Raw genomic sequence first — 67,409 nt, forward strand, 5'->3', positions numbered from 1 at the left:
AAACGTCAAACGGTCACCATTTTAATCGATAACATTTCGATTCAATAAGATAACATTTTTGAACGTGAAAAAGAACATGAAATTCCACTATTGTTTATCTTAACGTTGTGCTGTTTGTTTATCTGCATAATTTTTTCCTCACCCGTCATTGCATTGCAGGTAACGATTGTTTTCGCCATGTGCACGGAATTCCCGTCCGTTTAGCAAAATAATAAAACGTGAGAGGAAATCAAGACGCAAACACACACACACTAGCTGTGGACAGGCATTTGACACAGACCGATAATTAGTCGTGCTTGAGATGGTGGAATTAGCATGCCGCGCCAGTAGTAGTAGTCGATCAATCGATCCGCTTGTGGGTGGATAATGTTTCGGATGTCGCAGTTTTGACAAGTTTGCCAGCACGGCAGTTGATACGCAGTACAACCCACCATATGGTCAAGCTACCATAGTTGGGTGACCTGGTAACTGCGAAGTTAGCGCGTATGCAAATAACTGATCGGCGAGTTCGCAAAGTTGTGTGGCTACGTCATCGGAGAAGGAAATCACTGTTGACTCAGTCGAATGGTAGGAACCTGAAGGGCGCTGGTTACTTTGATGACTCCCATTTAAACAGTATATAATAGTTGATACAATCTTTTGGACTTTAAGAAGTCTAAGCGAGGTGTTTTGGATGTGATCAATACCTTGCAAACATCTGATACGATCTGATCTGTACGTATAATTTTGATTCTAGAATTCTTGAATTCAGCAATACGAAAAGTTCGAGGTCCAGAAAAGGCTCAAACTTTCTACGGGACTGCATGCATTACAACGGGTGTACACACTTATCTTTGATTTGAGCGATAAGATACGCGTTATCTAAAGACATTAATAAACCGTCACATGCGTGAAAAGTGGAAAGTACATTCGATTCGGTTTAGTGATGATTGTGTGTCAAGTCACAGCAGACCTCACTCACAACTAGCTCCCGCATCTCCTTGTACCGTTGCTTGATCGAGTTTCTGATCGACTGATCAACCATAAGTACATCTGCAAAAGAACTCCTACGTGTAACGAGTTTGATTTAGGTAAAAGCTTTGTGTGTGTGTGTGTTTTTTTTTATTGATTTATATATCAACAATCACAACTCCTCAGTGTCGAGTGTAATGTCTGAAGTTGAAAGTGATAATAGAAACCAGTGAAAACCCATGTGACCGTAAGAGAAAAATGTTGGAATAATCACGAGGGTCGTTCGATAAAAGATTGGAACTACCGTCCCCAAGAAGCAGTGTAGCGTCGTTGAAAAAGCGTAGTGAATTGAATGAATCTTTTTGTTGTTGAAAAATGTGTGAATTTGCTTGCCGACTTCAAGTGTTCTCAATGGCGCTTTGCTAAATATGTTGCCAGATGTTCATTTCTTATACGTATTGTGCAAGTTTTGAAGTTACAAGTTAAATTGGATGCAAGACTACGATGTGTGTAATTAATATGTGAAGGATATTCGTGAAATGATACGATCGTAAAGTGCAGATAATTTACTAACGTTTGGCTAATTCAGATTCATGAGTTTGAATGAATCTTTGTACTGAATGAATGAATCTCAATCTCTGTTCTAAAGATTCATGAATCCTCAGACATTCAGTCTCAGACTCAGTCTCTCCGGAAACAACATTTTGGACTGTTTGGGTTCAAAATAAGCAATTCTTAAAAGTTTAAGTTATTTTTGACACTTGCTAAAGCTAAATTGCTTAAACCAAGCGAACTAAATTTTATTACAATGACCGTAACTTTGCGATGTCTTTTGCCCTTTTGATGCAAACCTATGCTTATACTGAAACATCAGTAATGTCCAGTTTAATTAAGCTTTGGAATTTGTTGCGTTAATATCACTCGGTATTTGAGTTCAACAGATTTAAATAATGTTATACACAATTGAATTTATTCTTTAGACTTTCGAAATATTTATACTTTCCAACAAAAAAAAAAGCACCAACACGTTCAGATTACTCCAGGTGCAACGAAAAGTTAAGGTCGTTAGAATAACATTCAGCTCAGTTGGTTTAAGCAATTCGGCTTTGACATTGCTATCAGTGCCTATAATAACTCCAAAAAAAATATAAATAAAAAAAATCTTTTTTTGGACATAATAAAATAAGTAATTAAAAAAACCATTCAAAATTATGTTTCTGGAGAGATTCATGAATCTGTGAGGATTGTGAGTTCATGAATCTCTGCGGATTCATGATTTTTTTTTGAGAGTCGACTCCAGACTTAAATGACTCTCCGTTAAAGATTCATAAGAATGACTCTTTGCAAAAGATTCATTAAGCACAACAATGGTCGGTACTGCAGAATAATGTTGCGTCGTCAATAATTCAAGAAATCGTTTTGTTTCTACTATATGTGTTGGTTTATTGTGCCATCTTACGAAAGGAAAAGATTCCTATCGGTTTCTCGAAGATGCACACGAGGAGTTGAAGATTTACATTAGAGAATGGTGTCTGATAATATGACACGTTTTGTTCTTTCCGATTTTAGATACCGCAACAGATGCTGACAGGCGCAAAGAGGACGGGAACCATTGCTAAAGCTTCACGAATTAAGTTTCCGTTGGAGTTGGAGAAGACTTTCGAACAAGCTCAGTTAAACTATAAATGACGGAACGAAATAACGTAGATCAAAAACGATTGTACCATAAACAGATTGTAACGTAAAGGAAACTCGTGGAATAGCTCCAAACAGGACGCACTTTACATTACGCAGTGTACATTGAGTTTTGTTGCCCACCGAATTGCATACCAAGTGTCTCAATGAGTACTGAAGTATTAGAATGCCAACATCCTCAATCGCGTGAAAGATCCAGTTCTCGTTCCGAACCGGAAAGGAGTCTTAACAAGGAGGCTGATCGGTTAGAAACGTTTAATTACTGTCTGCCGACACACTCACCTTTCGTCTACAACAGTAAGCAGGAGCTAGCGCGCTGGGGGTTCTACTATGTCGCACATCCGGATGTGGTGAAGTGCTACTTTTGCAACATAGAACTCGCAAACTGGGAACCGAGCGATGTGGTGACGCAAGAGCACCGCAAATGGTCGCTTTACTGTCCGCTGATGACAAAGCGTCCCACGAACAATGTGCCTTTAGACGAGAATTTTCTCGACCTGCTGGAGGACATTGTTGCGGACGTAACCGGTACTACGGATGAGACAGCTGCAACGTTCAGCATACCCCAAAGTATCGCACCCGAACCCGAACCAATCATCAACGTGCAGGATGATTCTGTTCCAATCTACAACCCGAAGCACCCGGAGTATAAAATCGAAGCGCAACGATTGTTAAGCTTCAAGGAATGGCCCAAATCGATGAAGCAAACTCCCGCGCAGATGGTCGACGCTGGTTTCTTCTACACCGGCAAGGGTGATATCGTGAAGTGCTTCTGCTGTGATGGTACCTTAAAAGACTGGCTGAGTGACGATGATCCATGGGTGGAGCATGCAACCTACTACAGTGGGTGCTTTTACGTTCAGCTGATAAAATCGGCCGAATTTATACGCCAATGTCAGACGACGAAGCCGACTGCTAGCAGTGAGGTGAAAGGTGAAAAGGATATTCCGAAAGCCGCGGACCCGGTTGCTGCGGTGGCCGAGGTGGACGACGATAGGTGTTGCAAGCTTTGCTACGTTCGGCCGTACGACACAATATTCATGCCATGCCGGCACGTCGTCGCGTGTGGGAAGTGTGCATCCGCCACCGTTAGATGTCCATTGTGCAATGAGCCGTATTTCAACATTTTGCGTATCTACCTTCCGTAGGGACAATTAGTTCACTGTTCTCTTGAATTTCGCGTGGAGAGTAATGTTCTTCTAGTTCACATTCTTTCTGAGGCCTCTGATCGGGCGACGAACCATTTCAATTAGTTTAGAAAATGCTTCAAATTGATGATGGACGAGCTGAAAGTCAGCTGCGTGGTAATAAAATTCACATACTTATTCACACGTTCCAAAGTAATTCACTGAGTTTCGTGAACAGAATTCCTGAGAGGAATTCTTTAAGTTCAACCGTTACTCAGTACGGAAACAATAGCTTAGTGTTTACATAGTTGCTGAGTTGTAACTACATGTTACTACACAAACCTTGCAAAGTAGTTCCGTAATGTGTATGTGGAGCATTTTCTTGACTGATTGCAATGTTCCGTTGCCCCAATAGAAGCCATGATTTGTAAGATGTTTGATGAACCTTAGACATGAAGAGTAGGGGCGCCGGTCCTCACACGAACGGACCGGACTAAAATCCCATCCGGACCAATCCGCCGTAAGCAGGACTGTGGCTATTCCAGCTTTACGGGGAAATAACGTCAGAGAAGGTCTTAACCTTTTGAGGTTGTTGTGTAGACATCTCTCTATCGAGAGGATAAGAAGAGTGATTTATTAGTCAAAACAAATATGGACTGTGTTGCTGTCGTGAATCCTACCAGAACGATAATCCCCTTAGTTTTTTTTAGTATGTAATAGTATTTTGCAATATTTTGTATTAAACCTATTCGTTTAATAATTTGCCTGCGCTAAACATTCGTCCTTTTCGTTAGTATCCAAAAGAACGCTGCGCTTGTCGAAGGCAGCTTTTCCTGCACGTCACTGTTGGGTCCCAGTCAAAAGCGCTTAAATTAGCGCCCTCTGTTGGGCGTTCGCGCAACTTACATCCTAATCAATAAGTTCCTAGAACGACCGCACCGTTACAACGTCGTAACAATGACGTATATAACAACATTTTAACAACTGTTGGGACAGAAATATCAAAAGGGTTAACGAATTGCACACGAACTTTAATTACTTTCAAATTGAGACAGCAGCAACCAAAAGCAACTGAAAGGCGCGGCCCAGTAGGACAACTACCATCATCGCCGATCTTCACAGGAACGGACCGGATCAAAATCCCATCCGGACCAATCGCCCGTATCACGGATTGACTATATCCGACTACGTGGTCAAATAAGTCGATGCGGGACCAGGCCGATCTAGCAAAAAAACTAAAGCAACAACTATAAAGGGTGCTTCCAATAGAGTAACGTGTGTAAAAACAATAGATGTAAATGGGATATGTATGTAAAGGGGATAAAAAGAAAATTAAATAAAGTAATTGATAAATGCCATAAAAAATGATTAAGAGTAATTTTCTGTAAATAAAGTTCTTCCAATCAATGTAATTTTTATATTTTTTTTAATTGTAAATATAACTGAAAAGGGCAACCGATGGGCACTGCTAATTCTAGTTCTAAGGTTCTGGAATCGAAATTCTTCGCCTCTCGTATAGGATACGTTATTTTAAAACAGAGAAGCTAGGATGGGACAATGGTCCGGTGATGTATTTGGAAGCGGAGTCGATCTTCTCACGGCAGAACTGGGACAAAATCGCATCCGGATCAATCCCCCGTACGCAGGTCTGTGACTGTCCAGTTACGGGGAAATTAAGTCAAAGAAAGGCAGAATTGGCAAGCCTTAGACACCTGTCTTGAGGTTGTTGTGTCGGTAAAGAGGAAGCTTGGTGAAAGATAAAGACATTCTATAGGTTGTTTCAATTATCTTATCTTTATACGTTTGACAAGATTGTTACCCTACATAATATAACCAACGAATGGCTAATGGCCTTCAGCCTTTGCAAAGGTGTGCAAAACTTCATTGAAGATCCATAAAATTGTATACATTAGATAGACATTCTTGAATCACAAAGACTCAATCTCTGGTGTTTACCATATTCTTTATATCTGGTTGTAATTTCATTTCAATTATTTAAAAAGTTATGCAACTATCGAGGCTTACATAAAAATAATTACAAATTACAAATATGTACGCAAAATATGACATCATGGAAATAAATAACACTATAAAGTCGTCAAATTACGTTATTCTAAAAGGTTCTAAAAGATTCTAAGGTTGTTCAAAGTTAAACAGAAATCAACATTATTTCCTAACAAGTTACATGTTTTAATCGTTTAGATCCGAAGATCGCAGGACCCAGAATTTTGCCGATCTGAAATCTTTGTGAAGGAGTGGCCTGGGCCTTAAAGTCCTACTGGGCGCCTGAGACGTAATCAAATCTAGAATGGAGCTCCACTGTGCCATCATTCTCCTTTGTTGTCTGTCCGGTAGAAATATGCTTCAAAAAGTACAATTTTACATGTTCCAAGCAACAACCTTTATTGACCTTTTGTGCAAAATACTCTCATGTTAGCCTGTGATAGTTGTCGTGTGTTTCGTGCACTTGGAAGGATAATAACATGTACCGCTAGCAACGAGCAACGCTTTTGGCCTACATTGTGCCGTTGTTTGTGAAGAACGATCGCAGGCTGCATTCGGTAGACTTGACCGCCGTCTGCAACTCCACGCACCTTGCATTGGAGTCATCGTATCCTATGCAGTCCTGAAAAGAGAAAGTAAGCACGAGGTAAGGTATAGACAGTGGGCATGCAACGGCGTGAACGGTAGTTGAACCCATGTTTACCAGCAGCCACGTCTTCACCATGCACTCGAAGAACTTTTCCAGCCGTTCATCGCACACGATACGCCGGAAGTCACCGTCGAACGTGGTGCCAATGGCGAACTCGAACAGATTCGTTTGACACTGCTCGTAATGGGTGTTCAGCTTGGGTGCGATCGCTATCAAGCTGGACACCGTCAGCGACAGGCTGGCAAGAATTTTTTGCGCCCGGAAGTTTTGCACCAGACAGTAGCCGATGCAGGAGCCGCCACCGGTGGCGGGCTTTGACAAGCAGTCAATAATGGCGTTATGCAGACCGATGAAGCTGTGGCAACAGTTCTGTGGCTTCACGTCCCGCAGTGCGATCGCTTCCGGGCAGGTGGAATTCTCCTGCGGGCCTTTAAAGCGCGGTGCGTAGTACTCTTGAGCCGGGGCAGGATCAACCAGTACATAGACGGTACACAGCAGCAGCCCAAAATGGATGGTCGAAAAGGGTGCCATGTTGTGGTTGGCTTATGCGTACGACGAGTCTGTGGCTCGGTAAGTGGATCGTGTGCATTTTATAAAGTTGCAATAGTCGAATTAGCGGCAATCAGCCATTCGCTGGAGGTACGTAATGAGCCGTGAACGTGGAGGTGTTTAACACGACACGTCATAACGTTGGCACGCTGGATGTGTCATCATGGTTGGTGGTTCAAAAATAAGGTAATTAATGAACAATTTCTGGTTGCTTACTGCAGAAGTGGATGTGGAATGTGTTGAAAAATGGATTGTTCAAAACAAGCGTTATTATAATTCCATTACCAGCGACGTGCGTTATAATGCAATCCGGATGTTTTGCGTCGAGTATAAATAACTGCCAGCCGCGAGCGTTGGATCAGTATCAGTTCCCGATTCGAAGATTCCAACGAGAAGATGAATTCCGACTACGGCAAAGTTTTGCTGATGGTGGTGTGCAGCACCTTGCTGGTCAGCGTAACCGGGGCTCCCAACGCTTGCGGCAAGATGGATCTGAAGACGGATCCGTTCGGCTGCTGCGCCCTCCCGAAGTTGCTGGACGTGACCGTCGTAGGCACCTGCTATGAGAAGTACCCGATCGATAAGGAAGCTGCGGAAAAGGGTATAAGGACGGAGGTAAGTTCCCAAGCTCACTAACCACCGTCTAGGACGTTTTTGGTCTCGCTATCAGTACACTAATGCCGGTGCCGGTTTCTTCCCCAGTGCATGTCGGAGTGCATCCTGAACAGTACCGGCATCTACAACCGCCGTGGCGATGTCGATGATAAGAAGCTGCACAGCGTGTTTATTGACAGCCTGCCGGAGAACAGCCCGTGGTTGAGCCCGGTCCGCAAGGCCATCAAGCAGTGTTCGACGAAGGCAAACAAGCAGAACAAGGAGTTCGATAAGGACGTCGCTGAGCAGAAGAAAACCGTCGCTAAGGGAACGCAGGTTTGCAATCCGGAGGCCAGCTTCTTGGTCGATTGCATCCACACCACGGTGTTCAGCGACTGTCCGAGTAGCTTGCGCTCGACCACAGCGGAATGTGAAGCCATCTGGAATTTCCTGAAGGCGTGCCCTTTCAGTGCGCTCCGCCAGTAGGACGACGAGGTCTAGAACACTGCTGGTACCACACACGTCCGGTGTCGCAACTTGGGTGATGGGTTCTATGGGTACAGTGCTGCTGCGTGATGACACACAGTCACCAGCAGCCAAACACACACACACACACATGGTCCAATAAAACAGAAACACTTGAAAACGTAACTGGGCGTAACATTGAAGGATTGCGGTAGGAGTGTAAGATGGCCGCATTCAGACGGTACGGTTGAAAATTTTATTTTCCATTTGTTAACTACCAGAAGAAGGATCAACAACGATAGAGATAGAGAGTTAGTTAGCGAGTTCGGGAAGGTTCTAGTGCGCACCTAGTGCGGTGTTGGAATGCAAGCTCATGGCCCTGTACTTGTAACATCGTACACGCTCTTTGCACTGGGCAAGTAGGAAAAGAAATAAGGACTTTGCTGTGCACAACACGAAAGCGGACACATTAACAGACGGCACTCGGGTGAAGTGCGTTGGAATGTTTTTTTTTTTGTCGACATTCAGAACCATCAAGGTCGAGAACATTATCCGCCACATTCACTACGCAGGCTGGCGCTCGAGATATCGTTCCACTCGAGCCATTTGGCCACCTCGGGCGGCAGATCGGGCTTGGCGAGGGTGGCCGAATCCATGCCCGTGCCGGTTTCCACCTTCTCCAGGCACTCGGTCGAGCTGGTGGTGGCGGGCAGCTTCTTCGGTGTGCACTGCACAACCAGCCCACTCTTCAGCAGCGTGGCCATCACGTCCTCCACCGAGCATTGCATGACCCGCTGACGGCAGAGTGCGATACAGTGGATAAACCCATCTGTTCCACCGAGAAACCGATGCTCCATGAAGATGGATTGATTATCCCAGTACACGATCTGGAGGAGGAAGAGAAGATCCGTTAATTCCACGATCACCGCTGGAGATAGTTTGGGACTTAATACTTTTACTTACCCTCGAGCTGATTGTGAAACGGGTAAAGGGACGAATAAAGCGCCGATAGCGTATCGTGGTGGCACCCTGGACAACGGACCCACCTTTACTACGGATCGTCCGGTACAGAGCTGTCCGCTCGTAGAAATCCACCCGCGCAAAGTCTATCTCACGCAGATAGCGCGCATTGTTCATGTGGTACAGCAGTGTGTCGATGTCATTCGTTAGACATAGTCCTTAAAATACACGATAAAGGAAGCTAGTATGAAGATCTTCAAGAATTCTCATTTCAATTCTCAGAATAGACCATATTGATATGTATTTAATTCCGCCTATTTAGATGTATCAGTTGAGAGGGTTTAGTTCTAACCGTATCACAAATGGCGTGGGATTACAGCAAATCAATTCACCCACCACATGTATTATGCATAATGGACAAGCAAAGAAAAAAATGTCTAACATAATGACTTGTGTATGCCTCGTTTGCCAATCCCAACCGGTGGCGATCGAAACCACACAACTACTGGTGCTAAATTTAGCATAGCCAAACTACGCGCAATAAGCCATTCCTTCGGGGGGGCTTGCTGTATGAAACATTGAACTATTGCTCTTCCTTGGGGCTTTGGGAACCCATGAGGAAGGCAGAAATTGGTGGCATCCGCCTTTAAGATTTCTACTCACCTACAACGGTGCCCGTGTCCAGTATGTGCATTCGCTTCTTAAGATAGCGCGCCGACACCACGCAAAGGCACATCCGCAGAAAGTAGTGCAGCTCAAACAAGGCATACAGTGAGACCAACACACCGAGCACAATTCCTAATGCCGTGCACAACATTCTGTTCCCTAGTCGCGGCAGTCGTGTACGCTAAGAAAATGGGGGTGCTCGAGATGATGTCCTCTGTTGAAGAACCACACTTTTAAACGGACTCTGTTGCCAAGTGGCTAACACGATGCTCTCGCCTGTTCTATGCGTTTGTGGAACCGAGCAAGCCCTCACATTACTCGGGCGGTTCTGGCCCAAGCTGGACAACTAAAGGGCAACCGGGAATATCCGGAGGTGTATCACAAGCCCCAACAACGACCGCACAGTTTACACCATTTCTTTCACTTTCTGAATCGATGTTGGACAACCTGGATGGAATCTTTTTTGACCGCAGTGACGGTATCCAGATGACAGCTAGCTATAGCAAGCGGAAGCGTAGTGTAGTGCAGCAAGGACGAACGACGGGGTGGGCTAGCTATGGTGGTTTGTTTTGGTTTTGGTAGCGCATGCGCTACTACGATCTGCGATGTCGAACGATTTTGGTGTGCATTTCGGATGCACTTTCGGAACACACTAATACACGTACAGTAACCCTTCAGAAGGGACAGGGAAAGAATAGCGTGTAAACAGTTGCTGTGAGATGAGATGATGAGAAAGGATTTCTCACGCTCAGTTTTCTTAACGGTCAATTCAAATATAAAAAATTTAGTGTTGGGTATTTCAGATTCAGATTCACGAATCTAAATGAATCTTTGAACTGAAAGGATGAATCTGAATCCCTATACTAAAGATTCATGAATTTACAAAGATTTATGAAACTACAAAGATTAATAGATTCATGATTCTTTTCGGAAATATAATTTTTGAAATAATTTTTATAATCTCTGCTTGTGAAAAAAGGTTTTTGTACAAAACAAACAACCTCGTATAAAACAAGTTTCTTAAGAGATTCATGGATCTTCGAGGATTCGTGAAGCTCAAAGATTCATGAATTTTCAAGGAGTCATGTATCTCGAGATTCATTAATCTTTTGCAAGTTGACGCCTGATTTGAATGACTTGTCGTAAAAGATTCATATGAATGGTTCTTCGCGAAAGATTCATTAAGCACAGCACTGGAAGATTTCAATTGGGGTCTAAATTAAACACGAAATTCGCTAACGAATGTCTAAACATGTTTGGATCTATGACTTACATACTTGTTGTATTCAATACCTCATCTTTCTTATATTAATTCAAGCGGGCTAACATAGAATTGCCATAGTGCATTGGTGCGTTGTTTATTGATGTTTCTGTAACTGCCTTAAAACCATTCGTCTGCCGTCATTCAAATAGGGAGTCGTCTACAAAAATGGACACTTGCTGTGGTATGTCTTGAGCTTGTTGCAATCATCGTTTACGGTGAACAGTTTAGCAGGACACTCCGCAAACAGCGTCATCCCCATGCACGCTAATATCGTACCGGAGATCGGATGGCAGATCTGTTCGCCTTCGAAGGCTGGCGTCAGCTTCGCACCCGCCTCAATTTCATCCTTGATCGTGTCCGCCATCTTGAAGCAACCATCGATCGCGTCCAGCGTGATTTGCTTCCATTCGGGTGCCATCGTTTTGGTTGAACCGAGGTACAGCTTGGTCAGTGCATCACGATCAAGCTTCCCGTCGGAGTAGAGGTTCGTGGAGTTCATTACGCACTCCGCTACGCACTGGGATTTATTTAATTAACGGAAAGAGATTTTAAATATAAAGGATTGTGTCGTTGCGAACAGTCCCGACAGGTGTACTTACACAACCACGTGGTATGCCTTCCAGCGCCATCTGGCGTTTAGTTTGTGCGATCCATTTCGAATGGCAAGCCATGAACGCGCTTGGTTCAACGAGAAACGGCGTTACACAACATTCAGCTGCATTCTAGAGAGTAGCATGCATAAAGGTTAGCTTGTTTCTTAACCTACATCAATGTGAGTTCTTACCTTCGGAACAGGAGGTCCTTTCAGACAGGGATTATCAGCAAACGCTAAGGGGAAACCGATAACGCTCAATGTCGTGACGATCGTGATGATACTTCTGGTCACCATCATGGGTTTGTGTTGCACAGTAGAGTCACTTCATGAACGCTGAGAATCGTCTTGTTCTTTTATACGATCTTAACACGATGGTACTGACCAACCTGGGAAGCTGTTGTCAATCAAAACACGAAAAACACAGCTTGTCATACGTGCGAGACGAACTGTTGACGCTATCTTTTGGTTAAGAAGTGAACATAAACCAACTGTTATTAGTGTCATGTTGAAGTGTTCACTTATGTCGGTAAAATATTCAGCCTGCATCAGCTTGATAAAACTGTCAGATCGGCAGAGGAAATGTCAATCACATTACAAGTAGGCAAATATGTTTACTTAGGAGTGATTAGAGTAGCTTGAACCTTCAACAACTGCAGTGCATCCGTGAACTGCTTCTTGATTAGATGCAAAGTTTTGGTGAGTTTATAATAACTTGTACTTGTTATGCGAATTTCAGTACACACACACGCCTCTGAGACAAGAACTTTGTTAAAAACCGACGAAATCTGCTTAGCCGCATTCGAGAGGAAGATGCTCAGAAGGACTTTTGGCTCCAAATTTGTGGAAGCCACTGCAATGACGAGCTCTGCGAGCTGTACGACGAACTCACTGTAGTACAACGGATTTGACTCTTAAGACACAGGTGGGCTGGTTTTGTCATGAGATTGACATCGGACGGCCCAGCCTATAAAGTCCTTTTAGGTCGGTCACATAGAGACAGAGGAGGCGTACGACCATGAGCGGTTTAGAGGACTCCTGCAGCAGATCAAGAAACCGGATAAGGAAATTGGTAAGTACTCTTTATCATTATTTTGGGTGAATTTGTTCTAATGAAATGCAATTTTGACGAAAGTTGTTAAACCACTGTTAAACCATTGATGAAGTTAAGTTGCAAATGATTGCCATCTGAACCGTGAACTTAAGTTAAAAGTTTTTAATCCCAAATGGCAATCATCGTTGAGCACCATACACAAATATTTGAATGGAAGCACGTGTGCTGTGTATCAATGGTTTAGTGGTGCTAATCAGATACCGATTATAAGTTGAACGTTATGCAGTGAAATCATTGTCATTCATCATTTACCGATTATAGGGCTGACAATACGGCATAAGATAGGGATTTGAAATTACAACGATAAACCGAGTGCAGTCAAGTGATAGCATTTTATTGTGCATTGTTTAGTATCATTAGCCAAACGTAGAGGGGTTTCAGATGAACCAAAACAAACAGTTAGTACAAAACTCCGGACTATAAACGCGATCCGTTTTAGTATTTTCCAGGTTGACAAATGGCGTCTGCATGTTTGTAAGCAATTGAAGTAGTTCAAACCTGCCCTTTAAATAAGTTTTTCAACGTTATTTAGTGTGTATTGCAACCCCCTGCACTTTTAAAGTTAAAAAACAAACAAGACCCACCCTATTGGCATAATTTTGAGCTACCACGTGGATTACAATAAATCAACAAATATTTGCACACAACAAAACCAACGTAACAATCGGTGCCTCCGGTGAGATTGTAAACAAATTATATCCAGTCAACCTACACCAGAGTACAGGGCTACGGTATCATCCCGACTCCAACCTATCTATTAAATGCCGCTCTTTTCTGTATCAACAGAAAGCGCCAGATTTTTGCATTCAATGCCATGAAAAACGCTTACAGCCCTCCCGCACAATGAGTGGACACTTTTGCCGTTAAGTTCATCTGCTGACAGTTGCTAACGAGCCCTCCACCGTCGTCTAAACTCTACCAGTCTACCAGATGGGGTTGTTTTGTGTTGTGCATGTGGCAATATACGCATAATGGTTGCACACTCATCAGTGGTCCGACGATCATTAGCCATGCAAAGCCCGCCCTCTGCGCCCGGTTCGCGTGCATGCGATAGTGCACGGTTGGCATTGCGGCCGGGTAGATCGGATATTGGGGATAAAAACGAAACCGACCCATCGGACGTCGATCTCAGTTTGCGGTTGAACGTGCAGAGCGATGGGACAGCAACGGCGTTTCATGTTGAAGTTGGCACTGTGCTTGCTCGCAGCCAGTGCACCGATACAGGTGGTCAATGCTGCCGATAACCCTTGTGCAGCCGGTCCACCGGTTGATACGGTGAGTAAAACTAGCGAAGCGTGTTGTTTCCTGCGCGTTGCATAACGTCTTCCTCGGGAGGAATCCTTACAGAACCCGGCCGAATGCTGTCCGACACCGATGCTCATGGATGGTACCATCATGATGGACTGCTACCAGAAGTATGGCGAGCAGACGAAGAAACAGTTACAGATGGATGGCATTCCACGTGGATGTGTAAGTGCAGGGGAGGGAGGCTGGGGCAATGGATGAAGCGATAGCGGTTTAATTGTCACTACCCCCTTTCCTCAGTGTATTGCCGAGTGTGCCATGAACGAGACCAACATGTACGCGGACGGTATGCTGAAGCGGGACGATCTGTCGAAGATGTTCATGGACGCGGTGAAGGGTAAGCCGGAATGGTTGTCACTGGTGCGGGATGCCACCAACGCCTGCTTCGAGCTGGCGGAAAAGAAAAAGGACGAAATAGAGGCCGGTGCCAAGCTGGAACCGAGCTTCGAGGGTGAAAAGATCTGTCATCCCATCTCCGGTACCGTGCTGCGGTGCATGGGCATGATGATGTTTGCCCAGTGTCCGGCGTCCATCTTCAACGTGAACGACAACTGCAACAAGCTGCGAGAGTACGGCAGCATGTGCCCGATGATTTAGTAGAACGTCTGCAGAAACGTTGCGTGCTTGTGTGAAAAGTCATGGTGGCAAACAATCGGTAGCTGGTAGGTAATAGTGTGAATAAATTATATATTGTTGCAAATTATGCTAGTAATTTCGTTTATTTACTACATCATACTTTAATCATTGGACGTGTACTACTGTGTCCGAAAAGTAAGGTGACACTAGATGTCAAATTTCGTGCACCTAAAGAAGCCCCTTGTTTTTATTTTTCGTTTGTCAATATGTATGTTTTTGACAGATCTGCCAACCCACCTGGCAAAATCCCACCCATACATATACAAAACCTTCTCAATAATTTCTCAATACCTTCGCGAAAGGCGTCGTTATTGAGAAGGTTTTGAACATGTGTGCGTGTTCGTGTCCCTCCGACGTTCGTGTCCTCTTCGGGTATCGAGACACTTCTTTCCATGTGTTAGTGTTAGTTTTCCCTTCCATTTCTTTCGTTCTGTTCGGCGACGAAGGAAACACAGTCGATACACAACACTTGCAACACGAAATAATTAATTTTATTTTTAATATAAAAATATTTGTTACATCACTTTTACACTATTTTCACTGCACTTTGAACAACCAAAACCAAGAAATAAACGAACAAAAATTTTCACTATTACGGCTGTACGAAAGCAGCCTTCCTTCGCTGTGCACATCACTGTGCGGATGACGCTTCCAATGACGCCGTCGGTCGCTCCTGGAATCGTCGTCTGAAACACAAGGAACCAGAAAAAATGATATTAGAAAAGGTCCCAAACATTATCCTACACTTTATCTTACCTTATGCAACATGATGCACTAATATTTCACTGCTCCACGGCCGACTTACAAGCGTCCATCTTGCAAGCTGCTTCACCACAGCTGAGCACAACATTTACCGACGGCCTCACGGACTGTGTGCATGAGTGTGTTCTTCTTTCACTTTCGATCTTTTCCGATCGCGGTTGCAATTGCCACTACACATTGACAAAACGAGTAAAAAAACACATCCGTATTGCTCGATACGGTAAATTCGACACCAACACCAGAGCAAACGCGCTAAATTTCGTGTCCGTACAGCAAAAACCGAAGGCAAACTTCGGGAAATGTCATATGGGAAGTTTCAAGTCACAACATCAACCCGGCTAGTAGTGACAATTTGTTTTCGGAGCTGCGCCATGTGTTTTTGTCCATAATGACCAAGTTGTTAAGTTTGTGGAACAGCGCACCTGTATCAAATTTTGTTTGCGCAATGAAATAAACGCTGCGGAAACATTGCGGATGTTACAAAAAGTCTTTTGGGAAGATTCTATGTCGAAGAAAAATGTGTACAAATGGTACAGTGATTTCAAGAATGGCCGTGAGAAGGTCGAAGACGAGAACCGTACGGTAAGACCATCCACCTCGACCGACGTCGTCCAAATCAAGGATTTGGTGGTCAACAATCGTCGGTTGACGATACGAGACCTTTCGAAAGTGTTGGGATTTCCGGCCGGCGGAAAGCGGCCGGATTTGTGGGAAAACAACAGTTGGTTTTTGCACCATGATAATGCGCCCTCCCATACGGCCATCATTTTGAGGGAGTTTTTCACAACAATTGGCACTTATATTGTTCCGAAACCGCCGTATTCACCAGATTTGGCACCAGCCGACTTCTGGCTTTCCAACAAGCTAAAACGGCCGCTTCGGGGACACCGTTTTGACACTATCGACGAGATAGAAGCCGCAGCGACGGCGGAACTAAAGACCATCCCTGCATCCGCGTTTTCCACCAGCTTCGAGGAGTGGCAGCAGAGGTGGAAGAGGTGCATTGCATCGGAAGGGGATTACTTCGAATGGAATGACCTTAATTTGGCTTAATAAAAAACCATTTAGAAAAAAAACGGAAAGTCACTTTATTTTTCGGACACAGTAGTATGTATAAAGTGACCACAAACATTACAGGAAGTTATGAAGAAAGCTTTGAAACGGCTATAAACCATCGGTTGGTTTCGAAAATTCGAACATCAAACGTGGCGTTAGACCCCGCAAGGTATGCAACCAGCGCTACAGCTCTCTTCTGTGCTTGCGCACTTTCATCCTGGCAGGTATGCAATTTGCACTACACGAACAAAATTTTAAACAGGGCGGATTTCAAAATGGAAAAACGTGACTAGTTTTGTTTGGAAATGATTTTTTATCATAAATAACAGTAAAATGAGTAGTTTTTTAGATAAATTATTTAAAATACTCTAAAATTTGTTTAAATTTACAAACAATCTGCTTTGATTAATATGGAAAACGCCACTCGAATACTCGGATAATAAAAAAAACAAAACAGCACAGCTACGCAAATAAACAACAACCAACGTGAGGGGCGATTTAATGGGCATGTTGACAAACTCACAAACCACAACCATTTGCAAATAAAGTCGCCAATTAGTTAGCACAAGTACAAACCTGCCGGCATCAGAATGAGATGTCGTAATGGACAAAAAACATATTGTGTTGCTAAATTTGCATATAAGCAAGACTGAAAAAAAAGAATGGATATTTCCATTCATAAAAGGTTACAAAGTGTTTCAAGTACTGAATATTATTCTATTCCAATGAACTGCGGGTTTTGTTTTTGCTTATGGACGTTAAACATCTGATCCAGAACATGCTAGCGCTTTGTTCCAGCTACTTGAAAAGATTAATTATTTTCTTAAAATTGTTCGTTAATAATAATCATAACTTACAACGATACGTAATTACACATGTTTCGGCAATTTGAGATGAATTAAATTTTATTCCTTTAAATTGCGTCTTCCGTTCTCACGCATGAGCTGTGCGCCAGCTGTACAAATAACACGATAAATTGGACAGTAATTATTCAATCAGAAAACGTTATCTTGGTTCAGCGCAAACAGACATTCTTCTGCAAACAGCTTACTTTTGAATGAAAATACAAACATTCGCGCGTAATCCGTAACACCGGCTGCCATTGCTTGATCTTTCAATCGTCCAAGCGACGCTTGATAACCGCCCGGCAGTAAAGTTATGTTTGAACACCTGTTGCACCTGTTTTGAAGTGTGAATCACTTGAAATCAGAAGGGTTTGTTTTGGCAAGCGCCACATCTGCCAGGTGTGCGTGATAGTGTGATTTATTTTCTGATCGAACTAATATGATTCCTTTATGGTGACACCCTTTAAGGTCGTTCAGATAACGATTTGGACTATTGCATCCACCTAGATTCCTCGGGATTTTTCTTTTCTGTTCGAACAACAAAACCCAACTGAATTTTCGGTTAAAAGTCAATCGTTCCAAATGGCGCCAACTCTCGTTCGATGCCGGTTGCCTAACCGCGAAGTTTATCGCGCGAAGGGGTGGATACCGACAGTTTGGTGGGATTCCTTTCTTCTTCAGCCAGCAAAACACTACCGTCGCATGCGTATGCCACCACCACAAAGATCATCTCGACGGCTTTTTTTTATCAAATTGCAACTCACAGCGTCGCCAAGATGTTTGTGGGCTAATGCGTCGAAAAGAAACAATTGCAAAGATGGGCGAAGGAGACAAAAGCAGCTGACGCTCGGTAAGATGTCTACGCGAAAGGAAGTTAGCGACGCTACCGAGCGGACAGTCTTGATGAGAATCGCACCGCAAACGGACGCGTCAGTGTGCGACTGTCAGTGAGGATAATACAACAATCGATTGAACAGTGAAGTTCCAAATGTGCAGTAGTTGGAGAACGATCCTAGTAGCCGTGTGCGTTGCCGCGGTTACACTCACCGGCAGCACAGCGTACGCGAATAGCTGCCCAATATATCTCACCATTTTCGCCCTGGGGCGCTCCGTCGAGGATTCGCCGCTGGTGATCAACTGGGGTCCGGGATGTGAAAATCCACCGGAATGGATCGGACTGTACACGGAGAACCCGGCCCTGTCGAATGCTTCGCCCGTCGCGAAGGTGTTCCCGAACGGGCAGCCCGGCGGACAGGTGGTTAGTGAGATAAAGTTTGGACGGCGGAAGTTACCGGGCGGTTGGAGCCACGAGCAGGTACTGCAGCACATACCGAAGCGAAAGAGCAAACCGATCTGTTTCGATCTGTACCTCACGAGCTACGATGATGCCGGCCAGCTGCAGTACTTCGACTGTCTCAAGATCCAACCGACGTGGATGTTCAGCGAACCGGGTCTCGGCAATGTGTCGCTCCGGGAGCTGTTCCTGCCCGGGACACACTGTTCCGGTTGCTACCAGACGCGCACCAACGTGGGCAATGCGTTCCTGAAGAAGATTGGCTTCCGGCAGAGCGTGGACGTGTGGAGTCAGCTCGTGTTCGGTGTGCGGTATCTGGACTTTTCCATCGGATATTACCCGTCGCACAATGGGACACGCAATTTTTGGATCATGAACGAACACTTTCGCGTGGCATCGCTCGGTCCAATACTGCAGGACATCCGAAGGTTTGTGATCCTGTCCGAGGAGACCGTATTTCTGGATTTCCGAAGATTCCCGCTCGGTTTCCACAACAATCCCGAGCAGCACGCGGCACTGCTGGCGTTGCTCGAGCAGGAGCTCGGCGATTTGCTGTACCGGCGGCCGGCGGTATCATCGGACGAGCTGGAGTCGACGGACGATGCGGACGGCGAGTCGTACAATCTCACGCTCGGGGATATGCGCCGAGAGGGAAAGTATCTACTTATCACCTACAATCACGAGGCCAGCTTAAATGGTAAGTCCAGCGAGAACAACGGGGCACGGTCAATCAGGCGAGTGTCTCGATAAGCGATTATTCAATTGTGGACCAACGGTTGTCGTCGGTTAGTGCAGTTCTGTTTCCCCCCGAGTCTGAGCGCTCCGGAATGGCCGGAATGGAAAGAGTCAAGATCATTATTGGTTCGTTCAGCATTGCATTGCTGCGTTCTCTTCGTTTCGTTTGTCACGAGCAGCTCGGAATAGCGAGACGATAACAAAGAGTTGATCCACAGCCGAGATGCGAAGGGAAAATAGTAGATGTACGGTCGCATCCATCTTGCTACATTGCCATGCATTGCTTCCTATTTTAGCTAATGAGCATTAAACTAATCATTTAGCTTAGTTCCGACACCGTTGTGTGTCCTTCCCCCGGAAGCGACAATGGATGCCGACTCATAAAACAAACGTGATCGTGCATCACCCGTGTGTACGATCGCGGCAAAGTGTGTTTAGCTCCATTCCAACGCATTCAAGGGCCCATAGGGGCCTCTTCAATGGTCTAACACAAAAACGTGACGTTGGTAAGATGCTCGTATGCCCTTCCGGTTTACCTAGAATGATGCTTTCTTGACTAAACGCTACGTTACCCCGTCAGCGGCCTTGACATTCGTTCGCTCTCGTCCGTCTTGGGACTGTCGTACCAAGCCCGTTACGACACCCATGATCACACCCGACACCATATCGATCGTGGGCATATTTTCTCTCCCCCCCTTCGTATTTTGCGAATCAAAGCCCAAATGCGCCGACACTGACCCACATTTGGTTGGCGCTCGTGCCCGTCGACCAGCCGTGTCGTAATGGATTAAAATTTGTCATGACAAATCGCCAAATCTGAGGACAACGGTATAGGAAAACCAAATAACACCGTTCCCACCCTTACAACTCTACGGCGATGATACTTTTTTGATATCTGTTGCTGTTTTTTTGGGGGTATAGGTACAAACTAGTGACCACTAGTGATGGGAAAGTTTCATTTTTTGAGGAACCATAATCTTTTCTTAAAGGAACGGAACGAACCTAGCAGATTCGGTGAACCTACTTTGACGAGAAAAGTACAATAATCCTCTATGACATGATTTTTACATATTCGTTGCCATTATTAAACATTTTCGTATAATTAATTTACAGTTTTTGGTTGTACAGGTTATACAAACAAACAGTTTTGAATGTAAATTTGTTACTATGAATTCTTCGCGAAATGTCTTTAAGCGCTTTTATACGATAGCACCTTTCGCGGTTAAGCGTCACACTGTCAACTGTCAAACGCTTGTTTCAGTCGTGTGCAACTAATCTTTGCAGGTCTAAGCGCAGTGTTAACATGAATTTTTTCTTAGCCCAACTTAAACTTCGCTTAACCAACCAAGGCCGTTAAATTTTACACAACTGTGCACTTTTTTTTGACAGTTCGTGAAAGTTACCGATGACGGAAAGTTGCTGTCATGTATTTTCACCTTTACAAACGTATTTTGTTAAACATTTTTAAACGTTGATCTATTCCAAACAGTTCTGTTCCGTGTTCCGTAAAGTTGGCTTTTTAAACTTGAATCGATTTTTCTCTAATTGTGGTTCAGTAAAATAGATCCCTTATATCATTCTGTATGTTAAAATGCCATGTCCTTTTCGAATCTGGTCAGAATATTACAACGCAGTAACTGAATTATTTGACAGATTCAGACTGAAAGCTTAAGCTTTCTAACTTATGGTATGATTTGCCCTAATATCTGTCTAGTTTTAGATAAAATTCCAATAAACAATAGGAATGGTTCTCTAAAAAAGGGTTTCAATTTTGCAGAAGATTATTGAACAAGCGTGAACACATTCTTGCTACTTTGAGTGTTGCTTACATTCTACTACAGCTTTGAAATCTTCGAAAGAAGAACATACTTCATTAATTTTTATGCACCGTGGAACGGAACGAACCTAGTAGGTTCGGAACAAAGTTCCCATCACTACCAGCAACATGCAAACTAGCTGACCTGCGATGAGACACCGGTGAGAAAGTCGGCATTAGTTTGGGTGACTTTTTATAGCCCCGTTGGTGGACTCGTTGCCCACATCTACTGAAATGCTCTTGCTGTTGTATAAGGCCGGTTTATTACTACCAATTAAACTGCTCCACAATTAAGGCTACGGCAGAGCATCTACAATAAACGACAAAATCTCACACGTTGTTACAAGTTCGTAGGTCATTCGTTTAGGGGCCACCGGGAGGACAGCGTTATCTTAAGTGTCCATGCGTGGTGTAGCTTTAGCCGGTCGATTTCATTCTTGGACGGGAACTCCACCAAAATGGCATCATCCGTCGGTTTCCACTAAAAGGGAAGCATTGGTTTTTTTTGTTAGAGATGAAAAGTTGCACACGGGCCGGACCGAGCGGGCACCTACCTTTAGGGCGGTGTTGAATCCAAGCATCGTGATCTGTAGGATCTTTGTCACCTGATTACTGAAGGCTCCCAACCGCACGCTATTCGTTTTGTACGGGTAGTCCAGCACGATCGCAAAGATCGTGCGGAAGTTTGTGTCCTGCCGGGAGGAACCCTTCGCTGCCGTGTACCAGACACTGCCGGTGAGTGTATCGTTTTGGTAGTCCCAGGGTTGCGATTTGTAGATCGCTTCCCCGTTTACTTTAAGCCAGCTGCAAGCACGAGACGTTGCTCAATCGGAAGCGAATCTATTTAAGGGAATCTACTGTTACCTACCGTCCCATATCGACCAGCCGCTCCGCAAAGATTGGATCTATGGTGCCAGCTTTGGTGGGCCCAACGTTGATCAGTATGTTACCGCCACAGCTCACCGTGGTAGCGATCTCACCGATCAGCTCATCCGTGGTGACGAAATCCTCCAGCCGCGCATTCGCCCGATGGCCCCAGCTCTTGCGATCGATCGTCATTGCATTTTCCCACTTGTGCTTCTGCAGTACGCCGGGATTGTAGCGATCGGAGCAGGTGTGAAAGTCACCGTGCAGACAGAGCGTCCCCATGCCCCAGCGATCGTTCGTCACGATCGTGTCCCGCACGGGGCTGTCATTGTACAGCCAGGTGAAGAATTCTCTCGCCTTCCAGTACCCATCCGGGGCCTCCCAATCGCCATCACTCCACAGCACTTCCGGCCGGTAGGTGTTGATAAGTTCCTGCAGCTCAGGCCACACCTTCCCGTCGACGTACTCCCGATGCAGGAAGGCAAGCTCCCGGTCGTGTGTGTACAGCCGATTAAACCACTCGAACAGCGAATAATAAACACCGAACGTTAGCTGTCCGGTGGCCCGAACAGCACCGGCCAACTCTCCCACAATGTCCCGATGCGGCCCAACGTCCATCGAGTTCCACCCGAACGTGTGCCTCGACGGCCACAGGGTGTATCCTTCGTGGTGTTTGCTGGTCAGCACCACGTACCGTGCACCGGATCGAACGAACAGATCCGCCCACTCGGTCGCGTTGAACAGTTCCGCCGTAAAGTCACTCGCAAAGTCCTGATACGTAAAGCCGGGCTTATAGTTGTTGTTCATGAACTGCACGTACTCGGTGGTATTGCTGCCCTTCCAGTTGATCCAGAACCATTCGGAACCGTAGCTGGGCACCGCGTACACGCCCCAATGTATGAAGATGCCCACCTTTGCATCGTCGTACCATTTGGGCAGGGGTCGGGCATCTAAACTTTCCCAGGTCGGTTCGTACTTGCCGTCTAGGGCAGTGGCCCAGACCGAGCAGTAAAACAAGCTCCACAGGAACAAACACACGGACGTCCTCACTAAACCCATCCTCACTGGACAATAACTCACACTCGCAGTGTCTCAGACCAAAGAGGCTGGCCTCTTAAATTGTGACACTATCTCTCGTTGTTCGTGGCCTTTCTCTCCTGCACTCAAAGCAGTCTATCTGGTAGCACAAACAAATACGTATCATCCTAGCTATTGACAACGCGCCATGGACAATTTGTTACGAAGATTGATTACGCCTGTTGGCTCATCAACTTTAACCGATAACGGAAGTCGAGAAGATTAGCAGCGTGAAAGAAGGGATCCCCGTTGTATACACTACTCTCCCTGTTTTCTATCTCTCTCTCTTCTTGGCGTAACGACCTCAAGAGATCTAAGGGTTGCGCCATTTCTGGCTTACTAGACTTATTTTACCACTTAGCCGGATAGTCTGCGTACGGGGAATTAATCCGGATGGGATTTTGGTCCGGTCCGTTTGTGGGAAGACCGGCGTCGCTACCATCTTGCCATCGGGCCACCCTACACTCTATTAAGTTCATTCCGTTCCTTCGGTGGAACGATTATCGGTTAAGGAGCTTTAACAAAATATGTTTATAAAACATAACCACGGTCGTTAATATTATCGGTATTCTCCTTTAATATACGATAGTTTTTTGGCATTTTTTTTTGAAGATTATTCGAACTTGATGTATTACTCTATTTCTTGTTTCTTTAGATTGCTTTTAAAAATTTCATTAATTCGTCAGCACAATAAAAAAAATTGTTCATAGTAAAACGATTCTTATTGTAAACCTAAAACTGTAAATGAATTTTACTACTACTACTGAACGACAGTTTAATAGGTTAAAAAAATCATATTATAGAGAATTATTACAGTTATTACAATCTCATGAAAGTAGGGTTAACGAAACTACTAGGTTGGTTCCGTTCCTTTAATGGAAGAACCTGGTTCTGTTCCGTTCCTCATAAAAATGGAACTTTCTCATCAATTTAAATTTTCTCCTGTCTTAATATAGTGGTACAGACCCTCTTTGGGACATTGAAAATCTATTTCTTCATCTACAGTGGTCAAATTTATTAGGATCTTACAGTTTTTTAAATATTCTTTTCATTTTCGAATTATTTCTTTATGACCATCATCTTTCTTACTGTGATTTTCTCATTAGATCGTTAAACATCGAAAAACATCGCCGTTCTCAGACAAACGCGCGAAAATGAAAGAAAGCAAAAGCGCAGTTGATCAGCTTGGGATTTATTTTTAACAATTGAAAAAACAAATTAGTATCATTTCTATAAACTTTTTGCTACCTTTCCTTCATTGTTTAGACTCGGAAATTATATGGAAACCGTGGAAAAAGCACTCGAGCGCCTTCCTCAAGCACACGGAACTGGGCGAGTTTATGCAGAATTTATTCTCCCGGAAGCATCCGGACGCACCGCAAAATATCGGATGGAGTTTACACGGTGTCCAAGGTTTCCAGGGCAGTTACGTAAGTACAGCTACTACTAGCGGATAATTAAATTTTTTAGTGCAGGTAGATTTAAGCACTTTCTCGACGTTTGCTTTAGAACGAGGAGGATGCCACTTATCTAATGCCAGCGGAACGTGCCAGTGTGGTGAATCCCAGGCTGATGCAGCTGCTGAGCGGCCCGTGGAGTCAGCGTGCGAATGCCGTACTGGTGGATTACTTCACCAACACGAATCTGGTGGAGCTGGCGGTCAGTACGAACCGTTACAAAACGCTACGCAATCCGTTCAACGAAGCGGTAGTGCTGGACATCCAGTAATGCTGTCACACAATGACCAAAGGTTGAGTCTCTGCAGCAGGAACGTATTTCCGTATTTCCAACAGTCCATGATCATAAACAGCATTCATCACAGCACACCGGAGTTTAAAGTAGGTGGAGCATTCGATTAGTTCATACGATTATTAGTATGGTTTCATTTGTCGTTCCGTAACGTACTGAATAAATGTAATATTAAGATGTAGCGCTTAACATACAGACACAAATACAGAGGAATAAATTATAAAGATGCGTAATCACTGGCTGTCATCAATCACCGATACACCATCAGAATCAGTCACCGGGTGACGCGGTACGGCTAAGGTCATTTCAAATGTTCTGAATGACCCCTTTACTAACAATGGAGTTGCACATAAAAAGGTGAGCATTGAGCAACTCCGATTACAATAATCTATATTTACTTTAGCCGTGCCTCCAAACCGGAGCATTAAGCACCAAAAAAGAGCTTTTGAAGCTGATAAAAAAGAGGAATATCTGGAAAGTGTTTTTTGGTGCCACTTTTGCTACGTATATAAAATGGCAGATTTGATCCAAAGTGTGTCAGTTCGTAGGGGATATCGAATCCGAACCGTAGCAAAGATGGCTACCACAATCAACGGCATCCGGGTGTGCTCTTGGACTAAAGTGTTAGCACTCTTGTGGCTCGTTCAACTTGCCACCGGTGAGGTTAGTTCGGTATGCAAGACGATGCCTGCGTTCGGTAAGGAGGATAGCGAAGAAAAGTGCTGTAACATCCCCGAAATGTTCCCGAACGAAACGATACACGCATGCATGGGCGAATACGACCAGTCCAGTATGCCGCAATTGCAGAAAAGTTGTGTAAGAATTAAGAGACGAGAACTCTCTCTCTCTCGCTCTCTGCGTACTTAACTCCCTTCTATTTGCAAACTCCAGAAATTTACCACCTGTGTACTGAAGAAGCACAACCTTATAAAGTCCGATAACCGATTGGATACGGAGCAGATCAAGGCGTACATTAAGGACAAGATAAAGGCATCCGACGAATGGAAGCGGCTGATCGAGAAGGCGGTACTGCAGGAGTGTTTACCGATGGTGGAGAAGGACAATGCTGTGGCGAAACAAGTGAAGTCAGCGCTAAGCGACTGTGATGCAATAGCGGGCCTCACCATGGCGTGTGCTGCTGCCAAGCTCTACTCAGTAAGTCAAACCGTCCGCAAAATACGCAAGATGGATGACAACTAATAGTGGCACCTTTTTTTGTTTTCATTGCAGAACTGTCCCACCAAGGATTGGACTGGAAGTTAGTTATGTTACCGTGCAATTAGACCTGCTGCGATTTATCTCAGTGAGATGTTTCTCAAAATGGTATTCGATGAAAAATCCATGTATAAAAAATGGCTCACCGTTGTCATCGCAACATCGCCATGTTTTTTTTTAACATCAACAGCTCACTGACATCAATCGCAGCAGGTCTAATTAGCACGGTTCAATCGCATTGCGGAACTCCTGCACTAAAACATCTCTCTTTCCCTATGGCTATCAGGTACCACGTGCGACGAATGGAAGACATTCTTGTCGAAGTGTTCCACCACGATGGAAGATTTGAACGAAATGTACATACTGATAGAATCTCAAAAGATGGAATAAGGTTGTGGCGAGCACACAACAGCGAACGTCATTCGGATCACTTCCGATGCTGGACCAACGGTATTGAATTGTGTGTGTGTGTGGACACTCACCAAACGAGTGTGTGACAATTTGAACCAAATAAAATGTTTATCGTTTTTACTTAAGTTTTACGCATTGCAAAAGAAAAACAAAAAAAAATTAGTTGCGTTTTGGTATTCTGCTGTTAGCATTAGCTCTTTTGTATGATTAGTATGATTTAATTATTTCAACGCAATAATTTCAAATGATGGATTTTTAATGCATTTTTAACAAGGCGCGACATTAGCGCGTTTGGGTATAAATTGGGCCCTGGGATGGTACAGCGCTTGAAAGCAATCCCCTAACATGGACCGGTACGTGGTGGTGCTTCTTGGTGCGATGTTGCTGGTAGTGGTAAGTGCCATCCAGGTGTACGAAGGTGTTGAGAAGCCCTGACATTTTTTTCGGTTGCGCAGTCGGTGGAGCAGACGATGGGCCATCTTCGGCATGATCCGCTAGGGTGTCACAATGGTACGCAGATTACCGTAGACGAGTGCTGTGCTATACCGGCACTAGCCGATAAGAGCATCGTAGAGAAGTGCAAATCCGAACATCCCTTCCGGCCACCCAAGAAAAATACTAAAGAGCACGGTCCCCATCCAGGAGCGGTAATGGACACTGTCAGGATCATGAGAATACGAAGAATACGCTGTCACTTACGTTTTTTACCTCTTTTAAGTGCATCGCTGAGTGTATTCTGAAGGGGATGAGTGCCTTCAAGGGGAAGCAGATTGATGCTGCCGGGTTCAAGAAAGCAATCCAACCGGCGGTCAAAGCCAATCCAAACTTTGCCAAACTGTTGGAGGATGCGGTTAAAACGTGCGAACAGCGCGTTAACGTGGATACGGAATTTTCCGTAAGTCCGGACAAAGCAAGCTGCAACCCGGTGGGAAAACTGTTCATCAACTGCGTGTATGGGACACTGTTTGAGGTGAGCCTGATCAGCGTCAGAAGAACGCCAAGCTTTACATCGTTTTCGCCCTATTCCAGCAATGCCCAACGGGTGTCTGGCAGCAGAAGGACGAATGCACACTGTTGAAGGACAAGATAAAGAAAGGCTGCCCTTACTTTGCCATGCGCAAACACAATCATCGGCATATGCGACCAACCTAATCGGTCCTAAATCCCAAAAAGCAAAGGTGATCCGAACAGTGCACAACTTAAAATAATAAACAAGCGAAGCAATAAATGCTGCAACGGCTCACGGCTTAGCACAGCACAATGACACCGATTATCGCTTGCTGGATTGATCGTAATTGTTTAAATTAATCTAAGTCCAACAAACTGTCACAATGGTGTTCGGTAAATTGGACGTGTTAGACGAGTATCGCTCAAGGTCGGACGTAGAAAAAGCATTTAGAACTCACGCAACAATTCAATTGGGATGTTCCGAATTCAATGTCCGAACGTAATGTGTAATCCAGATTTTTGTATAAAATGTGAGGTGCTACACAATTTCCGGGTCAGAAGTTCCCAAACAGACTACACACGAGGAAGTACCTGCTGCCTTTTGCCGTCTTTGAATATCGTCCACACGCTCCGTTCAGCAACCATGCTTTCATTCGTGTTTGTAGCATTGGCCATCGTTGGCATGGTGAGAGTGGCGTTGATAGCGAGTTGGAAGAGTTCCCTGGACAGCTCACTCCACTTCCCATTCTAGGTCGCCACGCAACCTCCGGCACCGGATGCATCCTGCTTTCAGCCGACCACGGTAACAGCGGACGATTGTTGCAAACTGCCGAAACCGATCGATACAGCGGTGATGGACAAGTGTAAAGCGAATAATCCACAGCCCGCCCAGATGCCTGCGCCAGGTGTCCCTCGTACCGAGGGTTGTGTAAGTACATGGAAGGGGTCGCTTGTGATGTCCGACTTTCACACTAATCCGATATCTCGTCCTGCAGTGCATCATGCAGTGCGCCATGGCGGAGACTGGTGGATTCGTGAACAATGCACTCAACACGGACGCGATCAAGAAATCGATGGCGAGCACGTTGGGTGCGGACCCAAACTTTGGTTCGCTAGTTAATGGAGCGGTGGACACCTGTGCCCGACAGATCCAGAACGATCCCGCCTACAGTGTTGCGCCGATATCGTCTTCCCCAGACCGCGCTGGCTGTAGCTTCATTCCTCAAGGATTTGTCAACTGTCTGTTTACGACTCTGTTCAAGGTAAGACTGAAGCTCGCATTAGATCGCATTAGGATCTCAGCAGTACTTACCCCGAAGAACGTTTTCTGCTTCAGAGTTGCCCGGCTAGTGCTTGGACGGAAAGTGGTGACTGTCAGGGCTTGAAGACAAAGCTGAACAGTGGTTGTCCGTTTTTCCTGCTGATGGGTCGTGGACCGAGACAGTAAGAAGCACAACACTCCGTCAGCAATGGTCCGTCGATGGTAAAGGCGTTTTTATCCACTAACGTTTGTGTGTGTGTGTGTGAGTGTTTTTTGTGTTTGGGCATCACCATACCGTATCAATAAACAGATTGCAATCGAGATGTACGTTTGGTGCTTATTGTTGAGTGTCTGGCGACTTCTATGGTGACATAATCTGACAAATTTGCTGGGAAGTTTACCCAAATTTAGACGTTGAGACCGCTTTCTTCCTTTCTACATTCCTGCAAGACCAGAAGCGGTATTTAGCGAAACCAACTTTCATTCTTCATTCTTCTAGCTGTAACCGACTCTTTCTCGAGCAAGGGAATCAATTGTACAATGACTAAAATGCGTCGATCATTGTCGTTATACATCTCTTTCCACTCGGCGAAGAAGATCTGATTAGACCACATAGATTAGTATGTATTTAGGTCCAGTACTTACGTTGATTGGTCCTTTGGGAATGGTATACGCGATAACTTCTTTGCTCACAGATTTGATGAATACCGCATGTCTTTGATGTTCATCCCAACTGCTACGTCTTCCTACAGAATGTTCAAAATAACATCTGCATTCCGATGACCTACGGTCGACGGTGCCATTGGTGTTGACAATCATGTAGTCATGTTGTTATGCGATTCCAACGACACGTGCCAGGTGATGGTGGCTGGAAAACTCTCAGGGCCTTTTGCCACCACCGAGGATCTGCTCCTAGGAACTGGGCTAGCTTGTCTACTCTTCAACCTAGCGCTCATCGTAGAGAGGGTAATCCGCTACTCGGAGGTGGAAGCTTCGAGGACCATCTTTTATAAGTCAATCCAGATCCTGATACGCTGATGAAATAGACCTAATTGGTTTAAGGCTCTACTACGTTGCGGATGCTTACCAAAAGGATTGAGTTGGCGACAGAAAACCTCGAGTTGGAGATTAACGGTGCCAAATCCAAGCCATGCCTACAAATCCTATCTTACGCAGGCGTGACGTATAGATAGGTGATTGGACTTTAAAAGTCGTCCAAAATGCCAGCTACCTTGGGTCAAAAGTCAGTATCGACAACAATATTGAGCTGGCGATTATCCGGTATTTCTACAGCCTGAGAAAACTTCTCCACTCAAACACTTGACGAACGAAGCTGGGACTATATAGAACTTGAACTTGAAGATACTCTGAAGGTGTTTTGGATCGTATGTGTGGAAGTACAATGGAAGAGTAACTACAATGACGAGCTCTATGAACTGCAAGATGGACTTACATATTAATAAATATCTACTTCGACTGAAGAGTACGACGTTCTACTCCTAACAGTGTTGAGTTATTATTACAACGTAATTTAAACGAGGTTCTACTCACCACCAACACTTATTTCGGAGGTGAATCAGTGCCGCGGTAGTCTGTTTGTTTGATTGCTTCTTAACATTAAGGTGCTATTTTATTGCTAACAACTACCCGGGCCAGAGCCTTATGGTGCACACAACAGCTCCAACCGGTGACAGGCCTGCTCATCCTCATAGTTCCAATTGATCACCTTAAACATGGGTCTGCTCGGTTTCATGTAGAACGTGTGGTTCTTGTTGATGATCACCTTGGAGAATTTGTTCTGCACGATCGTTTTCGTAGCCGTGCGGCGTAGCTTATCGACGGCACTTTCCGTCTCGTTGGCGGTACGCAACCGGGCCCCTTCCACGATCGCCCGCCCGTAGATCTTTCTTACCTGGCTGTAGCCGAGCTGTTCGCAGATGCGTCGCATGTACTCGTCATCGAACTTGGTCGCCTTCGGGAAGCACTTCGAGTGCCAGATGCCATAACTTTGCTCCATCAGCTCACCGTACCCGCTGGAAGGGGGAAAGGGAGTTTAGTTTTGATTGTGCTGCAATGATTGTTAGGCATCTTCGTCTTACGCTTCGTAAGAGTTCTGCTGCAGTGCGTAACAGTACTGTTCATCCTCCCCATCCGGACAGTCGCGCTCTTTGTCGCAAACGAAATCATACGGCACGCAAATGTCCGACTCGCCACACCGGAAGCTCGTCGCGTGACACCGGCAGACGCGTGGGTTTTCGTCCGATTTGTCCCAGCAATTGCGCACTCCGTCGCAAATTTTTCCCGGATCAGTAATTCTGCGGTAAAGAAAACGGTGAATGATGTAAGGCACATCAAACGCAGATAACGCAACAGACTTACTTCAAGTACGTGTAGCACGAACAATCGTGCGGTTCATCGGTGGAGTCTCCACAATCGTTCTTCCGATCGCAGAAGTTGGCCTTATCGATACACCGTTCGTTGGCACAGCGCAGCTGATGCGGCAGACAGTCTGACAGAGAGCCCCAGAATACGTTACGAGGTTGTAAAAAAAAGTCAAAGAAGTCGTTTCATTCTAATCTTCAACTTACTACTGGTATGATTGCGCGTCGCACACAGTGCGGGACTTTCGTCGGACCCATCGCCACAGTCCGGTTTGCGATCGCACAGCAGCTTCTCGCCAACGCACTTGCCGTACCGGCAGCGTTTCCCAGCACAGTGCGGTTCGCCGTACAGCTGATCGCCACACTGCTCGTTGTGCAGCACGTGCTGGATCTTGTGGTACGATTCCACCAAACTCGTCACCCGAACGACCTCGTTGAAACCGCAGAGACCTCGTTTGTGCTGATAGAACCCTACCGGATACCATCCGGATCGGCTCGTCTTGCACACAATCACACCGGATCGTGTCGCTTCTGCGGAGGAATAGGCTAATGTTAACAGGGAGTCGCACTACGAGACTACAGGACCTTACCCGGGGTGTAACACGACTCATGATGATAGTAAGGCTGCTTAAGATCCTTATGATAGCACCGAACACGTTCGCCTTGACAGTTGGTCCCGTTGAGATGCACACGTAGCGTCTTCGTTCTCCCATACTTATCCTGTCCCACCGCAAGACATTCACTGTCCGTGACGTTTTCACTACAAGATACCAAACCAAACACCTCTATGAGTATACCTCCTTTACGACTACGACGCATTCGACCTACTTCTCCGGCACAAACGTAGGCAGCACGTGGCGACTGAAGGTTAGCTTGGTCGCCAGATGCAACATCACCGTTTCGGCCTCCGGTATGTAATGGTAACAGTCAACGCGCACCACCTGTTCGTACGGTCCCTCAATGTTCAGGTACGACTTCGCACCACCGGCCACAACCGCCAGATACTGATGCCGCAGATTCACCAACCGTGTACAGCTGCCGGCCACTATGATCCAGCTCGCATCGATGATCAACCCACTGCATATCAGCACGCCGTCGAGATGGATGTTCGTATTCCACGGCCAATCGTAATCATCGCCAAAGTTCTCCACCAGCTCGATGTGTGCGTTCTCCTGGAAGACGATCTGCGGCATATGGTGTGGCCGGTGGATCGGATTCAGCGGGCGTATGTTCACCTGCACCGGTTCCTGCGCGTGGTTGTGCTCGAAGTGCGCTATATCGTGCTCGGTGGCGTTGATATGCTGGACGCACGAAACCCGCAATGCCTGACAGGTGGCATCGACGGTAATGTTGACGTAGTGGTGATCGCCACTGTTGACGAGCAACCCGGCCGGTAGCTCGGTAGGTGTGATCGATAGCAGCGAATAGTTCTGGAAGCCACTGAAAGATCCAAGGATTAGTGGTTACTCTTCATATGGTGACGTCTAAGGGTCAACGCTTACGCAAATCCTAGAAATGAACAAATCTTCTCGACTGCATGCTCCGTTTTCGCTGTCAGTACCGCTCCACACAGAACCTCCCAGGTGCCGTTCGTGTTCTTGGTGACGATTCCGGTGTTGCGGAACAGTGTCAGATTGTTCGCATCGAAGTACACGCGATGTCCATCGGTGAGGGCCACTAGGTGATATGCGAATGTACAGGGGTAAGTCTGAGTCCCGATCCGAAGCTGATCGGTGCATATATACTTACAGCAGTCCAGTTCATCCTCATGCAGTGGACAGTCCGGATGTCCATTGCACACCTGCACGTTGGGAATGCAAACCTGACTGACACGGCACGCATACTGACCAACCTGGCAGTTCACTAGCGAAAGAGAAGCACTGGTTGTACAATAGTGTCCACAAACAAACAAACCCCGAACACCCGAAGATCACTTACTGCATCCCAGCTCATCCGTACGATCAAGACAGTCCGTTTTGCCATCGCAGATGAGAAAGTCAAACTTATCCTTCAGGAAGTCCCGGCACGTGCAGTTCAGCTCATCACTTCCATCCTCACAGTCGACGATCCGATCGCACCGATGTGCCATGTTAATGCGTTGGGTGATGCTAGCGAGATGGGCGATCATATTCAAAAGTGGAGTTACGTTCACAACCTCAAACTTCGACTAAATTGATTCTTACTTTTTGCAGGAAAACTGACGATACTGTGCGGTGTCGTTTGGTGGAACTGTCGGCACATTCGCTTGCGTGTGCAGATTGTGTACCGTCAGTCGGAACTCGGCTACCCGTTTGTGTTTCTGCTGGTGCATCACATCCAGATCGTCGAAAAATGGATGATCGGGAAGCTCCTCCGATGGGTTTGCGGTAGTGGACGAGGTGGTGGAGTTCACCAACGAGGAACTGTTTTCTGATCGCGCCTGTCCCCGCACCTCTTTGACCGCTTTCTCCAAAGCCTTCCAGATGACCTCCGTGGTAGAAGACGTCACTGGTGCGACAAACTCAAACTCTTGCCCATCCTGCTCGGTGTCGTGTACGGGGAAAATGATTGCCGAATCGGTTGTGGAGGACGTAGTCGGTGTTGTAGGCTCCTCGGTAGAGGATGGCGATTCAGAGCTGGAACTCTGTTGGAATGCTGTTGTAACTTCCACTGAGATGGCTTCTGTTAATGTGTCCTGAGATGTACTTGATGCGGTGGTTGTGATCTCCGTAGTGGTCGGTTCCGTTGACACCTCCTCACGCGGTGTCGTCGTTGTGATGGGATCTGTCTGAGCTGTCTTGGTCACGATCATACTCTCCTGCGCTTCGACACTCGCTTCAAACACGGCGAACGTTGTAGATTCACCCGATTCTAGTGGTGTGGTGGATTCCGTGCTCGTATCCACCGTATCCACCTGCCGACTTTCATGCGCTTCTGAGGCTCTCGGTGTGGCGGTGTCATGCTGCTTCTCTTCACTATCTTCATCACCTCGGTGTGCCATTGACCGGAGCATCTGATCCATCGCACAGCCCGATTCGTCCTCACCTCCGAGACAGTTCACGAACCCGTTACACTTCTTCCCACGCGGAAGACAGATACCGCCACCCCAGATACACCGCATGCCGGGACAGTCGGCGCGTGCGGTACGTGCCGGCAGCTGGGAATGTACCTTCTCCGTGATCCAATCGATAAACAGCGCTACACGCGTATACACACCCGGTTCGTGCGCTCTAGCACAGCCCTCACCATGACTCACCACACCGGCCAGATACCACTCGGCCGGGTTCGCCTTACTCTGACACACAAACGGACCACCAGAATCGCCCTGGCACGCGTCATGGCCGCCTTCCTCCTCGGCGGCACAGATCTGCAGGCTGTCGCGATCGGATTTGTGTTTGCAGTAGCTTAAGATCGGCACCGAAACCTGCATCAGATGATCGGCTGTAGAAGACATACACATACGGAGATGAAGTGATCACCTTCAAGAAGGCGGCAAGATACGGGCATACTTACGGGCACCGCCACGCTCCCGCAGAGCACCCCAACCGATAGCGGTACAGACCGTACCCGGCTTGGGACCCCACATCCAATCGCGATCGTCCGTAGTGCGATGCCTCTCGGGCAGACAGATCGGACGCACCCAACGGTTGTAGTGGAACGGATGCTCCACGCGCATCAACGCAATATCGTTCGCCATCAGCGTGGAGCTGTACGCGTGGTGTATGATCATGTGCGTGACGTGGGTGATCTGGACCTGTGGTGCGAAGCTACGCTTCCGCAACATCCCCGAACGCACCTCAAAGTAGTGCCGATCGAAGTTGTCACAGCAGTGGGCGGCTGAAATGATCTGCAAAGCGAAGACCTACCATTAGCGACCGGGGAAGTCTGGAAGTCCGGGAGTTGTTGTATACCCTACCCAATGCTCGTTGTAGATACTTCCACCACAGTGGTACTTGCCATCCCGGAAGATGCCCACTATGAAGGGATACGCGTCCGGCTCGGCATGGCTACCGCCGACGATGCGCACACTCTCGACCATCTCGCTTTCGTTGGTCTGCCGTCTGGAACGTACACTGATGCGGGCGAAGTGTTGCTCCTGCTGCTTACTGGTGCCGCATCGCACCGGAGGACACTTAACCTGCACGTACACACCGTTACACCCGTCGCTAAACTCCGGCTGCGACACCTCACTGTGCGCGCGCTGACTGATGTACGGCCCCGGTAGGCTGCCGTGTCCATGGCTCAACAGGGGCTCACGGTCCTGCGGTCCCACCTCCGCGTCACACGCCTCCCGTGCCCACTGCGACGGATTGTTGCACACCGGGTACCACTTGCCGCGATAGTTGCGATGCAGCACACCGGACGAGTGGGGCACCGAGTACGCCAGATAGTGGCCCAAGTCCTTCACGAGCATCGTGCAGTCCTGTTCATCTTTCCGATTGAGACAGTTGTCGAAACCGTCGCACCGCTCGAGCAGTGTGTAGCACATCGAACCGGACCGGTGCGCCGCCCGATACTGGTCCTGCGTGTGGAAGCACGAGAAGGAGAACTTTTCACACCCGAAGCATCCCATCTCGTCCATACCGAGCGGACAATCGGCATATCCGTCGCAGAGTTTGCGCTTCGGCAAACGGGACACGCAGGAGCAAGCGCTCTCGTCACTACCATCCATGCAGTCCGTCTTCGAGTCACACCAGCTGCTGCGCTTTACGCACTGGTGCGAACTGAAGCACGATACCCAACCCCGGCGGCAGTGATGACGACCCTTGGCTCGTGCCGCCAAAGAACGGCCCGCGGCAAACATCGACGCGAGGTCCTCCGGGTCCTCCGGCTCGGGGTGGGATTCGTTTCCCAGGTGGTGTCGCACTGGCGGAGACGCCGTGGTACCATGGACATCAGGTTGACCTGCGGCATCATTGTTGTACATCATGGAGCACAGTAGAAAGGGACTGTGCGGGTCTGCTGCAACTTCCGGACCAACGCGGGCCCCAGGGTGATGGAGATTGTGAATGCTAACCGGCATGTTGATCATAGCTGGGAAGAGAAAAATAGATGATGAAGATGAAGATCGATGAACAAGGGTTTGTTGGGGACATTGAAGAGTTTGCCCTGACGCAAACACGAGAGCACAAACACACACCTTCGGGAATGCGTGGTTGAATGAGTGCATCGATCGCTGGATCATTCAGCGGTTGCTTACCTCCGGCGCCCGGATGTTGATGGTGTTGCGGTGCTGGCTGCTGATACGGTGGATATCCACCACCGTGCGGGTAGACGTACGAGCCAGTCCCAGCAGTAGCGGGCCGGAATCCGTACCCTGCTTGCGCTCCTACCGGAGGTGCGTTCTGGTAGAAGCAAACCGTGTTCGGCACATACCCGGCACCGAACGCCGAGTTGACAATGATCTGCGAGGACGCTTTGTGCGCTTCGCCCGTTATCGGTATGCCGGGCGAATGGTGAACACCCGCCTGGAAATTGCCCGTGTGGACCGGCTTCATGTGGCCACCACTGCCCGTCGCCGAGCGGAGCTGATCGCAGAGGCTCAGAAATGGTGCACTCGGTCCCACCATCAGCGACTGTTGAGGGTGCTGCTGATGCACGGATCGCAACGGATCAATGGACGAATCGACAACCACGGGTTTGTGGTGAGGATCGTGGTGCATATGATCCCGGTTGCGTGACCGTGCCATCACAAACTCGTCAATGTTGTCTGGTGGAGTTTGCAGTAGATCCTCGTGGAATGGGTGCGGTTGTAGCATCTGCGCCAGTTGCAGTTGATCCACCACGTCGTGGAGGTTCCGGGCCGCTTGCAAAGGACTCTTGGTAGTAGTCCACCGGGTGGACGTCGAGGGTGAGGAAGTTTTCAACGTCGGCGGACCTGGCGGAGAGCTGGAGTGGACCTCCATCTCAAAGAGTTCCTCACGTTCGGTGGTCCGCTCGGTGGGATCTGAAGTGATCTGGATCGCATCACTAAGTCTCATGTGTTCAAACAGATCATCCAAGCTTCGGATGGAACTGTTCACCACCGGTCGGTGGAGGTTCGGGTCAAACACCAACGGAGTGACTGGTGTAGTGCTCACTGCCGCCGTCTCCGTAGTGGTACTCCACTCTGCTTCAGACACTCTGCGAGCAATGTCCGTTTCATTCACCAACTGCTCAACGGTTGCCGTCGTTCGATCATGTTTGGGGGTAGTGCTTCGTTCGGACGTGGTAACACTGGTCGAAATAGGTTCACTGATGCCGAAAAATACCTGCGGATACGTGGCGGTTTCCTCAGTCGTTAGACCAACCTCGTGGAAGCCTTGCAGCAGATTCGCCATCTCCATAAAGCGTGCGTTCATCTCCTCCGACAAGCGCTGCAGCTTTTCGTAGATCTGATCACACAACTTCCCGTTCGGTGCCTCCTTCCGGCACCGATTGTACTCATTCTCCAGCCGCCGGTAGTCGTGCTGGGCTCTGCGCTTAGCACGCTGCAGCTCGTCAAGCGAAATGGCATGACGCCGGTTACGGGAACTTCTCGGCAGTGCGGGTTCTACCATCGCCCCTCTATACACGATCGGCACCATCCCATAGTCGAATTCGCGCTGAACGCGCCGCCGAACACCGTAAGTGATCTCCTCGGAACGATCGTCTCCCCGGGTGATACGGTTGGGTACGAATTCGCCTACATCTCTGCGGCGGCGTTGTCGCTCGAGAATTGGCTCGAACTCCTTCATCAGCTCCAACAACTGAAGCGATCCCATCAGCACGTCCTGCGCTTCCGCCTTGAAGTATAGTTGACGAACCTCTTCCAGCTCGTCGTGTTCCTGTACCGAGGCCGGTTCTACCTCAATCCCGCTCGATGTTTGCTGTGACAGGACTGGACGTGGAGGACAAACACAAGCGATTGAGTAGGAGATAACCTCACATAAGCACACCGGCAGTAAGACATACCTGAAGAGGGTATGGTCAGGTAGAACCCAAAAGCAATGGCGGACATAATGATCACTCCACCGACCGCGGTCAACATCAGGCACATCATGTTCGTTCGTGCAGCACTCATCGTCAGCTTTTGCATTCTGGCAGAGGAGGACGATAGCTCCTCTGGGAGTATTGGAGTAGAAGTAGTAGAAGTAGTAGTAGTAGTAGTAGTAAGAACAAAAGGACGAAAGAAAGGAAGTTTCAGGCTAACTAGAACAAAGTTCGAGTTCACGATCACCAATCGCAAGCGTGTCACAACAATGTCCACCTCTAACTAGGTTATGCCACGCACCTTTATATGTACCCTGAACGGACCAACTCCGGCATTATTGTTGTTGTGCATCCATTTGTCGGACAAACCTATATAATGGCGCACAGTTCCGCTTACGTACGAGAAATTGGAACCATTTGTTTACAAACTTTTTCCCAAGCGCCCAACGCGCACCTCTCATTCATGCCCACCTGTTTGCCACCCTCCGATGTTTGCTTGTTTACATCAAAGCATTTCGGGGGTATGTTGAAATTTCCTACTAAAACACACACTGGAGGCGCTGTTTTTTTCTTTTCTACTAGCTTCAAAAGAGAAAATGTTCTCCCAACGGTTTTTGGGCCCAAGAAGGATGGGGGAAAAAAAGCAGGCTACTTTGTGCCAATTTTTCATCAATTGCCGCTTGTTTGAAAGTTTGCGGGTCAGTTTTCGAGTGGAGCACCCAAAACAGGGAAGCAGACATGGGGCGGCACAAATGTAGGACACGGTCGACTCCACTGTTGCCACTTACCATCGAGAACGATTTGATCGTGTTCCGCCATTTTGTGTGCGTTGATTGAAGATTCGTTTTTTTCTGTTCGAATGCGAATCAGAACAGTAGGCTGTGAACACTCGAACGCATAACCGTTTAACCTTACACACACACACACACACACATTCACTGACACAAAACACGATTTATGCTGTGGGTTAGATTGATCGTTGATCGTTGATCGAAGAATCCGCTCAATGTGTATTTGCACTTTTTTTGCACTTCACTTCAACGGATATTTTCTGCACCGCTGGCTGTCCGTTTCTGCTTACACTGCGAGACGTCCGCACCTTCCGCACGCGGAGTGAACTCGATGTTTGCACCTGCAAAGGGAACACTGTTTCAGCCACGGTGGCTGCCGAACTACTGCCGTCCGTTGATCGATCGTAATGGCTTTTTCGTTGCGTTCGGTCACCAACGTTTGGCCTGTGTCAGCAAACTTTTGCACGGCAGGCCCATAGAGGCCTGTGAGTGTGTTTTTTTTAATTACTTAAGGAGCAGTTATTTGGAGAACTAAAAGTAAACTAAGAAAGCCTGTTACCATTATAGAGTAGGGTCAAACATAGCTACAACATTTTGCGATGTTCCTCCACGTTAGGCTGAGTTTAAATGGGGCCAGAAAACCGAAATTTGCATCGAATTATTAAATAAGTTTACGAGCCCTGATTAATGAAGAGCCTACCTGAAAGGTAGGTTATGGTCTGTTGCTGAAAGAACTAATCACTGATGGTGAATAATGTTTAATGTGTTAAAATAATAAGACAACTTATATTATTTAATTATACTTACACTTTTATTACACATGTTCATTTCTTTCAAAATTATAACATTAAATTCCTGCAACATATTGATTACATTATCCGAAATCATGTTTTATGATTATAGATAACCGAAGATCATCATGCAAAGAAGATATCGATGATCGTGATAGAAGATGCTGTACTAACAGATGTTGATATCTCCTGTAAACATGAGCGTGATTGATGGTATTGGAGAGTTGGTTAAAGCGAAAATAATACTTAAGTCTAAAGTGGGAAAACTGGATCCGTTTTTTACAGTTTTTATATTCCATCGGTTGAATATGATCTTGTATGCTCTTTTGGTATAAAAAATATCTATATATACGCCATTTCGAATGTTGCCTTAACCGAAGCAGGCAGTGGAGGATCAATCCCCTTGGAGTCCCAGGGCGGAATTATAGTTGTGGCCTGTAAAACAAAAAGCGCAGTAAGACGGGGCCCCCGAATTCCCTTTGAACCGTCCCCCGGGTAGTTCTTGCATATATTCGCCAGGGACCTTTTGTGGTACCCTTCGGGGCCCCTTCTAGTTAATCATCTTCTTCAAATGGTCCATCATCATCTTCGAATACAATATCGGAACCGGCTAAATCATCACCACTGTGTCTGTACTCTTCTCAATAGAGCTACAATCATACGTGCGCCAACTTCGAGAAGCGGCATGTGGTGGAATTTACAACTACAGCATTCAAGGAATACTTTGCCATCGAATTGGTTCGCATCGGAATAAACACGAGAGATTGTGCTGCAACATCGTGCTACAGGATCCTTAAGGACATTGTATGAGACCAACCCGATGATGTGTCCACTACAGTTCCCGTTCCTGTTTCCACGGAGTGAAGAGGGTTTCCCACCACTCATGGTATGTTTAAGATACACCGCCGAGGAAGACAGCCGAAACAATCGAGCACGGGAACAAACACAGATAGTGGTGCCGTCATCAATGAGGATGATGCCCAGATGGAGCCGAATGCAGAGGAAAATTCATTAAATCAAATCAGCGGCGGATCACACGGTAGGCGGAGTAGGCGGTCGCCTAGGGCCTCGCCGTGTTGGGGGCCCCAAACAATTTGTGCCGATTGTGCATTTTTTGGAAATTTAACAGCATATTGTTTTCTCTCACCGATAGATCCGTGAAAATGTCCTGCCTGCGTGTTTCGGAACAGTATAGTGGTGGAGTATTGTGTTTATTCTTTTGATCGTCACAATTTTTGCAAGTTTGCAAGCCGGTAATGATGTTATAACCGACACAATCTGTCAGTGTACTACGACATAGCTAGCATTGTCATAGAATATGAATAAAATCATATTGCAATCATTAGAACTCTCTTTTCCGTTTGATATTTCATACCTCATGGTTTTTGGAATACCATTTCTGTCTTTCTTGGTTATTACTTAATCGAAGCTGGATTGTAGGTCCAGCTTATGTCTACTCATCCCACACTGTCCAAATATTTCATCATATCCCCTTGTAGAATACTGCAGTTGGAGATTATCGCCGCGAAATCGTTGATCTAAATTAAAAAAAGAACACGAAAAAAGATACTTGAAGAAATCAAGTATGCATTGATATAAAAACGATGTGTTAAGTGAAGAACCTATCATAGTAGTCTTGCTAAAACATTGTCGTGCGTGCTGAAAGCGGTCTCGTTTTTTTGCATTAAAAACTCAGTTTGTTTGAGAAAAATTAGTGAGTGCTTTGTGGTGTTGTATCCCTATAATTGGCTACTGACTATCAAATTGTGCCTGAGGAACACATAGTGTGTTTCATAATGATGTAAATGTGCAAGTGTAAATGTGACGAAATGATCGCAAGTGTCTTCACAATGAGCGAAGAGATCGGCCCAGTAATTCTTGGATTTCTTGACGCACGGACAACCGACCTAAAATTGGAGCATCAAATTTAATACGCGAAATTTAATCGAACGATCGAAATTCACATTAATATGTGCAGGGCCACGAGAGTTGACAAATTTGTCCAATGACCAAATCAACTGGGCAACTGTGAAAGCCACTATACCATAGCCGTGCACACAATTGTTTTCAGATTTCCGTTACCAGGAGAGCATGGTTTTCAATTGGTGACATTTGCAGCTTCGGACAAATTTACCCATCACAATTGCTATTGCATACTATCAAACACGTGAGAACGATCGCTAAAGTAAGGAAGATAAATAAAACGGAAAGCATCCTTCATTTCGCTCAAACTTTCCGTCGGCTGGTACGAAATTCCATACAAAACCAGCTGTTTTCCGATTTCCGATACCAGGAGAGCATCCACGGAGAGGTAGCACCTTGTACAGCAATTTTGGTCGAAAACCGAAGAAAGGTATGCAATATTTAAACTTGGTCGAGTAAAATTTTGCAGCAATTTTGCTTAAAAACCGCCGAAAGTTATGCAATATTTAAACACTAACTTTCCCGTTGGTCGTGAAAAATTTCTTCGAAAACTATCAGTTTTTGAATGTATAGTACCAGGAGAGCATCCAACGCCGGAGGATACTTTTTTTCGTGTTGATCGAGACAGAGAACTCACCAAAAATGACCAGTTTGTCAAGCTCTGATACCAGGAGAGCATCCAACGCAGGAGGATGCTTTTTCCGTGTTGATCGAGACAGAGAACTCACCAAAAATGACCAGTTTGTCAAGCTCTGATACCAGGAGAGCATCCAACGCAGGAGGATGCTTTTTCCGTGTCGATTGCGACAGAGAACTCACCAAAAATAACCAATTTGTCAAGCTCTGATACAAGGAGAGCATCTTACGCAGGAGGATGCTTTTTCCGTGTTGATCGAGACAGAGAACTCACCAAAAATGACCAGTTTGTCAAGCTCTGATACCAGGAGAGCATCCAACGCAGGAGGATGCTTTTTCGTGTTGATCGAGACAGAGAACTCATCAAAAATGACCAGTTTGTCAAGCTCTGATACCAGGAGAGCTTCCAACGCAGCAGGATTTTGAGGAGCACATAGTGTGTTTCATACTGATGTAAATGTGCAAGTGTATATGTGATGAAATGATCGCAAGTGTCTTCACAATGACCGATTAGATCGGCCCAGTAATTCTTGGATTTCTTGACACACGGACAACCGACCTAAAATTGGAGCATCTAACTTATCACGCGAAAATCAAGCGAACGATCGAAATTCACATTAATATGTGCAGGGCCACGAGAGTTGATAAAATGCTGACAAATTAGTCAAAATTGGCAACAAATTGGTGCAGGTCAACTGTGAAAACCACTATACCATAGCCGTGCACACAATTGTTTTCAGATTTCCGTTACCAGGAGAGCATGGTTTTCAATTGGTGACATTTGCAGCTTCGGACAAATTTACCCATCACAATTGCTATTGCATACTATCAAACACGTGAGAACGATCGCTAAAGTAAGGAAGATAAATAAAACGGAAAGCATCCTTCATTTCGCTCAAACTTTCCGTCGGCTGGTAAGAAATTCCATACAAAACCAGCTGTTTTCCGATTTCCGATACCAGGAGAGCATCCACGGAGAGGTAGCACCTTGTACAGCAATTTTGGTCGAAAACCGAAGAAAGGTATGCAATATTTAAACTTGGTCGAGTAAAATTTTGCAGCAATTTTGCTTAAAAACCGCCGAAAGTTATGCAATATTTAAACACTAACTTTCCCGTTGGTCGTGAAAAATTTCTTCGAAAACTATCAGTTTTTGAATGTATAGTACCAGGAGAGCATCCAACGCCGGAGGATACTTTTTTCCGTGTTGATCGAGACAGAGAACTCACCAAAAATGACCAGTTTGTCAAGCTCTGATACCAGGAGAGCATCCAACGCAGGAGGATGCTTTTACCGTGTTGATCGAGGCAGAGAACTCACCAAAAATGACCAGTTTGTCAAGCTCTGATACCAGGAGAGCATCCAACGCAGGAGGATGCTTTTTCCGTGTTGATCGAGACAGAGAACTCACCAAAAATGACCAGTTTGTCAAGCTCTGATACCAGGAGAGCATTCAACGCAGGAGGATATTTTTTTCGTGTTGACCGAGACAGAGAACTCACCAAAACTGACTAGTTTGTCAAGCTCTGATACCAGGAGAGCATCCAACGCAGGAGGATGCTTTTTCCGTGTTAATTGAGACAGAGAACTCACCAAAAATGACCAGTTTGTCAAGCTCTTATACAAGGTGAGCATCCAACGCAGGAGGATGCTTTTTCCGTGTTGATCGAGACAGAGAACTCACCAAAAATGACCAGTTTGTCAAGCTCTTATACAAGGTGAGCATCCAACGCAGGAGGATACTTTTTTCCGTGTTGATCGAGACAGAGAACTCACCAAAAATGACCAGTTTGTCAAGCTCTTATACAAGGTGAGCATCCAACGCAGGAGGATGCTTTTTCCGTGTTAATTGAGACAGAGAACTCACCAAAAATGACCAGTTTGTCAAGCTCTGATACCAGGAGAGCATCCAACGCAGGAGGATGCTTTTTCCGTGTTGATCGAGGCAGAGAACTCACCAAAAATGACCAGTTTGTCAAGCTCTGATACCAGGAGAGCATCCAACGCAGGAGGATGCTTTTTCCGTGTTGATCGAGACAGAGAACTCACCAAAAATGACCAGTTTGTCAAGCTCTGATACCAGGAGAGCATTCAACGCAGGAGGATGCTTTTTCCGCGTTGACCGAGACAGAGAACTCACCAAAAATGACCAGTTTGTCAAGCTCTGATACCAGGAGAGCATCCAACGCAGGAGGATGCTTTTTCCGCGTTGACCGAGACAGAGAACTCACCAAAAATGACCAGTTTGTCAAGCTCTTATACAAGGTGAGCATCCAACGCAGGAGGATGCTTTTTCCGTGTTGACCGAGACAAAGAACTCACCAAAAATGACCAGTTTGTCAAGCTCTTATACAAGGTGAGCATCCAACGCAGGAGGATGCTTTTTCCGTGTTGATCGAGACAGAGAACTCACCAAAAATGACCAGTTTGTCAAGCTCTGATACCAGGAGAACATCTAACGTAGGAGGATGCTTTTTTCTGTGTCAATCGAGACAGAGAACTCACCAAAACTGACCAGTTTGTCAAGCTCTGATACCAGGAGAGCATCCAACGCAGGAGGATGCTTTTTCCGTGTTGATCGAGGCAGAGAACTCACCAAAAATGACCAGTTTGTCAAGCTCTGATACCAGGAGAGCATCCAACGCAGGAGGATGCTTTTTCCGTGTTGATCGAGACAGAGAACTCACCAAAAATGACCAGTTTGTCAAGCTCTGATACCAGGAGAGCATTCAACGCAGGAGGATGCTTTTTCCGCGTTGACCGAGACAGAGAACTCACCAAAAATGACCAGTTTGTCAAGCTCTGATACCACGAGAGCATCCAAAGCAGGAGGATGCTTTTTCCGCGTTGACCGAGACAGAGAACTCACCAAAAATGACCAGTTTGTCAAGCTCTTATACAAGGTGAGCATCCAACGCAGGAGGATGCTTTTTCCGTGTTGATCGAGACAGAGAACTCACCAAAAATGACCAGTTTGTCAAGCTCTTATACAAGGTGAGCATCCAACGCAGGAGGATACTTTTTTCCGTGTTGATCGAGACAGAGAACTCACCAAAAATGACCAGTTTGTCAAGCTCTTATACAAGGTGAGCATCCAACGCAGGAGGATGCTTTTTCCGTGTTGATCGAGACAGAGAACTCACCAAAAATGACCAGTTTGTCGAGCTCTGATACCAGGAGAGCATCCAACGCAGGAGGATGCTTTTTCCGCGTTGACCGAGACAGAGAACTCACCAAAAATGACCAGTTTGTCAAGCTCTGATACCACGAGAGCATCCAAAGCAGGAGGATGCTTTTTCCGCGTTGACCGAGACAGAGAACTCACCAAAAATGACCAGTTTGTCAAGCTCTTATACAAGGTGAGCATCCAACGCAGGAGGATACTTTTTTCCGTGTTGATCGAGACAGAGAACTCACCAAAAATGACCAGTTTGTCAAGCTCTGATACCAGGAGAGCATCCAACGCAGGAGGATGCTTTTTCCGTGTTGACCGAGACAGAGAACTCACCAAAAATGACCAGTTTGTCAAGCTCTGATACCAAGAGAACATCCAACGCAGGAGGATGCTTTTACCGTGTTGATCGAGACAGAGAACTCACCAAAAATGACCAGTTTGTCAAGCTCTGATACCAGGAGAGCATCCAACGCAGGAGGATGCTTTTTCCGTGTTGATCGAGACAGAGAACTCACCAAAAATGACCAGTTTGTCAAGCTCTGATACCAGGAGAGCATCCAACGCAGGAGGATGCTTTTTCCGTGTTGATCGAGACAGAGAACTCACCAAAACTGACCAGTTTGTCAAGCTCTGATACCAGGAGAGCATCCAACGCAGGAGGATGCTTTTACCGTGTTGATCGAGACAGAGAACTCACCAAAAATGACCAGTTTGTCAAGCTCTGATACCAGGAGAGCATCCAACGCAGGAGGATGCTTTTTCCGTGTTGACCGAGACAGAGAACTCACCAAAAATGACCAGTTTGTCAAGCTCTGATACCAGGAGAGCATCCAACGCAGGAGGATGCTTTTTCCGTGTTGATCGAGACAGAGAACTCACCAAAAATGACCAGTTTGTCAAGCTCTGATACCAGGAGAGCATCCAACGCAGGAGGATGCTTTTACCGTGTTGATCGAGGCAGAGAACTCACCAAAAATGACCAGTTTGTCAAGCTCTGATACCAGGAGAGCATTCAACGCAGGAGGATGCTTTTTCCGTGTTGATCGAGACAGAGAACTCACCAAAAATGACCAGTTTGTCAAGCTCTGATACCAGGAGAGCATTCAACGCAGGAGGATGCTTTTTCCGCGTTGACCGAGACAGAGAACTCACCAAAAATGACCAGTTTGTCAAGCTCTGATACCAGGAGAGCATCCAACGCAGGAGGATGCTTTTTCCGTGTTGACCGAGACAGAGAACTCACCAAAAATGACCAGTTTGTCAAGCTCTGATACCAAGAGAACATCCAACGCAGGAGGATGCTTTTTCCGTGTCGATTGAGACAGAGAACTCACCAAAAATGACCAATTTGTCAAGCTCTAATACAAGGTGAGCATCCAACGCAGGAGGATGCTTTTTCCGTGTTGATCGAGACAGAGAACTCACCAAAAATGACCAATTTGTCAAGCTCTGATACAAGGTGAGCATCTAACGCAGGAGGATGCTTTTTCCGTGTCGATCGAGACAGAGAACTCACCAAAAATGACCAGTTTGTCAAGCTCTGATACCAGGAGAGCATCTAACGCAGGAGGATGCTTTTACGTATTGATCGAGACAGAGAACTCACCAAAAATGACCAGTTTGTCAAGCTCTGATACCAGGAGAGCATCTAACGCAGGAGGATGCTTATACGTTTTGATCGAGACAGAGAACTCACCAAAAATGACCAGTTTGTCAAGCTCTGATACCAGGAGAGCATCCAACGCAGGAGGATACTTTTTCCGCGTTGATCGAGACAGAGAACTCACCAAAAATGACCAGTTTGTCAAGCTCTGATACCAGGAGAGCATCCAACGCAGGAGGATGCTTTTTCCGTGTCGATTGAGACAGAGAACTCACCAAAAATGACCAGTTTGTCAAGCTCTGATACAAGGTGAGCATCTAACGCAGGAGGATACTTTTTCGTTTTGATCGAGACAGAGAACTCACCAAAAATGACCAATTTGTCAAGCTCTGATACCAGGAGAGCATCCAACGCAGGAGGATGCTTTTTCCGTGTTGACCGAGACAGAGAACTCACCAAAAATGACCAGTTTGTCAAGTTCTGATACCAGGAGAGCATCCAACGCAGGAGGATGCTTTTTCCGTGTTGATCGAGACAGAGAACTCACCAAAAATGACCAGTTTGTCAAGCTCTGATACCAGGAGAGCATCCAACGCAGGAGGATGCTTTTTCCGCGTTGACCGAGACAGAGAACTCACCAAAAATGACCAGTTTGTCAAGCTCTGATACCAGGAGAGCATCCAACGCAGGAGGATGCTTTTTCCGTGTTGACCGAGACAGAGAACTCACCAAAAATGACCAGTTTGTCAAGCTCTGATACCAAGAGAACATCCAACGCAGGAGGATGCTTTTTCCGTGTCGATTGAGACAGAGAACTCACCAAAAATGACCAATTTGTCAAGCTCTGATACAAGGTGAGCATCCAACGCAGGAGGATGCTTTTTCCGTGTTGATCGAGACAGAGAACTCACCAAAAATGACCAATTTGTCAAGCTCTGATACAAGGTGAGCATCTAACGCAGGAGGATGCTTTTTCCGTGTTGATCGAGACAGAGAACTCACCAAAAATGACCAGTTTGTCAAGCTCTGATACCAGGAGAGCATCCAACGCAGGAGGATGCTTTTTCCGTGTTGACCGAGACAGAGAACTCACCAAAAATGACCAGTTTGTCAAGCTCTGATACCAATAGAACATCCAACGCAGGAGGATGCTTATACGTTTTGATCGAGACAGAGAACTCACCAAAAATGACCAGTTTGTCAAGCTCTGATACCAGGAGAGCATCCAACGCAGGAGGATGCTTTTTCCGCGTTGATCGAGACAGAGAACTCACCAAAAATGACCAGTTTGTCAAGCTCTGATACCAGGAGAGCATCCAACGCAGGAGGATGCTTTTTCCGTGTCGATTGAGACAGAGAACTCACCAAAAATGACCAATTTGTCAAGCTCTGATACAAGGTGAGCATCTAACGCAGGAGGATACTTTTTCGTTTTGATCGAGACAGAGAACTCACCAAAAATGACCAGTTTGTCAAGCTCTGATACCAGGAGAGCATTCAACGCAGGAGGATGCTTTTACCGTGTTGATCGAGGCAGAGAACTCACCAAAAATGACCAGTTTGTCAAGTTCTGATACCAGGAGAGCATCCAACGCAGGAGGATGCTTTTTCCGTGTTGATCGAGACAGAGAACTCACCAAAAATGACCAGTTTGTCAAGCTCTGATACCAGGAGAGCATTCAACGCAGGAGGATGCTTTTTCCGCGTTGACCGAGACAGAGAACTCACCAAAAATGACCAGTTTGTCAAGCTCTGATACCAGGAGAGCATCCAACGCAGGAGGATGCTTTTTCCGTGTTGACCGAGACAGAGAACTCACCAAAAATGACCAGTTTGTCAAGCTCTGATACCAAGAGAACATCCAACGCAGGAGGATGCTTTTTCCGTGTCGATTGAGACAGAGAACTCACCAAAAATGACCAATTTGTCAAGCTCTGATACAAGGTGAGCATCCAACGCAGGAGGATGCTTTTTCCGTGTTGATCGAGACAGAGAACTCACCAAAAATGACCAATTTGTCAAGCTCTGATACAAGGTGAGCATCTAACGCAGGAGGATGCTTTTTCCGTGTCGATCGAGACAGAGAACTCACCAAAAATGACCAGTTTGTCAAGCTCTGATACCAGGAGAGCATCTAACGCAGGAGGATGCTTTTACGTTTTGATCGAGACAGAGAACTCACCAAAAATGACCAGTTTGTCAAGCTCTGATACCAGGAGAGCATCTAACGCAGGAGGATGCTTATACGTTTTGATCGAGACAGAGAACTCACCAAAAATGACCAGTTTGTCAAGCTCTGATACCAGGAGAGCATCCAACGCAGGAGGATACTTTTTCCGCGTTGATCGAGACAGAGAACTCACCAAAAATGACCAGTTTGTCAAGCTCTGATACCAGGAGAGCATCCAACGCAGGAGGATGCTTTTTCCGTGTCGATTGAGACAGAGAACTCACCAAAAATTGTCCAGTTTGTCAAGCTCTGATACCAGGAGAGCATCTAACGCAGGAGGATACTTTTTCGTTTTGATCGAGACAGAGAACTCACCAAAAATGACCAATTTGTCAAGCTCTGATACCAGGAGAGCATCTAACGCAGGAGGATGCTTATACGTATTGATCGAGACAGAGAACTCACCAAAAATGACCAATTTGTCGAGCTCTGATACCAGGAGAGCATCCAACGCAAGAGGATGCTTTTTCCGTGTTGATTGAGACAGAGAACTCACCAAAACTGAGCAGATTTTCAAGCTCTGATACCAGGAGAGCATTCAACGCAGGAGGATACTTTTTCCGCGTTGATCGAGACAGAGAACTCACCAAAAATGACCAGTTTGTCAAGCTCTGATACCAGGAGAGCATCCAACGCAGGAGGATGCTTTTACGTATTGATCGAGACAGAGAACTCACCAAAAATGACCAGTTTGTCAAGCTCTGATACCAGGAGAGCATCCAACGCAGGAGGATGCTTTTTCGTGTTGATCGAGACAGAGAACTCATCAAAAATGACCAGTTTGTCAAGCTCTGATACCAGGAGAGCTTCCAACGCAGCAGGATTTTGAGGAGCACATAGTGTGTTTCATACTGATGTAAATGTGCAAGTGTATATGTGATGAAATGATCGCAAGTGTCTTCACAATGACCGATTAGATCGGCTTAGTAATTCTTGGATTTCTTGACACACGGACAACCGACCTAAAATTGGAGCATCTAACTTATCACGCGAAAATCAAGCGAACGATCGAAATTCACATTAATATGTGCAGGGCCACGAGAGTTGATAAAATGCTGACAAATTGGTCAAAATTGGCAACAAATTGGTGCAGGTCAACTGTGAAAACCACTATACCGAAGCCGCGCACACAATTGTTTTCAGATTTCCGATACCAGGAGAGCATGTTTTCCAAGAGGTGGAATAAATTTGCCCATCACTATTGCATTGCATACTATCAAACCCGTGAGAGCGTTCACGAGTTTAAGGAAGATGGATGAAACGGAGAGCATCCTTCATTTCGCTCAAACTTTCCGTCGGCTGGTACGAAATTCCATACAAAACCAGCTGTTTTCAGATTTCCGATACCAGGAGAGCATCCACGGAAGAGGTAGCACCTGGTAATTTTGCCCGCCTAAAGGTATGCAATGTTTAAACACTAACTTTCCATACAAACCAGCTGTTTTCAGATTTCCGATACCAGGAGAGCATGAACTTCAAGAGGTGACCCTCAGCCACTCAGGCACTCATGAGTGACCGGCACTCATGAGTGACTGAGTGACCGGAACTCATGAGTGACCGGAACTCATGAGTGACCGGCACTCATGAGTGACCGGCACTCATGAGTGACTGGCACTCATGAGTGCCTGGGTGCCTGAGAGCTGTCAATTAGCCGTCGATTAGCCGTCGATTAGGCGTCGATTAGCCGTCAATTAGCCGTCGATTAGCCGTCGATTAGCCGTCGATGAGCCGTCGATTAGCCGTCAATTAGCCGTCGATTAGCCGTCGATTAGCCGTCAATTAGCCGTCAATTAGTCGTCAAATAGCCGTCGATTAGCCGCCAATTAGCCGTCGATTAGCCCTCAATTAGCCGTCGATTAGCCGCCAATTAGCCGTCGATTAGCCGTCAATTAGCCGTCAATTAGGCGTCAATTAACCGTCAATTAGGCGTCAAATTGACGGTTAATTGACGCCTAATTGACGGGTAATTGACGGCTAATCGACGGCTAATCGACGCTCAATCGACGGTCTATCGACGGCTAATCGACGGCTAATTGGCGGCTAATCGACAGCTATTTGACGACTAATTGACGGCTAATCGACGGCTAATCGACGGCCAATTGACGGTTAATGGACAGCTAATTGACGGATAATCGACGGCTAATTGACGGCTAATTGACGGCTAATTGGCGGCTAATTGACGGCTAATTGACGGCTAATCGACGGCTAATTGACGGCTAATCGACGCCTAATTGACGGCTAATCGACGGCTCATCGACGGCTAATCGACGGGAAATCGACGGCTAATTGACGGCTAATCGACGCCTAATCGACGGCTAATCGACGGCTAATTGACAGCTCTCAGGCACACAGGCACTCATGAGTGCCAGTCACTCATGAGTGCCGGTCACTCATGAGTGCCGGTCACTCATGAGTGCCGGTCACTCATGAGTTCCGGTCACTCATGAGTTCCGGTCACTCAGTTACTCATGAGTGCCGGTCACTCATGAGTGCCTGAGTGGCTGAGGGTCACCTCTTGAAGTTCATGCTCTCCTGGTATCGGAAATCTGAAAACAGCTGGTTTGTATGGAAAGTTAGTGTTTAAACATTGCATACCTTTAGGCGGGCAAAATTACCAGGTGCTACCTCTTCCGTGGATGCTCTCCTGGTATCGGAAATCTGAAAACAACTGGTTTTGTATGGAATTTCGTACCAGCCGACGGAAAGTTTGAGCGAAATGAAGGATGCTCTCCGTTTCATCCATCTTCCTTAAACTCGTGAACGCTCTCACGGGTTTGATAGTATGCAATGCAATAGTGATGGGCAAATTTATTCCACCTCTTGGAAAAAATGCTCTCCTGGTATCGGAAATCTGAAAACAATTGTGTGCGCGGCTTCGATATAGTGGTTTTCACAGTTGACCAGCACCAATTTGTTGCCAATTTTGACTAATTTGTCAGCATTTTATCAACTCTCGTGGCCCTGCACATATTAATGTGAATTTCGATCGTTCGCTTGATTTTCGCGTGATAAGTTAGATGCTCCAATTTTAGGTCGGTTGTCCGTGTGTCAAGAAATCCAAGAATTACTGGGCCGATCTAATCGGTCATTGTGAAGACACTTGCGATCATTTCATCACATATACACTTGCACATTTACATCAGTATGAAACACACTATGTGCTCCTCAAAATCCTGCTGCGTTGGAAGCTCTCCTGGTATCAGAGCTTGACAAACTGGTCATTTTTGGTGAGTTCTCTGTCTCGATCAACACGGAAAAAGCATCCTCCTGCGTAAGATGCTCTCCTTGTATCAGAGCTTGACAAATTGGTTATTTTTGGTGAGTTCTCTGTCGCAATCGACACGGAAAAAGCATCCTCCTGCGTTAGATGCTCTCCTGGTATCAGAGCTTGACAAACTGGTCATTTTTGGTGAGTTCTCTGTCTCAATCAACACGGAAAAAGCATCCTCCTGCGTTGGATGCTCTCCTGGTATCAGAGCTTGACAAACTGGTCATTTTTGGTGAGTTCTCTGTCTCAATCAACACGAAAAAAGCATCCTCCTGCGTTGGATGCTCTCCTGGTATCAGAGCTTGACAAACTGGTCATTTTTGGTGAGTTCTCTGTCTCGGTCAACGCGGAAAAAGCATCCTCCTGCGTTAGATGTTCTCTTGGTATCAGAGCTTGACAAACTGGTCATTTTTGGTGAGTTCTCTGTCTCGATCAACACGGAAAAAGCATCCTCCTGCGTTGAATGCTCTCCTGGTATCAGAGCTTGACAAACTGGTCATTTTTGGTGAGTTCTCTGTCTCGATCAACACGGAAAAAGCATCCTCCTGCGTTGGATGCTCACCTTGTATAAGAGCTTGACAAACTGGTCATTTTTGGTGAGTTCTCTGTCTCGATCAACACGGAAAAAAGTATCCTCCTGCGTTGGATGCTCACCTTGTATAAGAGCTTGACAAACTGGTCATTTTTGGTGAGTTCTCTGTCTCGATCAACACGGAAAAAGCATCCTCCTGCGTTGGATGCTCTCCTGGTATCAGAGCTTGACAAACTGGTCATTTTTGGTGAGTTCTCTGTCTCGATCAAAACGAAAAAGTATCCTCCTGCGTTAGATGCTCTCCTGGTATCAGAGCTTGACAAACTGGTCATTTTTGGTGAGTTCTCTGTCTCGATCAATACGTAAAAGCATCCTCCTGCGTTAGATGCTCACCTTGTATCAGAGCTTGACAAACTGGTCATTTTTGGTGAGTTCTCTGTCTCGGTCAACGCGGAAAAAGCATCCTCCTGCGTTGGATGCTCTCCTGGTATCAGAGCTTGACAAACTGGTCATTTTTGGTGAGTTCTCTGTCTCGATCAACACGGAAAAAGCATCCTCCTGCGTTGAATGCTCTCCTGGTATCAGAGCTTGACAAACTGGTCAGTTTTGGTGAGTTCTCTGTCTCGATCAACACGGAAAAAGCATCCTCCTGCGTTGGATGCTCTCCTGGTATCAGAGCTTGACAAACTGGTCATTTTTGGTGAGTTCTCTGTCTATATCAAAACGAAAAAGTATCCTCCTGCGTTAGATGCTCTCCTGGTATCAGAGCTTGACAAACTGGTCATTTTTGGTGAGTTCTCTGTCTCGATCAATACGTAAAAGCATCCTCCTGCGTTGGATGCTCTCCTGGTATCAGAGCTTGACAAACTGGTCATTTTTGGTGAGTTCTCTGTCTCGGTCAACGCGGAAAAAGCATCCTCCTGCGTTGGAAGCTCTCCTGGTATCAGAGCTTGACAAACTGGTCATTTTTGGTGAGTTCTCTGTCTCGATCAACACGGAAAAAGCATCCTCCTGCGTTGAATGCTCTCCTGGTATCAGAGCTTGACAAACTGGTCAGTTTTGGCGAGTTCTCTGTCTCAATCGACACGGATAAAGCATCCTCCTGCGTTGGATGCTCTCCTGGTATCAGAGCTTGACAAACTGGTCAGTTTTGGCGAGTTCTCTGTCTCAATCGACACGGAAAAAGCATCCTCCTGCGTTGGAAGCTCTCCTGGTATCAGAGCTTGACAAACTGGTCATTTTTGGTGAGTTCTCTGTCTCGATCAATACGTAAAAGCATCCTCCTGCGTTAGATGCTCACCTTGTATCAGAGCTTGACAAACTGGTCATTTTTGGTGAGTTCTCTGTCTCGGTCAACGCGGAAAAAGCATCCTCCTGCGTTGGATGCTCTCCTGGTATCAGAGCTTGACAAACTGGTCATTTTTGGTGAGTTCTCTGTCTCGATCAACACGGAAAAAGCATCCTCCTGCGTTGAATGCTCTCCTGGTATCAGAGCTTGACAAACTGGTCAGTTTTGGCGAGTTCTCTGTCTCAATCGACACGGAAAAAGCATCCTCCTGCGTTGGATGCTCTCCTGGTATCAGAGCTTGACAAACTGGTCAGTTTTGGCGAGTTCTCTGTCTCAATCGACACGGAAAAAGCATCCTCCTGCGTTGGATGCTCTCCTGGTATCAGAGCTTGACAAACTGGTCATTTTTGGTGAGTTCTCTGTCTCTATCGACACGGAAAAAGCATCCTCCTGCGTTAGATGCTCTCCTGGTATCAGAGCTTGACAAACTGGTCAGTTTTGGTGAGTTCTCTGTCTCGATCAAAACGTATAAGCATCCTCCTGCGTTAGATGCTCTCCTGGTATCAGAGCTTGACAAACTGGTCATTTTTGGTGAGTTCTCTGTCTCGATCAATACGTAAAAGCATCCTCCTGCGTTAGATGCTCTCCTGGTATCAGAGCTTGACAAACTGGTCATTTTTGGTGAGTTCTCTGTCTCGATCGACACGGAAAAAGCATCCTCCTGCGTTGGATGCTCTCCTGGTATCAGAGCTTGACAAACTGGTCATTTTTGGTGAGTTCTCTGTCTCGATCAACACGGAAAAAGCATCCTCCTGCGTTAGATGCTCTCCTGGTATCAGAGCTTGACAAACTAGTCATTTTTGGTGAGTTCTCTGTCTCAATCAACACGAAAAAAGCATCCTCCTGCGTTGGATGCTCTCCTGGTATCAGAGCTTGACAAACTGGTCATTTTTGGTGAGTTCTCTGTCTCGGTCAACGCGGAAAAAGCATCCTCCTGCGTTAGATGTTCTCTTGGTATCAGAGCTTGACAAACTGATCATTTTTGGTGAGTTCTCTGTGTCGATCAACACGGAAAAAGCATCCTCCTGCGTTGAATGCTCTCCTGGTATCAGAGCTTGACAAACTGGTCATTTTTGGTGAGTTCTCTGTCTCGATCAACACGGAAAAAGCATCCTCCTGCGTTGGATGCTCACCTTGTATAAGAGCTTGACAAACTGGTCATTTTTGGTGAGTTCTCTGTCTCGATCAACACGGAAAAAAGTATCCTCCTGCGTTGGATGCTCACCTTGTATAAGAGCTTGACAAACTGGTCATTTTTGGTGAGTTCTCTGTCTCGATCAACACGGAAAAAGCATCCTCCTGCGTTGGATGCTCTCCTGGTATCAGAGCTTGACAAACTGGTCATTTTTGGTGAGTTCTCTGTCTCGATCAACACGAAAAAGTATCCTCCTGCGTTAGATGCTCTCCTGGTATCAGAGCTTGACAAACTGGTCATTTTTGGTGAGTTCTCTGTCTCGATCAATACGTAAAAGCATCCTCCTGCGTTAGATGCTCACCTTGTATCAGAGCTTGACAAACTGGTCATTTTTGGTGAGTTCTCTGTCTCGGTCAACGCGGAAAAAGCATCCTCCTGCGTTGGATGCTCTCCTGGTATCAGAGCTTGACAAACTGGTCATTTTTGGTGAGTTCTCTGTCTCGATCAACACGGAAAAAGCATCCTCCTGCGTTGAATGCTCTCCTGGTATCAGAGCTTGACAAACTGGTCAGTTTTGGTGAGTTCTCTGTCTCGATCAACACGGAAAAAGCATCCTCCTGCGTTGGATGCTCTCCTGGTATCAGAGCTTGACAAACTGGTCATTTTTGGTGAGTTCTCTGTCTCGATCAAAACGAAAAAGTATCCTCCTGCGTTAGATGCTCTCCTGGTATCAGAGCTTGACAAACTGGTCATTTTTGGTGAGTTCTCTGTCTCGATCAATACGTAAAAGCATCCTCCTGCGTTGGATGCTCACCTTGTATAAGAGCTTGACAAACTGGTCATTTTTGGTGAGTTCTCTGTCTCGGTCAACGCGGAAAAAGCATCCTCCTGCGTTGGATGCTCTCCTGGTATCAGAGCTCGACAAACTGGTCATTTTTGGTGAGTTCTCTGTCTCGATCAACACGGAAAAAGCATCCTCCTGCGTTGGATGCTCACCTTGTATAAGAGCTTGACAAACTGGTCATTTTTGGTGAGTTCTCTGTCTCGATCAACACGGAAAAAAGTATCCTCCTGCGTTGGATGCTCACCTTGTATAAGAGCTTGACAAACTGGTCATTTTTGGTGAGTTCTCTGTCTCGATCAACACGGAAAAAGCATCCTTCTGCGTTGGATGCTCACCTTGTATAAGAGCTTGACAAACTGGTCATTTTTGGTGAGTTCTCTGTCTCAATTAACACGGAAAAAGCATCCTCCTGCGTTGGATGCTCTCCTGGTATCAGAGCTTGACAAACTAGTCATTTTTGGTGAGTTCTCTGTCTCGGTCAACACGAAAAAAATATCCTCCTGCGTTGAATGCTCTCCTGGTATCAGAGCTTGACAAACTGGTCATTTTTCTTGAGTTCTCTGTCTCGATCAACACGGAAAAAGCATCCTCCTGCGTTGGATGCTCACCTTGTATAAGAGCTTGACAAACTGGTCATTTTTGGTGAGTTCTCTGTCTCAATTAACACGGAAAAAGCATCCTCCTGCGTTGAATGCTCTCCTGGTATCAGAGCTTGACAAACTGGTCATTTTTGGTGAGTTCTCTGTCTCGATCAACACGGAAAAAAGTATCCTCCTGCGTTGGATACTCTCCTGGTATCAGAGCTTGACAAACTGGTCATTTTTGGTGAGTTCTCTGTCTCGATCAACACGAAAAAAGCATCCTCCTGCGTTGAATGCTCTCCTGGTATCAGAGCTTGACAAACTGGTCAGTTTTGGTGAGTTCTCTGTCTCGATCAACACGGAAAAAGCATCCTCCTGCGTTGGATGCTCACCTTGTATAAGAGCTTGACAAACTGGTCATTTTTGGTGAGTTCTCTGTCTCAATTAACACGGAAAAAGCATCCTCCTGCGTTGGATGCTCTCCTGGTATCAGAGCTTGACAAACTAGTCATTTTTGGTGAGTTCTCTGTCTCGGTCAACACGAAAAAAATATCCTCCTGCGTTGAATGCTCTCCTGGTATCAGAGCTTGACAAACTGGTCATTTTTGGTGAGTTCTCTGTCTCGATCAACACGGAAAAAGCATCCTCCTGCGTTGGATGCTCACCTTGTATAAGAGCTTGACAAACTGGTCATTTTTGGTGAGTTCTCTGTCTCAATTAACACGGAAAAAGCATCCTCCTGCGTTAGATGCTCTCCTGGTATCAGAGCTTGACAAACTGGTCATTTTTGGTGAGTTCTCTGTCTCGATCAATACGTAAAAGCATCCTCCTGCGTTAGATGCTCACCTTGTATCAGAGCTTGACAAACTGGTCATTTTTGGTGAGTTCTCTGTCTCGATCAACACGGAAAAAGCATCCTCCTGCGTTGAATGCTCTCCTGGTATCAGAGCTTGACAAACTGGTCAGTTTTGGTGAGTTCTCTGTCTCGATCAACACGGAAAAAGCATCCTCCTGCGTTGGATGCTCTCCTGGTATCAGAGCTTGACAAACTAGTCATTTTTGGTGAGTTCTCTGTCTCGGTCAACACGAAAAAAATATCCTCCTGCGTTGAATGCTCTCCTGGTATCAGAGCTTGACAAACTGGTCATTTTTGGTGAGTTCTCTGTCTCGATCAAAACGAAAAAGTATCCTCCTGCGTTAGATGCTCTCCTGGTATCAGAGCTTGACAAACTGGTCATTTTTGGTGAGTTCTCTGTCTCGATCAATACGTAAAAGCATCCTCCTGCGTTAGATGCTCACCTTGTATCAGAGCTTGACAAACTGGTCATTTTTGGTGAGTTCTCTGTCTCGGTCAACGCGGAAAAAGCATCCTCCTGCGTTGGATGCTCTCCTGGTATCAGAGCTCGACAAACTGGTCATTTTTGGTGAGTTCTCTGTCTCGATCAACACGGAAAAAGCATCCTCCTGCGTTGGATGCTCACCTTGTATAAGAGCTTGACAAACTGGTCATTTTTGGTGAGTTCTCTGTCTCGATCAACACGGAAAAAAGTATCCTCCTGCGTTGGATGCTCACCTTGTATAAGAGCTTGACAAACTGGTCATTTTTGGTGAGTTCTCTGTCTCGATCAACACGGAAAAAGCATCCTCCTGCGTTGGATGCTCACCTTGTATAAGAGCTTGACAAACTGGTCATTTTTGGTGAGTTCTCTGTCTCGATCAACACGGAAAAAAGTATCCTCCTGCGTTGGATGCTCACCTTGTATAAGAGCTTGACAAACTGGTCATTTTTGGTGAGTTCTCTGTCTCGATCAACACGGAAAAAAGTATCCTCCTGCGTTGGATGCTCACCTTGTATAAGAGCTTGACAAACTGGTCATTTTTGGTGAGTTCTCTGTCTCGATCAACACGGAAAAAGCATCCTCCTGCGTTGGATGCTCACCTTGTATAAGAGCTTGACAAACTGGTCATTTTTGGTGAGTTCTCTGTCTCAATTAACACGGAAAAAGCATCCTCCTGCGTTGAATGCTCTCCTGGTATCAGAGCTTGACAAACTGGTCATTTTTGGTGAGTTCTCTGTCTCGATCAACACGGAAAAAAGTATCCTCCTGCGTTGGATACTCTCCTGGTATCAGAGCTTGACAAACTGGTCATTTTTGGTGAGTTCTCTGTCTCGATCAACACGAAAAAAGTATCCTCCTGCGTTGGATACTCTCCTGGTATCAGAGCTTGACAAACTGGTCATTTTTGGTGAGTTCTCTGTCTCGATTGACACAGAAAAAAGCATCCTTCTACGTTAGATGTTCTCCTGGTATCAGAGCTTGACAAACTGGTCATTTTTGGTGAGTTCTCTGTCTCGATCAACACGGATAAAGCATCCTCCTGCGTTGGATGCTTTCTTGGTATCAGAGCTTGACAAACTGGTCATTTTTGGTGAGTTCTCTGTCTTGATCAATACGTAAAAGCATCCTCTTCTCTGGTATGCTCTCCTGGTACTAAACATTCGAAAACTGGTAGTTTTGAAGCGGTTATTCGGTGGTTTTCGAGCAAAATTGCTGTACTAGGTGCTACCTCTTCCGTGGTATGCTCTCCTGGTACTAAACATTCGAAAACTGGTAGTTTTTGAAGCGGTTTATCGGAGGTTTTTGTGCAAAATTGCTGTACTAGGTGCTACCTCTTCCGTGGCATGCTCTCCTGGTACTAAACATTCGAAAACTGGTAGTTTTTGAAGCAGTTTTTCGGAAGAATTCGAGCAAAATTGCTGTACTAGGTGCTACCTCTTCCGTGGCATGCTCTCCTGGTACTAAACATTCGAAAACTGGTAGTTTTTGAAACAGTTTTTCGGAAGAATTCGAGCAAAATTGCTGTACTAGGTGCTACCTCTTCCGTAGTATGCTCTCCTGGTACTAAACATTCGAAAACTGGTAGTTTTTGAAGCAGTTTTTCGGTGGTTTTCGAGCAAAATTGCTGTACTAGGTGCTACTTCTTCCGTGGTATGCTCTCCTGGTACTAAACATTCGAAAACTGGTAGTTTTTGAAGCAGTTTTTAGGTGGTTTTCGAGCAAAATTGCTGTACTAGGTGCTACCTCTTCCGTGGTATGCTCTCCTGGTACTATACATTCAAAAACTGGTAGTTTTTGAAGCGGTTTTTCGGAGGTTTTCGTGCAAAATTGCTGTACTAGGTGCTACCTCTTCCGTGGTATGCTCTCCTGGTACTAAACATTCAAAAACTGGTAGTTTTTGAAGCAGTTTTTCGGAGGTTTCCGAGCAAAATTGCTGTACTAGGTGCTACCTGTTCCGTGGCATGCTCTCCTGATACTAAACATTCGAAAACTGGTAGTTTTTGAAGCAGTTTTTCGGAAGAATTCGAGCAAAATTGCTGTACTAGGTGCTACCTCTTCCGTGGTATGCTCTCCTGGTACTAAACATTCGAAAACTGGTAGTTTTTGAAGCAGTTTTTCGGAAGAATTCGAGCAAAAATGCTGTACTAGGTGCTACCTCTTCCGTAGTATGCTCTCCTGTTACTAAACATTCGAAAACTGGTAGTTTTTGAAGCAGTTTTTCGGTGGTTTTCGAGCAAAATTGCTGTACTAGGTGCTACCTCTTCCGTGGTATGCTCTCCTGGTACTATACATTCGAAAACTGGTAGTTTTTGAAGCGGTTTTTCGGAGGTTTTCGTGCAAAATTGCTGTACTAGGTGCTACCTCTTCCGTAGTATGCTCTCCTGGTACTAAACATTCGAAAACTGGTAGTTTTTGAAGCAGTTTTTCGGAAGAATTCGAGCAAAATTGCTGTACTAGGTGCTACCTCTTCCGTGGTATGCTCTCCTGGTACTAAACATTCGAAAACTGGTAGTTTTTGAAGCAGTTTTTCGGAGGTTTTCGAGCAAAATTGCTGTACTAGGTGCTACCTCTTCCGTGGTATGCTCTCCTGGTTCTAAACATTCAAAAACTGGTAGGTTTTGAAGCAGTTTTTGGGTGGTTTTCGAGCAAAATGCTGTACTAGGCGCTACCTCTTCCGTGGCATGCTCTCCTGATACTAAACATTCGAAAACTGGTAGTTTTTGAAGCAGTTTTTCGGAAGAATTCGAGCAAAATTGCTGTACTAGGTGCTACCTCTTCCGTGGTATGCTCTCCTGGTACTAAACATTCGAAAACTGGTAGTTTTTGAAGCAGTTTTTCGGAAGAATTCGAGCAAAATTGCTGTACTAGGTGCTACCTCTTCCGTAGTATGCTCTCCTGGTACTAAACATTCGAAAACTGGTAGTTTTTGAAGCAGTTTTTCGGAGGTTTTCGTGCAAAATTGCTGTACTAGGTGCTACCTCTTCCGTGGTATGCTCTCCTGGTTCTAAACATTCAAAAACTGGTAGGTTTTGAAGCAGTTTTAGGGTGGTTTTCGAGCAAAATGCTGTACTAGGCGCTACCTCTTCCGTGGTATGCTCTCCTGGTACTAAACATTCGAAAACTGGTAGTTTTTGAAGCAGTTTTTTCGGAAGAATTCGAGCAAAATTGCTGTACTAGGTGCTACCTCTTCCGTGGCATGCTCTCCTGGTACTAAACATTCGAAAACTGGTAGTTTTTGAAGCAGTTTTTCGGAAGAATTCGAGCAAAATTGCTGTACTAGGTGCTACCTCTTCCGTAGTATGCTCTCCTGGTACTAAACATTCGAAAACTGGTAGTTTTTGAAGCAGTTTTTTCGGAAGAATTCGAGCAAAATTGCTGTACTAGGTGCTACCTCTTCCGTAGTATGCTCTCCTGGTACTAAACATTCAAAAACTGATAGTTTTTGAAGCAGTTTTTCGGAGGTTTTCGAGCAAAATTGCTGTACTAGGTGCTACCTCTTCCGTGGTATGCTCTCCTGGTACTAAACATTCAAAAACTGGTAGTTTTTGAAGCGGTTTTTCGGAGGTTTTCGTGCAAAATTGCTGTACTAGGTGCTACCTCTTCCGTAGTATGCTCTCCTGGTACTAAACATTCGAAAACTGGTAGTTTTTGAAGCAGTTTTTCGGAGGTTTTCGAGCAAAATTGCTGTACTAGGTGCTACCTCTTCCGTGGTATGCTCTCCTGGTACTAAACATTCGAAAACTGGTAGTTTTTGAAGCAGTTTTTAGATGGTTTTCGAGCAAAATTGCTGTACTAGGTGCTACCTCTTCCGTGGTATGCTCTCCTGGTACTAAACATTCGAAAACTGGTAGTTTTTGAAGCAGTTTTTCGGTGGTTTTCGAGCAAAATTGCTGTACTAGGTGCTACCTCTTCCGTGGCATGCTCTCCTGTTACTAAACATTCGAAAACTGGTAGTTTTTGAAGCAGTTTTTCGGTGGTTTTCGAGCAAAATTGCTGTACTAGGTGCTACCTCTTCCGTGGTATGCTCTCCTGGTACTATACATTCGAAAACTGGTAGTTTTTGAAGCGGTTTTTCGGAGGTTTTCGAGCAAAATTGCTGTACTAGGTGCTACCTCTTCCGTAGTATGCTCTCCTGGTACTAAACATTCGAAAACTGGTAGTTTTTGAAGCAGTTTTTCGGTGGTTTTTCGAGCAAAATTGCTATACTAGGTGCTACCTCTTCCGTGGTATGCTCTCCTGGTACTAAACATTCAAAAACTGGTAGTTTTTGAAGCAGTTTTTCGGAGGTTTTCGTGCAAAATTGCTGTACTAGGTGCTACCTCTTCCGTGGTATGCTCTCCTGGTTCTAAACATTCAAAAACTGGTAGGTTTTGAAGCAGTTTTTGGGTGGTTTTCGAGCAAAATTGCTGTACTAGGTGCTACCTCTTCCGTAGTATGCTCTCCTGGTACTATACATTCGAAAACTGGTAGTTTTTGAAGCAGTTTTTCGGAGGTTTTCGTGCAAAATTGCTGTACTAGGTGCTACCTCTTCCGTGGCATGCTCTCCTGATACTAAACATTCGAAAACTGGTAGTTTTTGAAGCAGTTTTTCGGAAGAATTCGAGAAAAATTGCTGTACTAGGTGCTACCTCTTCCGTGGTATGCTCTCCTGGTACTAAACATTCAAAAACTGGTAGTTTTTGAAGCGGTTTTTTCGGAGGTTTTCGTGCAAAATTGCTGTACTAGGTGCTACCTCTTCCGTAGTATGCTCTCCTGGTACTAAACATTCGAAAACTGGTAGTTTTTGAAGCAGTTTTTCGGAGGTTTCCGAGCAAAATTGCTGTACTAGGTGCTACCTCTTCCGTGGTATGCTCTCCTGGTACTAAACATTCGAAAACTGGTAGTTTTTGAACCAGTTTTTCGGTGGTTTTCGAGCAGAATTGCTGTACTAGGTGCTACCTCTTCCGTGGTATGCTCTCCTGGTACTAAACATTCAAAAACTGGTAGTTTTTGAAGCGGTTTTTTCGGAGGTTTTCGTGCAAAATTGCTGTACTAGGTGCTACCTCTTCCGTGGCATGCTTTCCTGATACTAAACATTCGAAAACTTGTAGTTTTTGAAGCAGTTTTTTCGGTGGTTTTCGAGCAAAATTGCTGTACTAGGAGCTACCTCTTCCGTGGTATGCTCTCCTGGTACTAAACATTCGAAAACTGGTAGTTTTTGAAGCAGTTTTTCGGAAGAATTCGAGCAAAATTGCTGTACTAGGTGCTACCTCTTCCGTGGTATGCTCTCCTGGTTCTAAACATTCAAAAACTGGTAGGTTTTGAAGCAGTTTTTGGGTGGTTTTCGAGCAAAATTGCTGTACTAGGTGCTACCTCTTCCGTAGTATGCTCTCCTGGTACTATACATTCGAAAACTGGTAGTTTTTGAAGCAGTTTTTCGGAGGTTTTCGTGCAAAATTGCTGTACTAGGTGCTACCTCTTCCGTGGCATGCTCTCCTGATACTAAACATTCGAAAACTGGTAGTTTTTGAAGCAGTTTTTCGGAAGAATTCGAGCAAAATTGCTGTACTAGGTGCTACCTCTTCCGTGGTATGCTCTCCTGGTACTAAACATTCGAAAACTGGTAGTTTTTGAAGCAGTTTTTCGGTGGTTTTCGAGCATAATTGCTGTACTAGGTGCTACTTCTTCCGTGGTATGCTCTCCTGGTACTAAACATTCAAAAACTGGTAGTTTTTGAAGCAGGGTTTGGGTGGTTTTCGAGCAAAATTGCTGTACTAGGTGCTACCTCTTCCGTGGTATGCTCTCCTGGTACTAAACATTCGAAAACTGGTAGTTTTTGAACCAGTTTTTCGGTGGTTTTCGAGCAGAATTGCTGTACTAGGTGCTACCTCTTCCGTGGTATGCTCTCCTGGTACTAAACATTCGAAAACTGGTAGTTTTTGAAGCGGTTTTTCGGAGGTTTTCGTGCAAAATTGCTGTACTAGGTGCTACCTCTTCCGTGGTATGCTCTCCTGGTACTAAACATTCGAAAACTGGTAGTTTTTGAAGCAGTTTTTAGGTGGTTTTCGAGCAAAATTGCTGTACTAGGTGCTACCTCTTCCGTGGCATGCTCTCCTGTTACTAAACATTCGAAAACTGGTAGTTTTTGAAGCAGTTTTTCGGTGGTTTTCGAGCAAAATTGCTGTACTAGGTGCTACCTCTTCCGTGGTATGCTCTCCTGGTACTATACATTCAAAAACTGGTAGTTTTTGAAGCGGTTTTTCGGAGGTTTTCGTGCAAAATTGCTGTACTAGGTGCTACCTCTTCCGTAGTATGCTCTCCTGGTACTAAACATTCGAAAACTGGTAGTTTTTGAAGCAGTTTTTAGGTGGTTTTCGAGCAAAATTGCTGTACTAGGTGCTACCTCTTCCGTGGTATGCTCTCCTGGTACTAAACATTCAAAAACTGGTAGTTTTTGAAGCGGTTTTTCGGAGGTTTTCGAGCAAAATTGCTGTACTAGGTGCTACCTCTTCCGTAGTATGCTCTCCTGGTACTAAACATTCAAAAACTGATAGTTTTTGAAGCAGTTTTTCGGTGGTTTTCGAGCAAAATTGCTGTACTAGGTGCTACCTCTTCCGTGGTATGCTCTCCTGGTACTAAACATTCGAAAACTGGTAGTTTTTGAAGCGGTTTTTCGGAGGTTTCCGAGCAAAATTGCTGTACTAGGTGCTACCTCTTCCGTGGCATGCTCTCCTGTTACTAAACATTCGAAAACTGGTAGTTTTTGAAGCAGTTTTTCGGTGGTTTTCGAGCAAAATTGCTGTACTAGGTGCTACCTCTTCCGTGGTATGCTCTCCTGGTACTATACATTCAAAAACTGGTAGTTTTTGAAGCAGTTTTTCGGTGGTTTTCGAGCAAAATTGCTGTACTAGGTGCTACCTCTTCCGTGGTATGCTCTCCTGGTACTAAACATTCAAAAACTGGTAGTTTTTGAAGCGGTTTTTCGGAGGTTTTCGTGCAAAATTGCTGCACTAGGTGCTACCTCTTCCGTGGTATGCTCTCCTGGTACTAAACATTCGAAAACTGGTAGTTTTTGAAGCAGTTTTTCGGAAGAATTCGAGCAAAATTGCTGTACTAGGTGCTACCTCTTCCGTGGTATGCTCTCCTGGTACTAAACATTCAAAAACTGGTAGTTTTTGAAGCGGTTTTTCGGAGGTTTTCGTGCAAAATTGCTGTACTAGGTGCTACCTCTTCCGTAGTATGCTCTCCTGGTACTAAACATTCGAAAACTGGTAGTTTTTGAAGCAGTTTTTCGGAGGTTTCCGAGCAAAATTGCTGTACTAGGTGCTACCTGTTCCGTGGCATGCTCTCCTGATACTAAACATTCGAAAACTGGTAGTTTTTGAAGCAGTTTTTCGGAAGAATTCGAGCAAAATTGCTGTACTAGGTGCTACCTCTTCCGTAGTATGCTCTCCTGGTACTAAACATTCAAAAACTGATAGTTTTTGAAGCAGTTTTTCGGAGGTTTTCGAGCAAAATTGCTGTACTAGGTGCTACCTCTTCCGTGGTATGCTCTCCTGGTACTAAACATTCGAAAACTGGTAGTTTTTGAAGCGGTTTTTCGGAGGTTTTCGAGCAAAATTGCTGTACTAGGTGCTACCTCTTCCGTGGCATGCTCTACTGGTACTAAACATTCAAAAACTGGTAGTTTTTGAAGCAGTTTTTCGGTGGTTTTCGAGCAAAATTGCTGTACTAGGTGCTACCTCTTCCGTGGTATGCTCTCCTGGTACTATACATTCAAAAACTGGTAGTTTTTGAAGCGGTTTTTTCGGAGGTTTTCGTGCAAAATTGCTGTACTAGGTGCTACCTCTTCCGTGGTATGCTCTCCTGGTACTAAACATTCGAAAACTGATAGTTTTTGAAGCAGTTTTTCGGTGGTTTTCGAGCATAATTGCTGTACTAGGTGCTACCTCTTCCGTGGCATGCTCTCCTGATACTAAACATTCGAAAACTGGTAGTTTTTGAAGCAGTTTTTCGGAGGTTTTCAAGCAAAATTGCTGTACTAGGAGCTACCTCTTCCGTGGTATGCTCTCCTGGTACTAAACATTCGAAAACTGGTAGTTTTTGAAGCAGTTTTTCGGAAGAATTCGAGCAAAATTGCTGTACTAGGTGCTACCTCTTCCGTAGTATGCTCTCCTGGTACTAAACATTCAAAAACTGGTAGTTTTTGAAGCAGTTTTTAGGTGGTTTTCGAGCAAAATTGCTGTACTAGGTGCTACCTCTTCCGTGGTATGCTCTCCTGGTACTAAACATTCAAAAACTGGTAGTTTTTGAAGCAGTTTTTCGGTGGTTTTCGAGCATAATTGCTGTACTAGGTGCTACCTCTTCCGTGGCATGCTCTCCTGATACTAAACATTCGAAAACTGGTAGTTTTTGAAGCAGTTTTTCGGAGGTTTTCGTGCAAAATTGCTGTACTAGGAGCTACCTCTTCCGTGGTATGCTCTCCTGGTACTAAACATTCGAAAACTGGTAGTTTTTGAAGCAGTTTTTCGGAAGAATTCGAGCAAAATTGCTGTACTAGGTGCTACCTCTTCCGTGGTATGCTCTCCTGGTACTAAACATTCAAAAACTGGTAGTTTTTGAAGCGGTTTTTCGGAGGTTTTCGTGCAAAATTGCTGTACTAGGTGCTACCTCTTCCGTAGTATGCTCTCCTGGTACTAAACATTCGAAAACTGGTAGTTTTTGAAGCAGTTTTTCGGAGGTTTTCGTGCAAAATTGCTGTACTAGGTGCTACCTCTTCCGTGGTATGCTCTCCTGGTACTAAACATTCGAAAACTGGTAGTTTTTGAAGCAGTTTTTCGGAAGAATTCGAGCAAAATTGCTGTACTAGGTGCTACCTCTTCCGTGGTATGCTCTCCTGGTACTAAACATTCAAAAACTGGTAGTTTTTGAAGCGGTTTTTCGGAGGTTTTCGTGCAAAATTGCTGTACTAGGTGCTACCTCTTCCGTAGTATGCTCTCCTGGTACTAAACATTCGAAAACTGGTAGTTTTTGAACCAGTTTTTCGGAAGAATTCGAGCAAAATTGCTGTACTAGGTGCTACCTCTTCCGTAGTATGCTCTCCTGGTACTAAACATTCGAAAACTGGTAGTTTTTGAACCAGTTTTTCGGAAGAATTCGAGCAAAATTGCTGTACTAGGTGCTACCTCTTCCGTGGTATGCTCTCCTGGTACTAAACATTCAAAAACTGGTAGTTTTTGAAGCGGTTTTTCGGAGGTTTTCGTGCAAAATTGCTGTACTAGGTGCTACCCTCTTCCGTGGCATGCTTTCCTGATA

The 67,409-nt window shown here is 45.6% G+C and overlaps 11 protein-coding genes across 11 annotated transcripts; 6 read left to right on the plus strand and 5 right to left on the minus strand.

The window, feature by feature from the left end:
* The first annotated feature begins 971 nt into the window (after positions 1-971).
* LOC128305083 (death-associated inhibitor of apoptosis 1-like) lies at positions 972-5,125 on the plus strand. The gene is made up of 2 exons (XM_053042372.1): positions 972-1,070; positions 2,521-5,125. The coding sequence occupies exon 2, from the start codon at positions 2,793-2,795 to the stop codon at positions 3,792-3,794; it is 1,002 nt and encodes a 333-aa protein (XP_052898332.1). The 5' UTR covers positions 972-1,070; positions 2,521-2,792; the 3' UTR covers positions 3,795-5,125.
* Positions 5,126-6,288: 1,163 nt separating this feature from the next.
* Positions 6,289-7,001, minus strand: LOC128302953 (uncharacterized). Its single transcript, XM_053039804.1, has 2 exons — positions 6,481-7,001; positions 6,289-6,399 (listed from the first exon to the last, which is right to left on the minus strand). The coding sequence occupies exons 1-2, from the start codon at positions 6,955-6,957 to the stop codon at positions 6,289-6,291; spliced, it is 588 nt and encodes a 195-aa protein (XP_052895764.1). The 5' UTR covers positions 6,958-7,001.
* Positions 7,002-7,156: 155 nt separating this feature from the next.
* On the plus strand, positions 7,157-8,069 carry LOC128304225 (uncharacterized). The gene is made up of 2 exons (XM_053041385.1): positions 7,157-7,590; positions 7,678-8,069. Exons 1-2 carry the CDS (start codon positions 7,372-7,374, stop codon positions 8,053-8,055), a joined length of 597 nt encoding a protein of 198 aa, XP_052897345.1. The 5' UTR covers positions 7,157-7,371; the 3' UTR covers positions 8,056-8,069.
* A 156-nt stretch (positions 8,070-8,225) lies between these two features.
* On the minus strand, positions 8,226-9,811 carry LOC128304210 (protein THEM6). The gene is made up of 3 exons (XM_053041371.1): positions 9,658-9,811; positions 8,998-9,212; positions 8,226-8,921 (listed from the first exon to the last, which is right to left on the minus strand). Exons 1-3 carry the CDS (start codon positions 9,809-9,811, stop codon positions 8,583-8,585), a joined length of 708 nt encoding a protein of 235 aa, XP_052897331.1. The 3' UTR covers positions 8,226-8,582.
* A 1,270-nt stretch (positions 9,812-11,081) lies between these two features.
* LOC128304206 (uncharacterized) lies at positions 11,082-11,813 on the minus strand. The gene is made up of 3 exons (XM_053041368.1): positions 11,709-11,813; positions 11,524-11,646; positions 11,082-11,441 (listed from the first exon to the last, which is right to left on the minus strand). The coding sequence occupies exons 1-3, from the start codon at positions 11,811-11,813 to the stop codon at positions 11,082-11,084; spliced, it is 588 nt and encodes a 195-aa protein (XP_052897328.1).
* Positions 11,814-13,779: 1,966 nt separating this feature from the next.
* Positions 13,780-24,979, plus strand: LOC128302954 (uncharacterized). Its single transcript, XM_053039805.1, has 7 exons — positions 13,780-13,905; positions 13,978-14,100; positions 14,176-14,531; positions 15,870-16,054; positions 18,212-19,225; positions 24,290-24,453; positions 24,533-24,979. Exons 1-7 carry the CDS (start codon positions 13,786-13,788, stop codon positions 24,749-24,751), a joined length of 2,181 nt encoding a protein of 726 aa, XP_052895765.1. The 5' UTR covers positions 13,780-13,785; the 3' UTR covers positions 24,752-24,979.
* LOC128300923 (putative alpha-L-fucosidase) lies at positions 21,365-23,005 on the minus strand. The gene is made up of 3 exons (XM_053037174.1): positions 21,948-23,005; positions 21,634-21,883; positions 21,365-21,560 (listed from the first exon to the last, which is right to left on the minus strand). Exons 1-3 carry the CDS (start codon positions 23,003-23,005, stop codon positions 21,435-21,437), a joined length of 1,434 nt encoding a protein of 477 aa, XP_052893134.1. The 3' UTR covers positions 21,365-21,434.
* Positions 24,980-25,348: 369 nt separating the features above from the next.
* On the plus strand, positions 25,349-26,377 carry LOC128302955 (general odorant-binding protein 66-like). Its single transcript, XM_053039806.1, has 4 exons — positions 25,349-25,588; positions 25,664-25,927; positions 26,003-26,030; positions 26,274-26,377. Exons 1-4 carry the CDS (start codon positions 25,349-25,351, stop codon positions 26,375-26,377), a joined length of 636 nt encoding a protein of 211 aa, XP_052895766.1.
* Positions 26,378-26,743: 366 nt separating this feature from the next.
* LOC128304835 (general odorant-binding protein 67) lies at positions 26,744-27,550 on the plus strand. The gene is made up of 4 exons (XM_053042074.1): positions 26,744-26,791; positions 26,854-27,045; positions 27,117-27,368; positions 27,428-27,550. Exons 1-4 carry the CDS (start codon positions 26,744-26,746, stop codon positions 27,548-27,550), a joined length of 615 nt encoding a protein of 204 aa, XP_052898034.1.
* A 439-nt stretch (positions 27,551-27,989) lies between these two features.
* LOC128304735 (general odorant-binding protein 67-like) lies at positions 27,990-28,793 on the plus strand. Its single transcript, XM_053041952.1, has 4 exons — positions 27,990-28,031; positions 28,098-28,274; positions 28,342-28,608; positions 28,683-28,793. Exons 1-4 carry the CDS (start codon positions 27,990-27,992, stop codon positions 28,791-28,793), a joined length of 597 nt encoding a protein of 198 aa, XP_052897912.1.
* Positions 28,794-30,259: 1,466 nt separating this feature from the next.
* On the minus strand, positions 30,260-38,827 carry LOC128302080 (serine protease nudel). The gene is made up of 15 exons (XM_053038805.1): positions 38,707-38,827; positions 37,901-38,050; positions 36,108-37,826; positions 34,884-36,001; positions 34,481-34,814; positions 33,172-34,408; positions 32,927-33,096; positions 32,738-32,851; positions 32,491-32,665; positions 31,817-32,428; positions 31,579-31,748; positions 31,196-31,519; positions 30,987-31,116; positions 30,707-30,922; positions 30,260-30,640 (listed from the first exon to the last, which is right to left on the minus strand). Exons 1-15 carry the CDS (start codon positions 38,735-38,737, stop codon positions 30,268-30,270), a joined length of 6,873 nt encoding a protein of 2,290 aa, XP_052894765.1. The 5' UTR covers positions 38,738-38,827; the 3' UTR covers positions 30,260-30,267.
* Between the last annotated feature and the right edge of the window lie 28,582 nt (positions 38,828-67,409).

The sequence above is a fragment of the Anopheles moucheti genome, chromosome 3, assembly GCF_943734755.1.
Source record: "Anopheles moucheti chromosome 3, idAnoMoucSN_F20_07, whole genome shotgun sequence".
NCBI classification, from domain to species: domain Eukaryota; kingdom Metazoa; phylum Arthropoda; class Insecta; order Diptera; family Culicidae; genus Anopheles; species Anopheles moucheti.

Coding starts and splice junctions, on each gene's coding strand:
- LOC128305083 (XM_053042372.1), top strand. CDS start 2,793: ATGAGTACTGAAGTATTAGAATGCCAACATCCTCAATCGCGTGAAAGA.
- LOC128302953 (XM_053039804.1), bottom strand. CDS start 6,957: ATGGCACCCTTTTCGACCATCCATTTTGGGCTGCTGCTGTGTACCGTC. Junction 6,400..6,480: donor TGGTGAAGACGTGGCTGCTG/GTAAACATGGGT, acceptor TTCTCTTTTCAG/GACTGCATAGGATACGATGA.
- LOC128304225 (XM_053041385.1), top strand. CDS start 7,372: ATGAATTCCGACTACGGCAAAGTTTTGCTGATGGTGGTGTGCAGCACC. Junction 7,591..7,677: donor AAAAGGGTATAAGGACGGAG/GTAAGTTCCCAA, acceptor TTTCTTCCCCAG/TGCATGTCGGAGTGCATCCT.
- LOC128304210 (XM_053041371.1), bottom strand. CDS start 9,811: ATGTTGTGCACGGCATTAGGAATTGTGCTCGGTGTGTTGGTCTCACTG. Junction 9,213..9,657: donor GGACACGGGCACCGTTGTAG/GTGAGTAGAAAT, acceptor GTGTATTTTAAG/GACTATGTCTAACGAATGAC. Junction 8,922..8,997: donor GTTTCACAATCAGCTCGAGG/GTAAGTAAAAGT, acceptor TTCCTCCTCCAG/ATCGTGTACTGGGATAATCA.
- LOC128304206 (XM_053041368.1), bottom strand. CDS start 11,813: ATGGTGACCAGAAGTATCATCACGATCGTCACGACATTGAGCGTTATC. Junction 11,647..11,708: donor AAGGACCTCCTGTTCCGAAG/GTAAGAACTCAC, acceptor GCTACTCTCTAG/AATGCAGCTGAATGTTGTGT. Junction 11,442..11,523: donor AAGGCATACCACGTGGTTGT/GTAAGTACACCT, acceptor AATAAATCCCAG/TGCGTAGCGGAGTGCGTAAT.
- LOC128302954 (XM_053039805.1), top strand. CDS start 13,786: ATGGGACAGCAACGGCGTTTCATGTTGAAGTTGGCACTGTGCTTGCTC. Junction 14,532..15,869: donor AGCATGTGCCCGATGATTTA/GTAGAACGTCTG, acceptor CAAATGGTACAG/TGATTTCAAGAATGGCCGTG. Junction 19,226..24,289: donor TCACGAGGCCAGCTTAAATG/GTAAGTCCAGCG, acceptor TTCATTGTTTAG/ACTCGGAAATTATATGGAAA.
- LOC128300923 (XM_053037174.1), bottom strand. CDS start 23,005: ATGGGTTTAGTGAGGACGTCCGTGTGTTTGTTCCTGTGGAGCTTGTTT. Junction 21,884..21,947: donor CGGCTGGTCGATATGGGACG/GTAGGTAACAGT, acceptor TCGTGCTTGCAG/CTGGCTTAAAGTAAACGGGG. Junction 21,561..21,633: donor GATTCAACACCGCCCTAAAG/GTAGGTGCCCGC, acceptor CTTCCCTTTTAG/TGGAAACCGACGGATGATGC.
- LOC128302955 (XM_053039806.1), top strand. CDS start 25,349: ATGGCTACCACAATCAACGGCATCCGGGTGTGCTCTTGGACTAAAGTG. Junction 25,928..26,002: donor CTGCTGCCAAGCTCTACTCA/GTAAGTCAAACC, acceptor TTTTCATTGCAG/AACTGTCCCACCAAGGATTG. Junction 26,031..26,273: donor CACCAAGGATTGGACTGGAA/GTTAGTTATGTT, acceptor TATGGCTATCAG/GTACCACGTGCGACGAATGG.
- LOC128304835 (XM_053042074.1), top strand. CDS start 26,744: ATGGACCGGTACGTGGTGGTGCTTCTTGGTGCGATGTTGCTGGTAGTG. Junction 26,792..26,853: donor GTGCGATGTTGCTGGTAGTG/GTAAGTGCCATC, acceptor TCGGTTGCGCAG/TCGGTGGAGCAGACGATGGG. Junction 27,046..27,116: donor ACGGTCCCCATCCAGGAGCG/GTAATGGACACT, acceptor ACCTCTTTTAAG/TGCATCGCTGAGTGTATTCT.
- LOC128304735 (XM_053041952.1), top strand. CDS start 27,990: ATGCTTTCATTCGTGTTTGTAGCATTGGCCATCGTTGGCATG. Junction 28,032..28,097: donor CATTGGCCATCGTTGGCATG/GTGAGAGTGGCG, acceptor TTCCCATTCTAG/GTCGCCACGCAACCTCCGGC. Junction 28,609..28,682: donor TGTTTACGACTCTGTTCAAG/GTAAGACTGAAG, acceptor TTTCTGCTTCAG/AGTTGCCCGGCTAGTGCTTG.
- LOC128302080 (XM_053038805.1), bottom strand. CDS start 38,737: ATGGCGGAACACGATCAAATCGTTCTCGATG. Junction 32,852..32,926: donor TACGGATGAGCTGGGATGCA/GTAAGTGATCTT, acceptor CTCTTTCGCTAG/TGAACTGCCAGGTTGGTCAG. Junction 30,641..30,706: donor CAGCAGAACTCTTACGAAGC/GTAAGACGAAGA, acceptor TCCCCCTTCCAG/CGGGTACGGTGAGCTGATGG.